Genomic DNA, 71,010 nt, shown 5'->3' with positions numbered 1-71,010 from the left:
TAAATTCTTTTTTCTCCCCTATTTTCATGCATTATGTTTGCATGCACGGCCACGCTTGAGAGTGTGCACAGGTGCAGGAAACCCCCTACCTTGTGAGGATCTGAGGGTTCACACAAACACTGGCTGCCTCGGAGGGTGTTTATCAACCAACACCATCTGTATGCTGCTGCTCATTTCTATGATCTACTGCAGCCTAAACCAATAAGTCACAGAACGCCAGCCTAAAAGAGACTCTTCTTTAACCTCCATGTCCTCACTTATAGACTTTGTGCTCTGGAGGGGAAAGATGTGGAGGCCTTGCACATCAAACAGTGCCTATAACAGCTTGTGTATGAGAGTGAAATATGCTTTGGTTTGTGGCCATACTTACTGTAATCAACTTTGCTATAAAATTTATACCATGGAACTTTTTAAACAGGAAGCTGGAATCAGAAGCACCCAGATGCTCATTTGCCTCCTCCTCCGCCTCTTCTTCTTTTATGCCTGTGGGTTCTAATAACCGGAAGCCTTTGTGGAGCTGAGATGGGTTTTGTAGGCCTGAAAGGCCTCTAATCCCTGTGGCCTATGAAGTGTGAAACCCTTTGATGACAGGTTGGTGTGCCAAAGGCTTCTGCCTATTGACAAACAAGGGCCAAGCTGGGAGAAGGCGAACGGAGAGGGCTGTGTCCTCTCGCTCAGAAGAAACGCAGGCTCAGGCATGGAAAATATGGGCTCAGTCAGTGAGAAGGAATAGAATTAGCCACCCTTTAATGAATTTCCTGGCTGTTTTATAGGTTTTTTTTCTTCTTCATGTGGTAGTAATTAAGTGGAATGATGGGCATATTGCAGCTGGGGGCTTGCAGGAGCGACAGGGCATAGGCCCTTGATAAGCCTGAAAGCCAAGTATCTTTCTTCATTTATACCATGTGATGATCAAAGATGTTTCTTCTTTTTCTTTTCTTTTTTTTTTTTCTTTTGCCCTCATGTAAAGAAGATCAGAAAAAATGCTTCCATTCCATTTGCATGTGGACTAGCAATGTGCTTTGAAATGAGCATGTTTTTTCTCTTTTGAGCAAATGAAATAAGTCCTCTGTCAGTTTTCCACTGCAAGTCAGAACATCAAAGCAAATGGTACTGCTGTCACCAGGGAAGCAGGGCTTTGCCTCATTGAGGTTGGTTAGATCTCAGATAGGCTGGCCTGGCATGCTCATAGCAGCCCATTAGGATGGCACCCTTACTCATTAAAGCAAAGTCATTATTGTCAGTGTTTTTTTTCTGTTATTTTTGTATAAAATAAAAAAAAATATATAAAGTCAAATTTGAAATTTCATGTTAGTAATGTAGAAAGCATGTTTTCTGTTGGAACGAATTGGCCCGACTGGTCTGCCACTAAATTTGGGTCTGGATATTCACTGTATCTACCCTCTGCAACCCAATTCCTGATTTATTTCTTTTATGATATGGATCTTGTAGATTTAATCATTTTCACAGTTGGAAACCCATAGGGTTGTTGAAATGAACTCCCCATGCTATCTGTAATGGGAACAAAGAAATGAGAATTGTGACTACTTGGCTGTGGAGTCTCTTTAAAATGATTTTGCAATTGCAAAGGAAATGGAGTGAGTCCTAGTCACAGCCTGCACCCTGCAGACTTCTTAGGTAGCCAAGACTTTTGCTGACAGCACAGTTGTGGCAGTTAATTTTTTAGCATTTTGTCAGCTTTTGCATCAAAATGTCATTTTTGAAGAGGCTGCAAGTCATTTGTGGTAGCTGATATATTGCTTGTAAATTGAGTTATTTTCCCAGCCCCCCACATTTTTTGTTACACTGAGCTAAGTAGCCATGAAATTGCCTGAATAATGTCGTTTAAATCCAATCTCACTGTGGCCCCTCACCTCCATGCCCAACCTCTGAACAATGACACATGGTAGTCTATAAAAAAATTGCACTTTTTTCTGTTTACCAACTCAACTCATAATGGCCAGGAAACGGTTGGTTGAGTGAGGGTCAGTGCCAGCCTTGCTTACCCCCATTACTTGTGGGTTGACATTTGGGATTGAAGTGGTGTCACATGGCTAACAGCACAGCATCTCCATAAAAGCTCAAAGAAAAGCTGTCTACATTAGTGTGCATCGACCATCATCTGTGTTATGATGTACTGTTTTGTACATTTAAGAGAAAAGTGTGTCATCATCTTTATAAAATGCAAACAGAATTTTATTATCAGCAAATATGGCATTTTGGTTGATTTTTGTCATCAACATTTTAAATGATTTTATCAAATGAAAATGGCAACTTTTGAATCCATCCTTGACCAAGTTTTAAAAAGCAGCACTTGAGCTTTCTTTACAGGGCTCCGTTCTGATAGATTCACCTTAACCAGGCTAGTAATTCCCCATTGACATTTAATTGGTTTTTGTTAAGGCCTCTTTCCCCACATACTCCTGGATTGAATAAATGTGGAAATTCTGTGGCCAAGGGTAAGACCCAGTAAGTGATACCACTTATAAATCTCAAATGCGCTACTGCAATTAAACAAGCTTTTATCCCCTCCCCTTCATCCCTCCTTGCCTGGTATCCAAGGCTAACCCAATTCAATGCTAAAGAGAGTCTGAATTAATTTCACAATGTACTGATTTAACAGCGCCTAAGGTACCAGGCTTTGACAGAATGAGTTTTAAAAAAAGATTCATTTGTCTAGGGATGTACATCCATGAGAGGGTGTGAAAATGAGATGGAAAGAAAGCTCAAAAGGAGGAAAGAGTGATGGAACATAAATTAATGTCAGTCCTCATTTACAGTTTTGAAATTCTGTTTGGGTTGTTCTGGACTGCATGTATCTGCTGGTTATATTCACTTCACTAATGTTTAGCTCAAAAGATCATTTTTCAGAGGATGTTTATTCAAATCATTGAAGATGCTAAGCACTAAAGACGCTGCAGCCTATTTTTCATTTACTCACCTGTAGTTAGCTTAAACTGACAGCTTTACTTTATCCTTTATACCCTATCAGAGTGGCAGCACAAATGAGGACTTGGTAAGGTTACTGTCAGGAACATGAAAAGAAGAGTAAAGTCTGGAAAAAAAAATTATAGCAACGCTATTGCAAGCTGAAGCTGGTAGTACGTATCAATATGTGGATGGAATAGATGAGTTCAGCAAAAAATGCAGAATGGGAGTGTGTTGTTGCACTTGAACAATTTGGAGCAAAATAAAGACCAGTAAAATGATTATAATGAAAACATAGACAAACAAAGACAAAGTAATATATACATTTTTTTTTTCTAAATTTGGCAATCTAATTATTTAAGTAAGCTCATTCAATGTTCACTACAAGCTCATACGTATTCACATCCCAAAGTATTGTCACTCAGGTAATGTCTATATTTTGCTTGATGATTCAACAATTTCTACATCAAAGTAAGATTTGATAAATAAATTCATAGACACTGCTTAAGTCATTTGTGAAGTCCTTCATCTTGGTTAACATGTTTGTCAAAAAATGTCTCAGAAATTGTCCCACAAGTTTTTACAGCAGGTTAGAGGTTATCTGGGTTTTTGACAGCTGATTTAATTACTCTTCTCTTTATACTTTTAAGTCAACCCTCAGGTCTGCTGCGCTTTTCTCTATCATTTTGGGGGTTTTTTTGGTATTGTTATTTTTATCAGATTTGTTAATTTCTCTCCCTCTCTGCTCATCTTGCAGGTGACCTGGTGGTGCCTACACATTCACCACGCTACCCAACTGCAGCAGAACTTGATGCTTATGCTCAAAAGACAGCCAACAGTCCACTTTCTATCAAGATCTTCCCAACCAACATCAGGGTTCCCCAGCACAAGCACCTTAATCGGACTGTTAATGGATATGATACCACTGGGCAACGCTATAGTCCCTACCCACATCTCCACACTGGGGGCTACCAGGGTCTTCTCGCCATTGTCAAAGCCTCCTCCTCATCATCTTCATCATCAACATCCACCTTCATTCCTTCAAAAGGTGTTCTTAAGAACTCAGAAGGCAGACGGACTAAGCTCTCTCCTGCCCACATAGCTGTTGCACCATACCCACCCCCTAGTAGTAGCACTTTAGCAAGTGGTCATGGCCAAATGGTATACCACACTGGGCCCTCAAAGCCTCCAGAAGGCCCAAGACTGTCAGTTCCCCCAAATGTCACTGTAGCTGGCTCAGTGATTCCCGTAACAGGGGGCCGAGGCCTGGCCCTGCCTGCACAGTCGAATCTCCCTTCCATCCAGAGCATCATCTATCAGATCAACCAGCATTGCCAGGCCCAGGCTCTGCAGCAGGTGTGTCAAGGGGCTGCCACTGCATCAACAAATTCTAGCCCCTCCAAGCAGGGCACAGCTGTTATTGGTGTTTCTTCTAGCTCCTCGGGTGGAGGCTATGTGGTAGGAATGGGTCCCCAGGCTAACATGGTGTACACAGGGCAAGGGTTGCCAACTCAAAATTCCGAGGCCCTGAAGGCCGGTGTTTACGCAGATGGTATGGACTACATCCTTTGGCAAAATCAGCAACAGCAACAACAGCAACAGCAGCAACAACAAGCTGTTCTCCGCATGTACAGTGGAGGCAGTGGAGGAGGGGGCGCCATCAGCAAGTCCCCCGAAACCTGTGTTCCAGGAGGTGGTATTATGGCAGCCCAAGTGTCCTCCTCTTCATCTAGACCTTACCACCTGACAGCGAGTGCCAGCGGGGGAGGAGGCCTGGAAAAAGTCAGCTCATCCCCATTGAACTGTGTGGGTATGCATGGAAATTTCTCTGTGGGTCAGTACTTTGCACCACCCTGGAACAGTGTGTTGGTGACACCCGATAGTGACTGCTACAACCCCCAGGAGCTTATGGGTACTTCCACAGGAGGGCCAGCAACGGGGCACAGAGAAATTGGCTACCCTCACCACCATCACCACTACCATCATCATCATCACCACCCTGCCATAGACAGTGGGGGAGGTCTGTGCTGCAGCCTGCCCAGCAAGACCTTGTGCAACACATCAGTGCTGAGCAGCAGCTTGCAGTCTCTCGAGTACCTGATCAACGACATCCACCCACCCTGCATTAAGGAGCAGATGCTTGGCAAAGGCTATGAGACTGTGTCTGTGCCACGTCTGTTAGACCACCAGCATGCACACATCCGCCTCCCTGTTTACAGATAGAGAGGGAACGAGAGGAGCAAAATAATCAAGGGTTGTGAATTTGTGAAGAAAATCAAAGTTAAAAAACACAAATGTTTTGGGGATACAGAATTGTTGCGAATGCCACTGCTTTAACTTGCGTTGGGGCTTAGAGAAAAGCAGTTGCTGTGCTGTGTGACCCTGGATTTGGCGGTTTCAAGACAGGCTGTGAGAATCCCAAACACAAGATGTGGTAGTTTTTGCCAGTGGGAAGGAAAAGGGATTTCAAGATTCTCCTGATGTTCTGTTGTGTGGTTTGCCAATAGGATTTTTGGATTGATTTGTTTTTCTTTTTTTCTTTTTTTTTTTTCCTTTGTTCTCTTACTTGGCTTAAACTTGTTTTGATGAGAATGAAAGCTTGAAAATGAAGTGCAAATGCCACTTGTGTCCCCTTTCCAAATACTAAGGATGAAGCTACTGTGTAGGTTGTCACTGAAATGGTCTTCAAGGGCCAAAGTTTAGGGCTGCTCTTGAAATCCAAAACTCTGTAACAGTACACACAATACACAGACATGTACAAACAAATGAGAGAAGTAAGATTAAAAGCAGTACTTGGATGTTATATAAAAGGATAATGAGGTTGAATTTAAAAGGATAGTACAATATTAGCTATTGTTGCTGTTATAATTGATACATTAATTGCACTGCTTGAATTTTGTTAACTTGGAAGTTTGGAATTGGGTAGTTTGGATATGATATATTTAAGAAACTTGAAAAACTTGAACCTATTTTTTGTTGTTTGATATATTTGTAGGTATATTATATGTATTGGCTGCTATGGGGAAAAGTGTCTCAAATATTTTCTTTGTCTTTTTTATTTTATTATTTTCAGCTTTTTTTTTTAATGATTGAACAATTTCTCCTCAAGCGGATGTGCAGTCTCTTATGTCTTGTGTGAGGCATAGTTGCTGCTTTGGTTCTGTAAGAACCTGTTCGGAGAGCTCTTTTTTTTCCCTTAACCAACACTGGAATCTACAATAAATCTTGAAATACTTATTTAAAAAGAAAATGTTGCAAAAAAAATGGAAATACAAGTAAAAGAAATGTTACAATGAAGAATGTGACTGGGGGTTATCTATATAACCTTATATGTATGTTCATGTGTGTGCGTGTGTGGCTGAGTGCATGTGTGTTTTTGCATTTTAGTTCATTCTTTTTCTTTTTTTTTCCAAAATCCTCAGACTTTTTTTTTTTTTTATAGTATCATTACAAGATGTTTTACCACCAAGACTGACAGACTGATTCACCAGTTCCATGAACATTGGAAGTGATTAATGTACAAGAAATCGGCTGTAACTCTTGCTCCCTTTTTATTGGAGGCTTTAGATTTTCTTGGGAGTCCGAATCCAGAGTCCTCATGTGACTCCTTTATAAGGGTAATTAAAGCACTACAGCTTCTTTTGTTATTGTGATGACAGACAGCAGTAAAAAACAAATTAGATGATATTTTTGGGGTTGTGTCCACCCATAATTTTACAAACAAGAATAAAATGAAAACAATCATGCCCTGTCCTCTCTAGTGTCGGACGAAATGAGACCAAGCTCACTGCTTTTCCTCATCCATCTCAGCCCCCAGTTGGGATGCATTTAGCTCGGGCCAGTCTTGACTTGATGATTCAGAGCAGTGAAATATTTATTATGACTGTGAGATTCCCTTGAATGTACTGCACTTAAATTACTGCGATGTTTTATTGCCTTGTGGGACTCAAGTGAAAGAGAAAAATTGGATCAGTGCAGCAGTCCTCTGGTCCTAAATTAGCATTTCTTTTGTCAGTCAAATTTCAGTGGTAAATTGAATTTATTAACTGGAGAGAGGGAGAGAACAGGAGCTTTGTTGTGGGGAAATACTGGCATCAGTCTAGATTTTATGAAGTGCAATTATTATGACTGTATTAACATTTTTTCTCTGAGCTTACACCAAAAAAATGTAAACTACAGTTGTCAATACATTCCCAATGTACCACATCCCCCCTTTTTTTTTCTTTTGCAGTGTAAAATAAATTTCTTTCAGAATATATGCAGAAGCCACATCTTGGCTTTGAAGTCTGTGCTTATTTTTCCTTAAAATTTGTCCTCTAGAAGTCACAGGGGCGTTGGATCATTGTTCCAGCAGCTCTGTCAGATCCTTAATGGAGCGTGATGATTCACTTGTGATTAAAAGCTCATGCATTTTAATTGATTATCTTTTGAATGTTTACACTTTGGACATCCAAAGATAAAGGACAAACAGTGCTGCTGGAAAAAAAGCAACAATTTCCCTTTCAAACCTGAAAACACATTCGATTAAGTAAATAAGAAGTAGGAGCAAAGGAAGAGAGGCAAAAGAAAATAATAGGGAGTAAGAATTTATACTTCTGATAGTTTTCACTCCACAAATATTCCACCCTTCCTCAATCCTATGAGCCTTAAATTTTGAGCTAATAGTGAGATTGTCATTGACTGGCAGAGATATCATCCCTTGGCTTAAATGTGCACAGTAAGCCTCCTTAACATTCCAATGAATTTTTTTCATGTTGTTTCAACAGCCTAATGCTTCAGTCACAATCTGATTCCACCATATTTTCTGTCTTGTAGAAATATTTTGACAGATTTTCAGATACATCCCGTCCCTAAATCCCTTCCGCTTGGCTTCTGCATCCAAGCATTAAACCCTGTCACATGATGTTGAAGTGAAGAGGAGACACTTGAGGCTGTGGAGTTTCTAGTGTCTGGCCTTTCCCACCAATGGAGGTCTGAGGCACCAGGCTTCTCTGCTAATGGGAATATTGGGTGACGTCTGGCTACTGGACACTGCCCGTGGATTGTATTCATCCAGTCAAAGGATTGAAATCAAACCCTTTTCAAATAGCAAGGGATTTCCTATGAGGCACTGAGAGGAAGCTGGTGATTTTGACACAACTCGACTAAATAAATGCAAGACAGACCACACAAATGTATCATTTCGCAAAGATGTTGATTTCAAAGCTTGTTTTTTAATTATAATCTTTAAACATGAGGTGGTTCAACATCTTTTTACTTTTTTTTCTGATGCAGAGGCTTTAAACTGTCTGTCGCTGTGGTCTTCTACACACATTAATGAGCTCTTATTGATGGGATGGGTCTTAGTCCTGCAACTCTGGTCCATTTCACTATTCCTGATTTGGACAAAGGACGCTTAGCCCATATTAGGATAATAGAATTAAATTTCAAATAGATTTGTGCCTGAGCTGATCCAGCCCCGGCTCCCTCAACTGCAGAGGCAGAGTGGCATATGGTATGTCATTATCTAAGCCCACCCTCCCCCTGTTCGGGGCCAACAGGGTTCATCAGTGCTTAAACAAACTGAAGGTTAGGACTGGCTGGCTTCGAAGGGGAGGACAGCAGGGTTTGTGGGGTGGGGAGGGGGGTGCAGTTGCCAAATCACAGCCTCCACAGCGTCTCAGAGGGCCTCAGCGCCGCACCATGGCGCCTGAGCTCAGAGGCCTGCTTTAAAAGCTGGGCTGTGTTTGATCGAGGGGATTTGTTTTCTGTCGGATTATACATGCTTGCTCCCTGCTTGGCTGAGGGGCCCCGTGCAATGTGACAGATCTAAGAAAAAAAAACCAGAAGAAAAGACAGAGAAAGATACAGGGAGGGATTTTGGGGTCAGAGAAGCCTCGAAGCATCAGTAATCAGGATAATTGCCATGTTCCTGGTGCTGTTTTCAGCTTCCTCTCTTTGGCTCTGTAGTCTCATAATTAGATTGAAGCTTTGAAGGACTCACCTGTCTGGCTGAGAGACTTATGTGCCTGAATTTACTAAATTCCTACTTGTGAAGATGTACTTTATTTTATTTTTATTTTTAAACACTTTTTGATACTTTCAAAAACTTAAACATATGTTGTCCAGGAAGAGATAACTCTCATCAACGCCACCATCTAAATGAGGAGATCTATAACTTATCTCTGTGGCTTCAGACTGCTATTGACTGTTAACATGCTTTCAAGGGCAAAGAGACACTCACGAGGATGGCTGGAGGGCAAAGTGGAGGAGCACTGACTTATGCTCGTAAAAATCTCTTAGTAAATCTCAATAAGTCCATGAAGACCTTTACCCAGTGTAAAGGTCTCATCACATATTATGCACCTTAAATACCGCTGAGAAGGAAGGAGAGGAGATGGGCCGTTCAAAGCAGGGTCAACTCTTTCACTCTCAGAACAGAGGGGACAAAAGGGGAGGGTGGGAAAAAAAATAAAGGCAGCTGCTCACTCTGTCGAGTCTTGGCGCTGCTTTTCTAACCTGGTGGGGGTTGGCTCCATACCACTTTGGTTAAAGTTTGGTCAACCTAAGTCATGTCCCCTGGCTGCCCTTGGGCTCCTGGGGCTCTCATCTCAGAGGTCCTCCCAGCATATGAGGCCAGTGTTCTGCATTTGACTCATACCTAGCTAGAGAATACTAAAATCAATTATTCAGATAGTCCTGAGGAGGCAAATACAGTTAACTCACCAGCCTTACGGTGATGTTATATTATATTTGTGAAGATTCACAGTGTTTTGCTTCACAGTTAGAACCCGTCACTTTAGTGACATTGGATGGGTCAGATGTGAGCGCCACTAAATTTGACTTTACGTTTTAGCATTCAGTTAATGTGCCACAAGGTGAAAAAGCAGCATATTCAAAGAAAACAACACAAAATGGGATCTTTCCTCAAAAGAACAGTCCTGAAGCCCTTTTCTAAAAGCAGTACAGCATCATTTCAGGAGCACAGTGGTTCATCTCTACTGCATGACAACCATGTATGTTCAGCTGAAAAAGCTAATGGCCTCCAAATATTCATCTGGTTTATGCAGTGAGTATGACTGAATCCAATCAAAACACAAAAGTCTGGGGATTTTGCTTTTATGTATTTATTTTTTCCTCCTGAATCATTTAACTTTGTTTGTGAGGCTCTCCGAATGTTCCTGTGGACAAACAGGGCTGTTTTTTAGTTTAGATTTTTTTTTTTTTTTTTTATTATTATTCCCAGATGATCTCAAGTGCACCAGTGCTGCCAAAGTCTGAGGGTGCTGCAACCTTGAGAAAATAATATATATGGAAATGGGAAATCTATAAAGCATCTCTTTTATTGTTCTCCCTGCAGTATTGTGTTTAAAAATGATTCTGTCTCCTCAGGATGAAAAAATGTAAAGAATACCTAGCTTCTTTTTTTTAAAACGATAATATATGAGTCTTAGATTTCGAAATAAGAAGTCTGAATATTCAAAAAAAAAAAAAAAAAAAAAAAAGCTGTAAAATCCTTTAGTCGTGGGGTTTTCAACTTTTGAATGTGCCTACAGCCAAGCATCCGAGTGATTGCTTACCCTCTCCAGTTCTGCAATCTCCCTATAACCATCATCTTCAATTTGCTGAAACTGCCACTGTCCCTCCTTCATCCCAACGATCACAGTAGATATTTTGTCTGTTCCCTGCTTTTTGTCAATCTCAGGACTGAAATTTCTTTACATTAATGTAGATGGCTGTTTTTCATTTTACCTCTCCTCTCTTCTGTATTATTGTTTCACATAAGGAAATAAAGCAAATTACTTCTATGCCTGTTTTCTTTCTTATATTGTCTTTTTCTTTCTTTCTTTCTTTCTTTCTTCAACATCAAATTTAAGATGCAGAACTGGATGTTCCTGTGCTGAAAGTAAGCATATTAGTTTAAGGAGTCACTTTGCACATTACCACCATTTGCTAGCTTCTATTATTCTGTTGTTAAACGGACCCTTTTCCTCTTTACAGCAGTAGCAACACCACCCAAGAGAAACAAATGATAAAAGGGAGTGAGGGGGACAGCACGTTTTATATATTTTAAGAGAATGAATGTAAACAAGCAAAGGAAGGTGTTGGCATGTCTCCTGAGGCCTGGAAAAAAAATTGTTATAAAGACATAGTAGATATGTCAAATAACCATTCTTATATTTAATTAGATAAAAAAAAATTAAAAAAAATAGTGCAGCAGCACTGATTTTTGTTTATTCTGCAGCTGAACAACTTCCTGCGCTTTTTCCACAAGTAACATCAATGAAAAGTCGCATATTTTCAGTTTGTACCATGTCTGGATTATAGTTATTATAGTGGCCTGTTAACCAGGTTGATCATGTCTCGAGCACTTTCAAATAACTGCTAGCAGACTTTCTGAATAAGAGCAACCCCAGAAACAGCCAATCTGCATGTTTAACAACAAACCTTCCTTCAAGGGCTCAAGACAGGCACTTTGCGTCTCCTTTCTCTCCTCAATCCCTACCTCTCCACCCACCTAAAACATCAGATAAGCCACAGACTGATGAGGCAGCCGCCTCCACCAGAGCGTGTGGGACTGGGAGACTGCACACTGATTTCATACACGCTCGCTCAGACAGAAAAAGAGCTCTGTGGAGCAGAAATGCTTCTCTTATTAGCAAAACTCATTCACCTGCACGGCACATTGAGTCGCTGGCAATTTCACAATAAATCATGAGAGATGCCTATGGAGGCTCAGCAGCAGGCTGAGACTCTGCCCTCGTCTGTCAGTTTAGACACTCTGAATCATTTCGGGTTCACCGGCCTCGTTTCATCTTAGATGAACTGAAAGGTCATCTCGCACACCACCTGACCAATACGTCTCCGGCTCTTCATCTCCCAGTGTTTCCAGTGATTGCTCATTCCATTTAGAAATGTCACACCTTGGTGAAATATTTCACTTGGGGGGGGGGGGGGGGGGGGGGGGGGGGGTCAAGAGAAGAATTATTTCAAAGAGGAAAATTAGAACTAGCTCAAAACAATTTTTTTTAAAAAGTGCTCTTTTCAGCAATAACTTATCCATCTCTTTTAAAATACAAGCAGAAATGATCAGAGGGAGTGTGAACAATATGAGTGTCCTGCTTTCTGTCAGGCTGCTCGGCTTCAGACAGAAAACAAATGTGTTACCTGAAGCTATTCATCAGTCTGAAGTGTTGTTTAGTGAATAAAGAATGAGTTGGCCTAAGTCCAGCCCAGTATCCGCTTGAGACTCATCAGCCTAAACACCTTAAAGCTTAACTGGCTGGACAATAGCTGAACAATTTGTTCTGCCAATTTCTAAGCCACTCAGTTTACCTGAGACCTTCTGACTAGGACTGTCAACTTTCTCTTATACACAGACACCAAATAACACTGTTACAGAATGGTCCTGCTTGGCTGTCACTTGGTTTGTTTAGACACTTTTGTTGCTCTGAGCACATCTGCTGCAAGCAAGTGAGCCATTTTGTTAACAGCTCACACTTCCTGTATCAGCGTGTGGTTCCAGAGTTGCTGACAGTGACACTTGCAGGACCGAGCCCTGCCCTACTTAACAGGCTGCAGGGAGGAGGGCAGGCCAAGTTGTCAGCAGCGCTAGGTGCTCACTGCTTAGATAAACCTGGAGGATTAGTGGCCCAGTTAAAGTTGGGGCAAAGAGGATTAGCCTCTTCTCTGAGGTGGTGAGAGATTCCCTGTGTCCTTCAGCACTGCTGGCCTCAGAGAGAGAGGAGAGGAGGGGGATTGGAGGGGAGGGGTGGGCTCTAATAATGAGTCTAAAACACTGCTTAGGAAAAGGGAAATTGAGGTGAAATGATGAAAGATGAAAGAAGGCAATGAACCTGTTTGTAAATTGCAGCCAGCTTGTAGTTTCATTAGAAATCCAAGAACCTATAATTACTGACCAGGTGTTCAAGAGCCTAGAGGTGCACTGCTGATGTTTCATAAATCGGCCATATTTCAGAGACTTAAAATTGCCATTCTAGCAGCATTTAACCTTGTCAATTAAAGATTTACAGCTAAAAAGGAAACAAAATGTTTGTATTTGCACAGCCCATGGTGAGAGCAACGGCCATGGCACACGCTTGTCTTCCTAATCGAGTCTGTCTACTCCACCTGAATGAAATGAGAGAAACGTAACCCTCTGCTTCCATCAGCAGGCCAATAAGGGAACTAGAAATTATTTAGAAGACTCAAGTTATACTCTTTTTTTTTGTGTGTGTGTGTCTGTGTTTTGTTTTGTTTTCAGTTTTTGAGAATTAAAATTAGAGAACTGGAGAATGTTTTCCTTCTTCTAATCCTTTTCTTGCTGGAATAGAAGCTGATGAGTTTTTTTAATACCTAGAAAAACACTGTGATACTATCAAACCAATGGATGTATAGATTTAAAAGTAATTTCCATTAACATCTAAATGTAGCTATGTAACACAAAAGGTATATTTTTTATCCTATTACTGTATCAACTTTTTCCTACAGTTACTACATTATTAACTATCCCAAAAACATCTTTAAAAAAAACATTCATTCTATCATTACATCCCAAGTAAATAAAAGTAAAAAAGCAAAGGAGTTATTTTCACTGAAAACTATCATATTGTAAATTATAAAAGGTTAAACAATGTATTCAAAATCTAAAAGAAAGATCCTAAAATTATTCAGTATTTTAAAAAAAAAAAGAGAGACAGCTGCATTATTTAATGTCATCAGTGTTTACTGTTCTGTGCAGCGATGTATAAAAAATATAAAAATATATTGACTTTTTTAATTTTTTTTAGAAATGTAAACATAGTGACCATGTAACTTATTTACTGTAATGAAGTTGAGAAAATGAACTGTTTGCCATGCAGCATGGTAACACATACAAAGACGCCTTCATGCAATTGATTCGCATATAAAGATGGCATATAAGGCACAGAGCCAACTGCCGTGAAAATGCTGCATAAAAGGGGGTGGGGGTGAGGGGTACATAATGGCAAGCGACTGAGAGTTGATTATGCAAATACCCCAGCTGCAAAGGAACAATAACTTTGCAAATTCAAAGACAAATCATAACACGGAAGGCTATTGTCTTGCATTTGCATATTTGCTTGACAACTATAACCTGCTCATCATGCCCGTCTTGTTCAGCGTTACACTTTTGTAGTCATATAATAATGCATACATCAGAAATTGACACAGTGCATTGTTTCATTTCAAAATGAAAGTTGGCAGTCCATGCCTGAGCCAGTAAAAGTAGTGTTTTTAATTAATACAATAAGAAATACGGAAAGGGAATATATTGCCTAACGTAAATCTACTCTGTTTCTAAACTGATAAACCATAAACCTGAAAACATAAACATTAAAAAGAGTATGTAGAGTATGATCTTTAAGGAAAATACATCTTATAAAGTATTTGGCAAGCAAAGCCTGAAACTATTCTATTGATCTATAAATTTGTTTGGGCAAAGTTTCTTGGAAAAAAATCCATCATTATTTAAACATGCAGGTTTTTAAGAAAGCTTTCATTTGCTAATGCAATGGCAGAGCATTTATACTGTTTCTAGCTATTAAAATTTCATGATTTTGTTTGAATATATAGGTACAAAATTAAATATTCTGATTGTTCAATCCCTGAGTGATCACCCACTGATGTCTGAAATGCAGATGTACACAACATCGCAGCATCAGGTTTTCCACTCCTCTGGGTTAACTGAAGAAAATCCAACTTTTTCGTGTCTTATTTCAGAGTTACCTATATTTAATGCAACTATCTTATACAGCTAGCATACAGTTAGCCCTATTCCCTACTATCCTGCAAGTGAAATATTAGTCAATATATTGCATTTGAACAAAAGGCACATGAGTTGTGTGCAAATTGTAACTATTAGTCAAACAGTCCCCTGCAGATAAATCTCACTGATGCTGATGACCTTCTTCACTAGTCTTCTTCAGGCGTCAGTGCCTTGATGTCAGTAGCTCCATCTCTATCACCTGATCATGAGGCCGAGGACTCCTATTTAACTCCACCACCCGCGGGACCACTGAGGACCAGCGATCTGCATAGGGATGTAGAGAAATGCTTTTATCTGTATGAATGAATGTGAGTGTGGTCTACGGGAAGAAACATTTTATTTGTGCATTTAATCAAGAGAATATAAAAAGAATCTCACCCCTACTCAAGGCTCTGATGCTCTGCTGAAGACCACTGATTTGGTTGGTCTCAGTCTTGCCTGGATCCTCATTGATAATTGCCAGGTTCTGATTCCAGTGACACCAGTTAACCTCGTCCACCCTGGGGAGAGAAGATCCTAATTAGCAGTTTTGGTCATGAGAGATAGTTCTTCTGTCCCAAACTGCATACCTTGTTTGTCGTTTGTGCGTGTTTGCTCTGTAACTCGATTTGTTTTTTTGTAATGCATGACTCAGTGTGTAAATGTGCATGAAAAGAATCATCTGCTTGGCTCGCACACTACAAAATTTGGAAAAAAAAACCAAAACAAAACAAAAAGGTAGCATATGTCATGATGAAGCTTTGGTGACAGTTCAACAAAGAATATCTGGGGCCGTCTTGTTGTTTTATATGGCTTTCAAGGTATGAATGTTATCATGTGATTTGCCATAATAAAAAAATACCTGAAACACCAGCGTCGATCCGGTGTGTCATCCCAGTTTTTTCCTACAGTTACCATCTCCCCAACTCGGAAAGACTTGCGAAGACAGACTGGGAATGAGCGCTCAATGTCCAAGATAGTCGTTGCCCACTGTGAGTAAAACAAAAGTTGTAAACTGAAGAGAAAATCTTTCTAACAGTGCTGTAAACCTCTGAAATACATTACAATGGCCATGAAATGTTTCAAACTCTGGTGATTTCAAACTGAACAGACATCTTTGCATATAAAAAATGGATCTTTATGGAATTTTCTACCCTCACAGTCTCCACTGATATGCTCTGCAATTATAAATTCAAAATTTCTGTTTGGTTTCATACACCATATCTGCCGCACTCATGGTATTTTTCAGAATGAGCTGGTGTATTGTTTAGGACTAATTGCCAATATGAACTTGCAAAACAAGCATGCTACATATGATCAGTGTAATTATGATTTGATTAAAATGACAAGACTGAGGATTCACAATGCGGTTATAATGAATCTAACTTTGCTTTCTAAGAGAAACTGAGCACTTATGTTTAGGTTTAAATGGAAACGTTTTGTGACCTGAAGCTTCCAGATCTTCTTGCTCTCCTTGGACACCTGCCCCACCGTCTCCCCCATCAAAGCGATCAACATGTTGAGCAGGAGCACAAATGTGACAATGATATAAGTGACTAAGAGAGTGAGAAAGACTGCTGGATACTGTGCACTGTCGAGTATCTCTGCACCCAGCTCTCCCATCCCAATAGTCAGCATGAATAGATCCAGTAGGAAAGTCCTGAAAAGATCTGGGTCTCTGCATTTGGGGTAGGTGGGACAGACCCCGTTACACTCTGAAGGTGAAGGACAGATTGGCAGTAAAGACGCCAATGCTGTGGGATGGAAACACAGATGTTTGTGTTACATCTAAGCGAGCAGGTACAGTAATATTCCTGAGGAATAAACTAGTTTGCTTTCCGACTGAGACTGTGATATTTATGCAAGTCTTTGATCTGTTAAGTATAAAGCTACAAACTGATTAGTAACAATATCTTAACACAGTTCAAAGCAGCTTGTTAGCTTACCTGAAGCATATCCAATCATGAAGAGTACATACACCAGCAGAAATCTGAAGAGGTCTTTAAAAAGTATCTAAGGAGGAAAAACAAAACAGGAAGTTACAACATACAAAGGTGTTTGTGTGTGCATACTGCCTCTGGTGTTCACTACCTCACCTTCTGTATCATGATGCTGTAGGTGCCAGTGAGCTTCAAGCCTCTGGTGAAGTAAAGTGTGTTCATCCAGCCCAGGACAAGTGCAAACGCCATTACAGAAATGTAGGCATTATTGCCAGATAGGTAAAGAGCAGCCGTCATGATAATCAGTACAGAATAGATAAAGCTAAAGAGGAAAAAAAAAACAAAAACCTTGTCATTGATCTGGCTCTGTTGCTTCAGTCATACTTGAAAAGAGAAATATATGAATGTTATCATTTGACATTTCCACAAACTGTAAATATCAAAGCTAATGGTTCAGATCAACATGAGTCACAAAGGCGCTCAACATCTTCTACTTTATGTTTTGGACCATGTGTTGCATTAACGTATCAAATAATAAAAACATGACAGGGAGAATCCAGAGGAATTAATTATACATTGTTAAATAGCTGCCAAATATGCCTCAGGAAAAAGTAATCAAGAGATACACAGCAGGAGCTGCAAAAGGATGAAGTCTTACTACAGCAGCTGAAAGGATCCATCAATAAATAAAGATTTCATCCCAGGGCACTTTTTCTGGAAGAGGTCCTTAAACTATAAAAGACAAAAAAGAAAAAGAGAAATGTCTCCATCGTGACACATAAATGTTATAACTGGTTCATAACAGAAAACTAAGATGCTAGTGAGGAGCTGGCAATTCCACCATAACAAGGTCTTACATTTGTGAGGAAGAAGAAGATTCCCGATGCCAGAGTTACAATCTCTCCTGCCAATCGTAAGTAGTCAGACGATGTGATGTAGGGGTATGGAGGCTGAGAGAGAAAATATGAAGCTTGTTGGTGATGATGATTTTACAGATATTCACCTGAACCTTAGCAGTACCACACGACATGTAAAAACTACTCTGCGTAAAAAAATATCCTAAATAAGAAAACTAAATGTGATAAATAGTGAGTTAAAACTTTAGCAATTTTGTAATTATAGTTTTTTGTTTTTTTTTTCTCATAAGTTAGAAGAAAATAAATTGGTAGTAGCTAGCAGCTGATTATCTTATCTTTGTATGAGCATATCAAGTTATATCATAATTTGCCACACTTTATATTTGTGGATTGCAAAAAGAGTGTGTTAAATCTTTTAGTTTGATAACAGTGAAAATAACTGTCCTCACTGCTTGGGGGAGAGGATAGTAAATGCTGTCAACCTGAGAGGCAGAGTTACATCTGTATTTTATAGATTTAATTTTTTTACAGAAAGAAAACATGTGATGAGCAGAGATGATTTTTTTTTATCTGTAATAGTATTAAGTTATATCTTGGTGAAGAACTCATGAAAAATTCACAACAGAAATTAGCAGAAGTCACAGAGGATGCATTTCCAGTTTCCCTCTGAGATAAATAATGTAGATTTAACCTCTCTACATCTCAAATTGATGACCATCATAAGAATGTATACTATACCTGCTAAAATAACATGTTCATTTGCACATGTTCATATTCCCTTATTTTTACAGTACCTTAACACCCACTGTTTCATTTCTTGGGTGATGAAAAGCCACCAAAGTGAAAATAATCATGGTGCTGAGGTAGGAAACAACACTGATGTAAAAAGTTACGGCAGCAAACTTCTGCCATTTGGCCCGCAGCAGCTCATTGATGGGCTCCACAGCCAGCATCTCATGACGGTTCTGTCAACACGACCAAAAAAAAAACCCACACATAATCTGATAAATATAACACAAAAAAAATCCTGACATTTTACACACAGAATACTGGGGTAAATAAGGTATATTTTTATTTCATTAATTTAATTTCATGCATGTTTATTTCCATTTTAATGGCATATGTGTATCAATATTCATCTTCAGCTGATTGCAAGCTTCATTCACCTCATTGCGACTGTTGTAGACAAGGATTTCCAGTACAGATGGCTCCTCACCGCATGTTTCCAGTGAAGACAGGTCATAGAGAGAGGAGTACACTGGACCATAAGCCCAGTCTTTAAACTTGCGTGACAGATGACGAACTTCTTCGTCTTTAATCTCACGTCGGATAATATGTTGGAACACCTGGAGGAATACGGAGAAGATGTAAACTTTGATTTGAGAACAGTAATATACATGACCACATGGACCACATTGTAAATGCATCTACCCCAATTTTGCCAAGTTTGGCAGCCATCATGAGAGGTGACATGCCATCGTTGTTGAGTATCGTCTCAAGGCTGCAGTCTGGGTAGAGCTTGGCACACTTGATTAGCAGCAGGTCATACATCTTTGTAAGGAAACGGGTGTTGTCCTTGGTGTTGTCTGCAATGTGCACTAGCGCGTGCAACACAGTGTTTCCACGTGAGTCCTGGCGTCGTAGGTCAGCCTTCTTGTGAGTATTCTCAGTCAGGTAGTGCACTATGTCTGGCTGGTTAGTGCATGCAGCCAGAGAGAGAGGCAGCTCACCTGGGCAAACAAACAGAGCGCTTACTTAAACCTGAAATCACAAGTGAACAGAACTGCATTTGAGGTTACATTAAACCAATCAACAGGAGGGTTAATTAGGTACTGTAGCTGGTTTTCACAAAGCATACTAAACATGGATCAAAGATCTGACTTAAATCCCCACCATGAAAGCAGCACAATTAGAGGGAGGGGCCCACAGTGCCAAAAGCAGCTGCTGAAAGCGAGCCGTTGCCATGGGTGACAGATTACTTTGTCACCTCACATAGAAACGCTCCTCTTCATGGATTTGCACGGGTGCATGCAGAGAGTTAGTGTGAGTCTAAATCCCATTAGCCATCAGCCCTGCCAGGTTCCTGTTCACCTCGCCTCAAAGCTCCACAGCAAATTACTCACACTGTGCCCAGACATGTTGGGATTTGGGAATGACAACCATGCTAAGTGAAAATAGGCATCATCTCCTCTGTAAAGAGAGGGGCAAATTATACTTAATTGTAATCAAATGAGCAAATGTTAAAAAAAAAAATTAGTTTGTATAAAAAGAATTACTAGCCCTCATAATGCTCCAGAATCTATCTTTGTTTAGTAGAAGTGTAATGTTTTATAGGGCTGTCATAGCTGAGATAAAACATTGGCCAGCAGAGGGAGGTATAGAGTTTAGTTTGAATCTGATTTCTCTGTTCTTTCAGTGTAAAAGTCAGACAGACACTCCCACCAGCAGAGGAAGTTTACTTTTCCAAACTGTACCACACAGACACCTTTCAATGGACACACCACTTCAACATATGAAACGACGCTTGTCTTCTCATGTGTTTTTGGAGCATTTTCTAGTGACCATTTTTCATATGATGCTCCAAAAACATCTGGGTAAAAGGTGTAGTCCACCTCAGCAATATCCTTATTGCCGACGTCGAGACAAAACCAGTCACATAAAAAAAAAAAAAGCAAAAGGGTGGGGTGTAATGTCATTTCTTTATCTGTGGTGATGGGGGTGACTTGTCTAGAGAAATGTTCCATGACTAAATAGCTTGATCTCAGCAGCTGAACAACACACAGATTTCAGCTCTAAGTTGCAAGAAAAGACCAAATAACCATTTATGAGCAACGCAGCAAGAGTGGAAACTGAAACAGCAGTGGAGTCGTAGAAACCTGACATAGGTCACATTACTATTTTTGTATATGACAGAAAATAAAATGGTAGGGTTTTTTTTTCAGAACTCAATGACTAAAAATAAAGTATAAAAATATAGAAGCACAATTAAAGCTGCTTTAAAAGTCAGTACCAAAGTAGAAGTAGCCTCCTTCATCTTTGGGCTGGAAGAAGCGTCCCCTTGCCTGAGCGTGCACATCTCCTCCTTTCTCCACCAGCAGCTTCACATACTGCTTACAGCGTCGCTCAATGGCAATGTGAAGTGCAGTCTGGCCTAATGACAAACAACAACACACAAAAGTTACTGCATTTTGTTGAATTCACCTGAAAACATATCAAATAAAATCACTTGCCAAGATGTGATGAAATCAATGAAATCAAAATGTTTCCCTTAGTTATTATGACAGGAATTCTGCCCGTTACACAAGAAAAAATATATGTGTGTTAAGAAATACACATTTGAGCTTCAAGATTAATGTAAAAGAAATGAGAAAAAGAAAACTTGCTGGGATATGGCAACTTATCTTTAAAAGCGGTTTCTTTGGAGTCCAAACCCAAATAATTTGCATTCTTCAGCATTTTTACATTGTATAATAAAAAGCTTTAGACAATTAGAAGCTGCTGGTAATTATATAAGCTGGAAAATGTTGGATAATAATGGATCATTGGTAGTAGATGGTTAATACTACAGGTTGAAAAAGGATTTCAGATCCAGTAAAGGATGAAATCCAAACAAATGAGGCCTGGGTGTTCTCATTTACAGGCTGTAAACATACATCCTGTAAATGCATTCCTTTTCTCTGTGTTGGGGCCATCGCCATATACTGAAACACAAACAGCAGCTCTCAGTCTCTGCCAGCTTCAAGCCAGTGGAAGGTAGCAGGGTCACGTTGTCAAAACTGCCATTATCTATTCCCAATACAAATGAGTCTGATGTCAAAGCATGTGAAAATTATGAGGTTAGCTTCTTACCTCTGTAGTAGACATCCCTGAAAGGTGTATTTATGAACTCTCTGAGGTTACCAGTCTTCTCTGCTATGTCCACCAGCAGGGGGATAGTGGTGTTCTGACAACCATAGAGGTTCATCAGGGCTTTAGGCAGACAGGTCTTACCGGTCGAAAGCTCTAGAGGATATAAATAGAAAAGAAAAATAGACAAAGACTTTTTTTTTCTTTTTCTTTTGACAGTTAATGTTTCTATGTTTAGTCTCATAAAAGTACAATGACCCAACTCACCTCTTAGTCCTGTCCACATAGAAGACCTTGTGCCTATTACGTATCACTTTATAAGCAACAGCTGGTAACTGGCACTTGTTTTAGTTACTGGTTACCTAGATAATTGTCTTGTTTCTGTTTTCTTTTTTCTCACTGGTAGATGCTTCAATTTGAACTAAAAAGCTGAAACTGGTTCAATCTGACAACAACCAGAGAATTAACAATGGTTATTTCACTAACCACTGCTGTAAGTCAGAGTTCGATTAACATGGCAAGATCCTTGGTCTCACTTCTCATCTCTATATACTTAGGTAGCTATATGTGGTTAAATCATTTGCATTTACATTAGCTTTTAACAGTTTATCCAATACGCTGTTATCTTGACTGACACGTTATTAGAAAAAAAAATTCTCTGCATAAGTATTGTCTCAAGTGAAATGTGACTTCCTGATGGCCCCGTAAATATGAGTATGAGTCAGACTCAATGAGGTCACAACGAAAGAAGAAAGACAGAACTTCAGGGCTGTAATATTCATCAAAGTCTTAAAGCTTCATAATAATAAAGTGTCAAAAACAGGGATCAAACAAGCCCTTCACCTTTGGTACGTAGGTAAAAAAAAAAAACTGCAGCCAGATTTAACTCTCTCACAGAGTCAACAGCCAGCTGTTATTTCTCTCTGCTCACTGTTACAAGCCTAAGACAACTTTTCAGACACACACAGACAGGAAGCTTTGCTTTGGCAGGCCTTTCTCCCCTCTGGACAAAGACTTACATCACTCCACCTTTTTCTTGCTCACATCCTCAAAAGCAAGCACAGAAAAAGGGCGGAGGGACACAAAAGGTCAAAGTTCAAATTAAGTGGTCAGAAGATCTTAGCAGATCTTAGCATATATATATATGTGTGTACATATATATATATATATATATATATATATATATATATATATATATATATATATATATATATATATATATATATATACAATATATATACATTTTTTTTTCTTTTTTTAATTGAGATAACTGGGATGTTTTAAACATTTTACCTCTAAACTCCTCATCTGTTAACCTCTTCCCTTGATTTTGCAGGTACTCCAAAAGGCCCTGAAGGGCCTCAGGGTCTCCACGTGACACACAGTCGAACAGCAGAGAGCGGTTGAATATTTTCATTATTTTTGGTGTGTCGGAGCTTTGATCGTCGTCACATGATACTTCAGTTTTACTAGGAGGACACAGAAATATGACTTGATGTTGAACCATGAACTCAACTATGTTACACAGGGGTACCACATTTCTATTTACTTCCATATCTTTTCTCATTAACAAAAAATAAAGAAAATTAGGCAGGTAAATGAACACACTGTCTTCAAAACACTGACACTCCTGAGTGCTCTGATAAATGGACTTCTCTATACTTGGAGCAGGTAGAGCTGCCTTAGATCAGGCAGCAGCCAAAAATATGACCTCAACGGCGGCAGTGAAACAAACAACATGCTCTCTGTTAGGTCTGGGAATGTCATGAATGAGGACTGAATTGCCTACAGTTTACATGCATTGGTGTGCACACCTCAGTCTACAAAGCTACAGCTCAGGAGGTTTTTGCTTTTATGACAGCATTTTTCCAGGGCAGCAAGTTCACCCTTAAAAAAATCCAGTAAAGGTTTTCAAGTCCTAATGAAAACAGGCAAACACCTCAACTAAGATAATAAAAGGACACGGAATCATAAAGTCCTGGAAACACACTGGTTGTTCAGTGTCCAGACAGAAAGGCTCTTCTCACCCTCTTGGGAGTTTCTTCCTGCGTCTCTTCTGGTTGCTTGTCCTTCCATAGGTACCATAATCAAAGAGTGAGTCCATGGGAGCTTTCTTAGGGCCTGGAACCACATTTGATTCGTAAATGGTGGATTCTAATAGATCCATTGGGTTTGAAATGCCTTTTCTGAAAGCCCCCTGGAACTTCATCCGCAAGTTTTGTCTGCTGTCTGCAGGCTGGCCGGGCTGCACCATCTCCGGTGCAGAATCCTGACTCGTGTCCTGAACTGACTGGGAGCCATCTTCACTTTCAAACAGGTGTGAGATGTCAGCAAGAGGAAAGGGTGCATCACCCTCAGCCTGAGCAGCCACACCATCTCCAGAATCTTCAGAGACAGCAGTTCTGGCAGAAACAGAACCAAGGGTGTCAGCCTTGGACAAGACAAGGTGGCACCTTTTAAGGAGACCAGAGCGGCCCTGTAAAAATAGCAGTGATATATTCAGCAAAAAGATGGTGGGGAGGACAGTGATTTACAGGAAAAATCATTTTTTAATCTTGTTTCATTTTGTTGTCTATGTAGCATGCAGGAAAATATATCACACATCTTAAATGATGACAGGCCTGATCAATCTGCAGCTCACAAAAGGAAGAAGGAAGGAGGAAATAGCAACTGTGGTTGGTATACAATTTGTAGCACAGGTAATGTTATCTTGCAGTTAAATAAGATTTGCTTAAAAATCCTTAATTATATGATCGGGCCTTCGCAGTGGCAGGGCCCAAACTCTGGAACTCTCTGCCTCTGGAGTTACGCTCCATCATGGACCTCCCTCTGTTTAAGGCCAGGCTAAAGACTCATCTGTTTAGATCAGCCTTTAGCTGTTGAGATTTTTACATGCGAATGAACTGCTATTTTATATTTTTACTTGTTTTTATCTTTGTTCAGCACTTTGGTCAACTAAGGTTGTTGTAAAGCGCTTTATAAATAAAATTTGATTGATTGATTGATTGATTGGTTCACCCAATGAAAGAAATGTTCTGAAATAGCAAATATAGTCAACGATTACATTCATTTATCAAATGAATAATGAGCAAATGTATCTGAGTAATCAAACTATGAAAAGTTCAGCTTTTAGTGCCAATTGACTGCAGCTGACATTTAACCCCTCTGTACCTCATTCATCCCTTTTTTCACAATTAGGTTCAAAATTCCTCTTCAAGAGAGACTGGAAATGATGCTGATGCTTGCATGGGCTCTGCCGAACAAAAAAGAGAAACCAGCATGTAAAATACATGAAAAGATATACATAATAAAATGTGATTTTCCCAAAAAATTAACCATGAGTTCTGTTATACAGGAATGGGATGTGTGGAAGGACTGACGGACAAACCAACATGAGTCTGGACTCTCAGGCAAAATCGAACCATCTGTCAACACTAAATTTAAAATGTCCATATATTTTCTCACAACCAGAGGCTCTTTTATCGACCCAGCGTCTCTGGGAATATATTTTTCCACTACTCTATGACCTGACAAGATAATATGCACAACATGAACTTCCTCTCCAGCAAAAGGCTTTCCTGGGTTTGGTGTTGACATTGACAACCTATCTAAGCCACACGTTGCAGCAAAGGAGCAACACAAACAGGGCAGATGGGAGTCCCACAAAAGGGAGAGGAATGACTCATAACTCTGTCTGACACAAAGGATTATCATGCCATTACACTTCAGCAGGCATCTGATAGTAAAAAGATGGAAGAACAAAGAGAGACTGCCCTTGATGGACTGTTGAATTAGAGTAAATAGAAGTCAGTGGATTTGTGAAGGAAGAAATAATTCAGTCAGTGACAGAGCGTTGTCATGTAGTATTCACTTGTTGGATCCAGGAAGAGGATTTCCACTGTGAAAGTTTGCAAATGTGAGTGACCCTAATGTTGATGAGAAAGTTCCTGCTCTGCCACTGCTGATGTGACATCACCCAGGAGAGGAGGAGGAGGAGGAGGAGGAGGAGACGAAGGAGGAGGAACAGGCGGGGAGGTGGAGAGAAGGAAAAAGTGCAATGGCAAAGATGTTAAGCGACCGACAGCTAATATGCTATAAATATAAAATAATATATAAGTAGTAGATAATGATTTTAAAAAATATTCTGTGCTTCCGCTATGGATTCAGAGTGCAAAATTAAAATAAAACCGAATATAACCAATGTGATGACTGATTAAAATAAGAAAAGTAATACAAAGCAAATTATAATGTCTTCTTAGGGATATTTTTTTTAATTCAACATAAAGCATACAACACACAGTTCTACATTTATGGAATTATCATGAAGTTTTTAACTGTTATTATTAAAGTATAAAAGATATGTAGAATCTACCTATAATCTTCTTTTTTGGGGGGGTTAATGAACCTACAAAAACATTTAAAAGACTTGCCTTGTTTTAATCAGCAGATCCATTTCCCTTTTTAAAATGCTCCGCAGTTTTTTTCCCCATAGATTAAAGCTCCTCAAACGTATTTCTCAGCCACCGTGGAGCTCTCCCTGTCCTCTTCGGCTTTAAGATGACTCGAGTCTGATGAAAGTGGTTCAACTAAAACGGACTGTTGCTCAGCTTTATGTGTCCGGCCGCCGTCCACCAGAACAACGGATGCCTTCACAGATTTTGGGTGGGACAAAGTGACTGCTACCTTGCCACAAAGTTGGAGCCAAGGCGGAAGCACTGGGTGCAGTACCATTTGTGGCCGCTAGAGGCTGACATTGTAATAGTAAAATTCCAATGGAAACGCTTTCTCGCTGGTGTCCTCTCTGAAGCTCCCTTCTTATTCCTGGAAGTACAAAGACAAGTTAGTACAATTCATATTACATACCAACCGTTCGTGGTTATGACAGGATGTTACAGCTGAGAGGAGACTGTTAACTTAAAGTACATTTTCTTTACTTTATTCCTGTTTTTCACTTAAAAGACTCGTTCACTTAATTCAACAGCAGATAAAAAAGTTAACAATGGCTTCCTTTTCTGCCTCACTGCTGAATGAACACACCTAGTGAGGGAAGTTGTTTTACAAAAACTGACCCATTTTTCAGCAACTGTAATTAGGTTGGTAAATGTGTAAGGAGGGTGTGGCACAAATGCAACCAAAGGAGCCCTTTGGGGGACATTTCATGTTAATGATTAAAAGTAAAATTTTACCAGAATAAGCCAAAATGATTTCCACTACTAAAATATTAATCTGTCCGTGTAGCATTTTAATGTTGCAGTGAACACAAATTATTGTTATTGTTTTGTTACTCTGTTATATAGCTCACTTGAGAACAATTTTCCTCTTTTAAAGATGTTACTGCACAACATTAATTATACACAAAACTGTTCTTCAAAGTAGCACATAAATATAAAGAAAGCTAGCTGGTTTTTAATGTAGAGAATACGACTAAAGCCAGTGATGGAAATAATCATAGATCTTTCAAACATTACATTTATAAAATGCTTTTAGATTTGTATGTTTGACTTTTGACTTTTCATTAAATCCTCTATAAACTTGACCTACGCATGATTCAGGGAGCAGGCCTTTGTGGATTAGCTTCTATGTGAATGTGCTTGACAGTGGGATTATAAATGTAAAATTCACTATAAGCTATTCTTGCATGAGTGTTAAGTATTTAGACATGTTAGAATTTTCTCAGTAGTCCATGAAAAACTGTTTTTGTTATTTGTTTGTTTGTTTCACAAATGCTTTTTTCACTTTACTACCAGTATGCTTTGTAGTTAATACTCCTCTGGACTAGGAGTTCACTCTTCAAGGATACTTGTCTGTGTTTGGGGATTTCCTCTGGAAAATATCCACCAAACACCCTAAAATAAAATTAGATTACCTGGACACCTTTAAGCAGGTCTTGTTTGGATTGTTTGAAAAGCAGCAACATGATGGTGGGATTGTGGATGATGGGCAATATTCAAGATTTCTGAAGGGGCAAAAATGAGTGAAAGATTCTTCCTACCTACTAAGGGTTCCTTACAGTTTCCATTACTTCAGTCAAGTAACAGTACAGTATCAGCTATCAGTTGCAGTATGCAATCATGATTTCCTTATTGGTCATGTTAAAGAAATCAAGGCAATTAACATCAAAAAGTTGGTACCACCAAATTTGCTTGGCAACAGCTTTCTTCAAAAAGAGAGACAGAGCTATAAATATTTGTACTGAGGAGAATAAGTGAGGCTAACAGTCCGCATTATTACATGTGAATATTAGAGGGTGGCAAAATGAAAAAAAATGATGTGATGTGAATGCCACAAACATGCTGGTCTCAAAAAGTAGGACCTCTCATTGTTACTTTCATTTCAGAAAAGAGTAAACCAAGCTTTTCTTATAAATGAGGTATTAACTTGAAACCTCTATGGCCTGCTAAATAGAAGGTAGCAGGTGAGGAAAACAGCCACAAGATGGGGATCATAGAGCACCAAAACTAGACAATCTAGGTTAGAAGAGCATGCTGCAAAACCCCACATAAAGGCAGCCATAACAAAGTAATATTCTTTAGGAAGTGGGGCAACATGCTGAGTAATTAACAGACAGATGAAGAAATGTAAAATTTAAGAACAGAAAAAAATACATAAAACATACAGCATGTTGATAAAGGTGGTAGTAGTAGTGTGGATTTTAAAATATGTCATGTGGAAAAATGTGCCAAAATGCCAAATTCCCTGTCTTTTAAAAGATATGTGTAAATAAAAAAATAATTGATTATTTACATTGACCCCACTTCAAATCTCAATTGTTGGAGAGAAGTGGTGACATTGCTTGTCTTACACACTAGAGTTTTACTCGGACTTGTGCTTATATCTTTCTTCATCTACAAAATGAGGCATCAGAGCAAACTATGGATTCATATGAGGCATAAGTGTCGAAGGCTGAAGCATTGTCAGGGAAGAGAGTGGTAAACATATAGCCAAATGCACAGAAATTGTGTAAACGCATCTGTTCACTGAAATAAATAACATTACAGAGATGTGCATTATTAAATAAAAATTGGATAAATGTGGTGGCAACAAAGCAGTTTAATCCATAAATACATTTTGATAACACTTATTACCATTGGTACCATACACACATTGAGCAGAATATGAAAAATAAATATGTATTTGACTCAGTATCCCTTCCAAGTACCTACACCTTATACAATAATGGAAAACTAAAATTCTTTAACTTTGAATGATTTATGCCATTACTGATGACAACTATATCTTTAAATTCAGTAAACACTTATTTCTGACTAGTCACCAGTGCAATTGATCTTTAAAGCCATGCTGTACTTCAGTAGCAGATGATACTGCAACAAAACAGTTCTGTTATACTAGCAATGGTCCAGTAAAAGTAGTCCAAAAACTTTGCCCACAAGCCTTTTGTCCATAAAAAACTGTTTGCAGTGAAAATTGAAGGATTTGAACAGTTAATTACATTAATTAAATGTACTGAATTTATCAGTCCACACAATGTAGCATGATGCAAGAGGACACAAGATACAGTATAAATAAGAAATATAAGAAAAGACATGTTGTTTTTACTTAAAAGTTTAAAGACAATCCGGTTAAGAATCATGTGTAGACCTGCGAATGTAAAAACATTGCACACTGATAATAGCATTACTTTGAAAAGACAACAAAAATATGGACTTCATGGCAGATGGATATATGATAAGCAGACCAAACTTAAACTATCATGATGTATGTATCATGCTTGATTCATACTGTTTCTGAGGCTTTTTGCATTATTTTATGGTAATAAAAAAATGTCTCATAGCTGCATTATACACAATCTGATCTTCTTTGTCCAGGTGGATACAATAATAAAACAATCATGCACTACAATTATTTTAACATATTACAGCCTGATAGTAACATATGTAGTAAATATATATATTTTTTTAAATATTGGTTAAACGGCAAAATAGATACTTCAAAACAAAAAAAGTTTGACTTTACTCTCCATTTTTTTCTTAAGTTGGGAATTAAAGGAGTTAAAATAAAAAAGTAAATAAATACCAGACCTGCAGCTGCACTGAGGAAACAGAAAAGCCCCACACATTATTAATAGTGCACTAATACTTGATGCAAAAACATTAGAGGATTGTAAATGTCAGTCAGATTGTGAAAGACTTCACACCTCTTTAAGTGTCCTGCAGTCACACCTTGTAGTCAAGGTCCGCATTCAATTTAGTATATATATCATAAATAGCATCAACAGTGGCAGAGAAGTTGATGAGGAATTTTCGTATTTTTTCCAGGCAATCTTCCTCTTTGACATCACGACCCTTGGAGAGGGCCTTTAGGAAATCTGACTTATAAGGAGCAGCAAAAAGAGCGGCCTAAAGAAGGAGAAGTCATCTTTAGATACAACTCACACTTTTCTTGGCATTTTACATAAATTTATTAAATTTGTTACTACGAGTCCAATTTTCAACTCACCTTAAAAAGCTGTTGCACAAACCAGCCATGATACTTTTTAAGAGCTATTTCATAGGCTTTGGTAATATTAACTCGAATGAGGTTGGGGTTGTTGTCATCCTTTTCACCATCCACAAGACTCTGAAGGAAGATCTGAATGAATTTAAGACCCCTGTTGAAAAAGAATTTACATTCAGAGTAATTTCTACTCTGCATGAACATAACCTGGACAAAAATGTATCACACAATTTCTCATACCTTTTCAGCCACATAAGTGCCAGTGTTGCGCCAACTTTGGGCCATTCACCTCCATACATTTCTTTCTCTACCTCCAAAATCTGCTGGAGTGTCTTATATCGTCCAGGATTGGTATCATAGACTGCCTTGATTTTCTTAAGCAAAACAGTACACATGACTTTATTGCATTGTTTCAGAGAAATGGCATTGCCGGACAAATCTAAGTCATACTTACTGTGATGTTGCCAGATATGTCAGCCTTGATTGGGGCAAAAATCGTAGACCCGAGACAATCTGTGAGAAATTTTTTAAGAACTACATGAGAATGGAGAACCCAAAGGAGTCAAAATCAACACATTGAATATTAAAAGAAGAAACAATCCAGCTTATATGATCCCATCAAGCCCTGGCTATCTTCTCTTCTCAGAGACAGCTTGTAGCATCGCCATTTGGTGTCACACACTTTGCATCTTGGTGACATTCTGAGAAGAATGAGACATATGGGGTTCTGAACACACATGCCTCCTGGTTGACCTGTTGACACACCAGACCGCTTGCAGCTCCTGAGCTGTTAGTGGAAACTACTCATGGCTAAGTCCCCTCTATTGTACTGATCTGATGCATTGCCACAATACTGATGGCAGCATATCTTGTTTCAGAGATGTCCTCAGTTTGTGTAGATTTTTCTACAGTTTCCAGTGATGTCAAAAGATAAACACTTATGTAATAACTAAACACACTCCTGGAAACTTTTGACACTTAATATAACTCAAGTTAATAGGTGTACACTCAAATTCACCATATTTAGGCAGAACTAATAGAACAGTGTGGATGTCAATCAAGTATTGTCTACACACAATCCAAAAGATGTCTAATTAGGCAAACACCTATGTAAATGGGGTAAGAATGAGAAAGACTTTAATAGCTTGTAGGAAAGTTGGCCCAGGCATTTCTAGGTCAAGAAAAACAATGCTGACAAGGAGGAAAGAGTTTAATACCGGCGTCAGACTTGATTCATTTCAAGGGTTTCACATGGCATATTCAATGGAGGGACTTTAGCGTATTAATACAGAATGAAGTTGCACAAAGATCCCCTAGTGCACTGTGCCACTAGTGAATGGACAAGGGGAACTCAACACCGTGCTAATCAATTTTCACAACTTAAAATCCAGGCCACTGGATTAAATTATGCATGCTAAAGGATTGTGGACAATTTGATGGAGAGAAATACGATCCAAAAAAGATTATCGTTTGGAAACAGAAAAGTGGTTTTTGCAAGTTTTATGGAAGAGTTTGGACAGATTTCTTATCCACAAGATATGTACTTATTAATCAAAATTTATTATATTTGCAACAGAGGAAAATTAGTCTGTTGGCAAGAACAACGTAAGCCTCTGTACTTTGTACTGGTTAAGTCCTTTTAACAGTTTGCATGACTCAAATTATTCATTATTTACACATCTCCAGTCTGATCTCAGTTGGTCAATGCCGTCAGCTCCATCTATGGTAAACCTATGCAGGCTTAATAAGCTCAGAAAGTGTATATTTGTCTGAACCAAACCATTTTTCTACAGCCCCTGACTTCTGTTTGTATACATCACTTAAAAATCAGGAATGTGTCAGTATGCAGCACTGTGCCACAATGAAGAAACAAATTTTACTTACCAAAGAATGGTGGAAGGTATGATACAGCCTCCAGAAATGGTCTTGTTTCCACCTGTTTGTCAGCTGGCAGCTGTCTGAACTGATGCTCCATCAACAGAGCCATCTCGTTAGTCTGAACTCAATGTTAGCCCTGGAATGGAAACAACAGGCTGTCAAACACTCTGCTGCAGATTCACTGTGACACCAAGAGACTGAAAACCAAGACACACACCCACACACACCCACAGCAACGTACGCACAAATGCACTCAAGTCACCCAGAGTGCACCTAGGTCATAGAAGGACATCCAGCTGCAGGCTCATGTGACTGACTTGTTAGTGATAGAACTGAATTATTGCCATTTGTCCAGTTGAAAATGTGCTTTGACCAAAATACAGAAAAACACTTATGCTACACCTGATCTAATCAATTACATCAGGGCCCCCACCCATTTTACCCTCACATACACTACATTAGATTACACTGTATTACTTTCAATATATATTTCAATATTATGGAATATGAATGTTCATCGCACACACACACACACACACACACACACACACACACACACACACACACACACACACACACACACACACACACACACACACACATATGTATATATATATATATATATATATATATATATATATATATATATATATATATATATATATATATATATATATATATATATTATATTATATTATATTATATTATATATTAAATTATATATATTATATATATATATATTATATTATATATATATTATATATATATATATATATATATATATATGTATAATCTATATAATCTATATTATATATTATATATATATATATATATATATATATATATATATATGTATAATCTATATAATCTATATTATATATATATATAATATATAATATATATAATATATATATATATATATATATATATATATATATAATATATATATATGTATAATCTATATTATATATATATATTATATTATATATATTATATATTATATATATATATATATACACACACACACACATATATATATATATATATATATATATATATATATATATATATATATATATATATATATATATATATATATATATATATATATATATATATATATATATATGTGTGTGTGTGTGTGTGTGTGTGTGTGTGTGTGAGAGAGAGAGAGAGAGAGAAGTAAATGACGTAAATTACAAAAATCTGCGTAGATATATCGCGCGAACTCTTTCTTTCTCTGCAATAATTTTGCAGAGAAGGAAAGAGTTTGCGCTATTTCGCTCCGCAGATTTCTGTCCTTTATTTCATGCCGTAGCGTATGCGTAACTAGGAAGTGTGTCAGTCGGTAACTAAGGAAAACGGCGGTTGCAAGGCAAACACGGTAGAAAGATTTTGCTGCTTTTTCGTTGTATAATTATAACCTTTAATATAATTATATGGGGGAAACTATCTTTCCACTTAAAAAAAATATGTTTATTATTATCTAGGGAGCTGTAAAACCCACAATAAGTGCACGAACATTTGCTGCTGAGTGCTCATTTATTTATGCCGATAGATTATTGAGCAGTGTTGGAAGATTCAGTTTTCTCTGAAATATTTCATTTCTTTTTGCCCACATTTAAAAAAAAAATGTTTAAAGTCGGTAACATGTATCAAAGTAAAGTCAATTAAATCTTCGCTGTCTTAATTATTTACCAGTTTACCAAATAGCTACTTATGATTAATTTTATTGCTCATGTTGTCTGATGTGTTGATTTTGATTCAGGCCTATGGCTCTACCGACTTTATCATCCCGTGCACCAAGTCGGTCCAGGGGACTTGCAGACCAGCTGGCCCGACAGCGGGAGCAGGAGGCTCGGTGGCGGCAGCAGTGGGAGCTTCATGCTCAGTACTTCAGAGAGCAGAGAGTCCGCAGCCAGACACATGCTGGATGGAGCTCCCAACACTCATACAAGCAGAGGTAACCCAGTAACTGCGTGATTTTACTACACAGTAGTCTCCTAAACTAAATTGTGAAGCTTTCAAATCAACTGCACAAATTATTTCTTTGTAATGATGATGCCCTCTGTCTCTTTTTATCCTCATGCTATTAATTATTAATCGTTACCCTGAGATGCTTCAAGGTTATTAAAGCATCTAACTTTTAATTACTCTTAACAAAAAATATTAACTAATTTACCTGAATAAGTATTCAAACGTTTTTTAAAAAACAATGATTTATGAAATGTTGCTCTTAGTAATGAACATACACATCACGATCCTCACAAGGACTGTCAAAGAAGTGAAGAAATCTAATGGATTAGTATTAATAAACACAGTATGACTATTTTGAATGATCTTTTACAAATTTCTGATTTTGTTTGTAACTCCCCTCTGTCAAACAGTTCAATCACTAGACAAATAATAGATTACATAGTTGAATATTAGTCCAACACTGGGGGAATTGAATTCAACTTGTTACAACAGTAACTAAACGGCCAGACATTTAAAGATCGATAAATATAATAAGATTAGCAGTAGTATTAGATTAAAAACACTAATCACATACATGCTGTACAGCAAATGCATATTACTTCTTAATTAATATTAACTGTGATAGTAATTGTCGCCATCTGGCAACCTATGGTGTCTCTACTTCAAACACTTTGGATGAAGGAGTCTGTTGCTGAAGGAGCTCTTCAGTTGTGTCGCTATGGCAGTGTTTCCCAATCAAGGTCCTCAGAACTCCGTGTCCTGTGTGTTTTAACCATAGACCGTCCCTACTTTAACATATGTGAATGAAATAAAGTTGTCGTTAACAGGCTGCAATGAACTTTACGAGAAAGTTTTGTAATCTGACTCAGGTGTTTTGGAGAAGTAACATGTCTAAAACATGCATGGCAGGAGGCCCTGAGAACCTAGATTGAACACTGCACTTTGGCATGCATCAGGTGGAAAGCATAGTCAATCATAGATGATAGCTTACTCATGAGTGTTTTCCTGTCTGCAGATATGCTGCTGCCCCAGCAGGCCACTCCCTAGAAGATGGCTGATGCTACCACTGAACCATAAAAAGTTCTTAGCACAGTCTTTTGCACCCCAAAGGACCTTAACTTCCTCAGCAAATACAGCAGACTCTGGCCTTTTTTTTTATTTTTTATTTTTTTTTATAGATAGCCTTGTTGTTATCAGTGCAACCCAGATACCACCATCAAAAATGCCACTGCAACTAATTCAAGTGCATTTGTCCACTTTTTGTTAGTATGTCAGCATACCATAATCAAAAACTGAAGGAGGAAAAGAAGGCCAGGCTGGAGCAACGCAGGAGTCGGCTCAGGGCCATGCTGCAAGAGGAGCAAAACCGGCTGGAGGCTGAGCTCCAGAAAGTAGTCCCTGACAGGAGCACACTGGCGGGTCAATTGGTTCAGAAAACTGAGGAGCTTCATTCAGCAAGAGAAGAAAGAAGGAAGAAGGTAGTTTTACTGAAGTAGTTGCATGTTTCCTTGTTTATAGTGATCGTGGTGTTCTGCCATGTATGAGTATAAGATATGTACATATGTTCTTTGCCCTTAGCTTGCACAAGAGTTGCTGAGAGAGCACTGGAAGAGTAACAACCCAGATCTGCGAGAGGTAGACGACTTTTAACAGTTGATGCAAAAAAAACTTAAAGTACCTCAAAGTGATGATGTGATAAATGACTTAAGATATCTGTTAAACATCCCATATTTCTGAAGAGCCCACTAAGTGGCACTTTTTGCCTAGATGTCCATTTCATCTGGAATCTTATAGCACTTGTGAGGTACATGTTCCATGACTTTCCGATAACCTGAGTCCTGCGTTTTTTTAAGGAATAAAATGTTCTGGTATCTCTGCCAGTTCGGGTCAAGTTCGTCAGTATCTGTGTCAGCTGTGTCACAACTCATTCTCTTACTCTGTCTGCAGGTCGAGTCAGCATTGCATAAAGATCATGTTGTCAGCCAGTGGCAGGACCAGATATCTGAGAAGAAGCAGGTAGGGTAATCGTCCCAGCTGCCTGATAAAATAGCTCAAATTCTGCTAATTTAAATGATAGCAAAACCAAACTGTAAAGAAAATGCCCTCCATTCTAATAGTTGACCAGTGTTAAACCAGTAATGACACATAAGGCCAACCAATTATTAAACTTGTAATCATCCTTCTACATGACCAATTAATAATGCAGCATATCTATTTTTAATTAAACGGTGTTCTGTGAGCACAGACCAGAGTCAGAAACCTACTCTGGTTAATCCGCCTGACATAATACGTAATTAAGATAGTTTTGACACCTGCTGTGTGACTCATGTTGGCAAACATGCAGAAGGAAGTCACTGAACAGGAGGAGGAGAGAAGATTTGAAAATGAGTATCAGAAAACTCGAATGGAGGCTCTGGAGAGGATGAGGCAAGCAGAAGAGAAGAAGAAAGAAGAGGAGTGTAAGAGAATGGAGGATCTTCGCAAGCAAATGGAAGAGCTGAAGCTGAGAGAGGAGGAGGTATTTGGATCCTCAACAAACCATTCTGTGAAAAAATAGTTTAGAGCTGGCTATATGCTTCTGTTCTCTCAGGCTAACCGTCTAAAAAAAGAGCAAGAGGCTCTGTTGGTCAAGCAGTGGGAGCTGGACAAGATTGAGGAGCAGAGGAGGAATGTGGAGGAGAGGCGAAAGAAGTCTAGAATGGGGTAGGAGAAGCTTTTTTTTCTCCAATGACCATTCTTAAGTCTACATTTAATTCTTTTAATGTATTGGACTCATTTGATTTGTGTTCCACTAGGCATTTCTTAATCCATCAATATCGAGCTCAACTGAAGAGGAGAGCCCAGCAAGTGCAGGATGAACTGGTAACCCTGCTTCACATACAGCGTGTTTTTAAATATATAATCCATCTTTCCTGATTTTTTTTTCTTTTCTTTTCTTACAACCCTGTATCAACACCAGGAAGCCGATCATAAGATTCTGGCAGCTTTGCTGGAAGGGGAACAGGAGGACAGGAGGCTGGAGACAGCACGAAGAGAAAGAGCTATTGCAGATGCTGCCTGGATGAAACGTGTGATTGAAGAGCAGCTTCGGCTGGAGCAGGAGAGAGAGGCTGAGTTAGACATCCTACATAGGTGAGCATCAAGATTTAGTGTTGACCCTCCAGAAAGAGACTCCTGCTCCACTTGGAATGCAGACTAGTATAATATATATTTCAGAGAAGAGGCTCAATGTGTTTGGGAGAAACAAGAGACTCAGTGGGAGAAGGAGAGGAAAGCGAGAGAACGGCTCATGCATGAGGTAAGTTTGTTTTGAATATTTTTGATATTTTGTCAGGGGAAAAGATGAATAAATAAACCAAAACATATCTTTATTTTACTTTTTTGTCGGTAAGGTGCTTGCAGGGAGAAAGCAGCAGCTGGAGCTGCAAATGCATAAGAACCGTGAGGCCCAGGAGGAATCCCTGAAGATTCGAGAAAAGTTGATTCAAGAGCTGGAGATTGAAAGGGAACTTAGACGTCAGGAGAAGGAGCAAGAAAAAGGCCGTCAAACAGCAAGAATGCAAGAGATAAAGGCTCAGGTTGGTGCAAACTGCAAAGATTTGTGTTTATTGAAGGTCCTAATAGAGCAGTCCTAAAGTCGTGGAATCAATGCAGGTGGAACAGCATCAGCAAAAGGAGCTGGAGGAGCAGTGCAGGGTAGCACAAGAGGAAGAGGAGGAGAGAGAAGCCCTGAGAGTCCAAGACGAGGAGCTGAGGCTTGAGATGCAGAGAATGGCTGAGAGAGGATACCATGAGAAAGTATGAATATGAAATTTTACTTGCAGGATAGTTTGACAAGCTTCCAAGTGCAAATGCTATTTATTATTGAAATCTGCTTCAAATTGTCCTTTTCAGATTCATAGCAGGCCACGATCAGCCTGGACATGACCAACCTGCAAGAATAAACTCCAGCTGAACTGTGGGATTTATCTTTTTTTACATTTTGAAATTACTAGTAAATGATGGGTTTGTATTCTCTCATATCCCCAACTAAACCAGCCAATAACTAGTCTTTACCCCTTCTGTCAATCTTACGTAATCAATGTGTGACAGACAGGAGGTCAAGTTTACAATCAATCCAGAGTTCATCAGGTTAAAAGGATCTTTTCTTAAAAGTGTTCTTTCAGTAGAGGCACCGTAAAAGTGGAAATTTTCTACTTCTACTCTTCATCGAGCATTTTAGTAGGTGTCCATTTGACATTCTCAAGATAATGAAAGCATGTCCTGTCTGTAAAGTTTGAATAGCATTTTTTTGCACCAAGAATGGACTAAAAGTTGTTGTTTTTTTTACTCTGGAGGACTGTTATAACTAACTTTTCCAGTAAAGGGGATATTCACTGTGCTAAGCAGATTGATTTAAAAAAAAAAAAATCAAGCCTTTTGTTTAGTGCCTTTGAAATGATGAATGAAGGATATGCAGATCATATCAAGCCATGCTCCTGTTGTTACAGTGTTGGTGAATGTTTTTTTTTTTTTGTTCTTTTTTGCACTTAGAGATGTTCAAAGACACAAGATTTTATATTGTTTGTCGACTTTTTAAAAATAAAATGTAAAATCTAAGTCAGTGGAACATTCCTATTTCAAGGCTATGAATAATTAAACTCTTAAAAAATGTAAATGCTATCAAACAACCAAAGGTCATGTTTATAAATTAAGTTTATTTAGAAAATAATAACTTTTCTCAAATACAGCTGAACAGCTGCATCACATACACCCCTGCTCTCCAGTCGAGCAGAGAGAGGGACATTGCTTGGAACACATCTCAAAATGAAAATGAATTCTGAAACACTTGAAGATGATTGGTGGGTTGCTTAATAATATGGAAAACATCGAGAGTTTCATCCTATATGTTGCAACATTAAATACGAAACTAGCAGCAGCAGAACAGAGCACACAACACATGGACATACATACAGTATGGCTATTATCTCTAATGTTTCAACACCACCAACAGTGAAATGGCTGCAGCATACTGTGCAATCTAGAGCCTGTTAAAAGCACACCAAATCATTTTTACTTAAAGCAACAACGTCTTAGTGCTGGTGAGAACTATAGCTTGGCCCCTGAACAAGTTTTACTTGCATTCACTGACTGGACGAGTACACATAAATAGCTGTAATTAGTGCACGGCAGACAGGGTTACAGTTGGACAGGGGACAGAACATATAAATAGTTTAATGTGGCAGACAGCATTGCAGAGCTACAAAGTGTGCGTTAACCATTCCAACACTTGATAGAAGTTCATTAAATGGTCTTATTTTAGATGTAAATTTTAATGATACAATAATAAATAAGATAAAGCTTTTTTAGCAACAACAATTTAGCGACAATTCATTGGCTTTTTTTTTTTTAAAGTCCATGAGTAGCTTTGATCATTATTTTTTTCTTCTTTTTTTTTTATCATAGTGTGTACTGTGCTTAATTGATTTTCTCAATTCTATCTATGTCCACTACAGACTAACTAAAAAAATTTTCTAACTACCATTTTAATTGTCGAATAGCAGACCTGCTTCTAAAAGTTTTGTTTCATTTCACAGAGAAATTGTGCTTCCATTACAATGTAATACATCCTAGCAGAGTTTCCACTTGAGACCAGACTTTGTTCTTGCCTTTAAATACTGTAAATTTTATAAATAAAAAAATGCATGCAAATACCACAAGTACAAAAAAGAAAAAATAATAATAATAAAAATAATTGAAATACATATAAAACAAAACTGAGATGCTGACGGCTTTGCAGCCCTGTAAGTGCTGTTCAGTTGGTATTCTCCTTTGTTGTGATGGTGACAAGCTGCTTGGCGGCCTTGGCAATGTCATAAGCACATTGGATGACCTGCTGGGTGACAAGCTGCATGTCCGGTCCTGGGCAGCCCTCTGAGGGCATGGCCTTCCGGCACTCGCTCTGAAGCCGGCACGCACTGGAGGTCAGCAAACGCAGAGCACCTCTCACAGTTTCTGAGCGCGGCTTCTGCAGAGAAACAAATCAATCTTTCCAAACCAACTGAAATGTTTCTGCACGTGTCAGATCTGATAAGACTTAATGCCTATTTGACTCTACAATATCTCAGAACAAAAAGAGACTTGCCAATCCTCACCAAGTAAAATAAGATTATTTACAAACCTTAGGAAAGAGAGCAGCCATTTCTGTTACAGCCGCATGTATTCTTTCTGAGCATGGTATGAAGCTGTAAAGAGAAAACATTTGTAGATAAGCCCAATGAAGTTATGCTTATATTTCTCAAAATTACAACTTCAACCTCATATCATCATTTTGCACTGCAAACCACGCTTCACTGTCTTTAACTTCAGAAACATGCTGTTTAACAAACTTTTTACAATCATAGATACACAGCAGATATTTTAGCTGAAAAATCAAATACATAATATATAGATATATTTATGTACATAGTGCAGGGATGTATCAACTGTGCAGAATATAAAGAGAGGAAAATAAAATGAAAGGAAGGTTTTAATGAAATATAAAAGCATGCAGTCACACATCAAGGAAATGGGTTAAGTGTGAGAGAAGGAGAAACCATGTCAGGGAGAGGAAAACTATGCCTGGGAGGCAGGAACAGAGGCCAGAGTACCAGGAGGAGGGATCGGGGGACCGGAGACTAAATGGCTGGATGGAAGTGGGGACCTTCTCGGCCCAGGGCACCAGGGTGCTGAAACATCCCAGGCTGTGCCTGAGCCGTCGCACACCTTCACGCTCACACGGTCTGCTCGTAGGTATGAAGGATGGGGAACCAAAACAACATAACAGCGGAGCGGGGTGGAAGTAGAATGAGGAGGAAGAGTGAAGGTAACAAAAGAAAGGGGAAACGATAGAACATAAACTCATAATCATAACAGACAAATGATAAATGGAAGAGGAACTCAGGTTTGAAATTAAAGTAAGGTTATGAAAACTAAAAATCTGGTCCACATAATACAATGAAGTTACTGACCTGTCATGTTTGTTATCCTGAGCAGCTCGCAGGAGCTCCTGAATATTCTTGGTGATTTGCTCAGTTTTGCAGATGACATCCTCTGTGCTGGGAAGTGTGGGATCTGATTCCATTTCTAAATCCTCCAGTTCTGGGATAGAGCTGCCATCTCCCATCCAGCCACTGCTTCTCAGCCTCCCTCTTCTGCAGAAACTGGACATTACAGGAAATCAGATGTACTGTTGACACACTAATTGAGCTTTTAAATAATTAAATTCCACATATATTTAGAAATTGGATTTTTATTTTTCATTTAGCATAAAGCTGTTCTTACCCTGAATCATCCATCTCAGAGTCATTGAATGTGTTGTCGTAGTCACTTTCTGGCATGCTGCTTTGCTTTTCTAACTTTGATGCCTGAAGGGAAAAGTGATGACAAAACAGCCAATGGTGTGTAAGAACTCCCAATTGTGGATGGCAAAAAACAGTCAATCGTGACCCATAAATATCTACATAATTAAACATGTTTTTATTTAAGTGCTCTTTTGTTTGCAGTGCAACAATGGCATACTTGATCACAGATAAGTAAAAAATAAAGCAGTTGACTGAATACAAGCCAATACAGCTGCAAAGCAAAAGCATGACGTTTCAGTAATGTAATATGGGATTAATATGCGAAGTTTATAGTTTTACATGGATATGACAGGTTACTGTTAACCTGCTTCATTCAGCTAATGTTTGTGATAAAAAGTGACAAAATTATTTGTGAGTGAAAACCTTTAGAAGTTCATTAAGAAGTTAAAACTGACAACTGACAGTTTTTTTTTTAAACATTTTTTTTTAAAAACATTTTTAACCCAAATGTCAAGAAACGCCTTCAGAAGTGACAAACTCCAGAGATTCATTACAGGAGGTAAAACCATGGTTTAGATAATTTCATATGAGAGTCTCACAAAACGTGAAAAAACTGTATGAATATGTCATCTTTACACCACTCAGTCTGAAACTTTGATTCAGGATCAGGCCACATTAAGCAGCAGACAGGTATACTCGTGCTTCACAGGCCAACTGTGCACATTCAGAGACTTCCAATATCTACATTCAAACCAAATTCTTGCATGCTGTGGAGACCAAAAATAAAGCACAACAAAACTTGTCTAAAAAAAAATTTGATCACCTTACATTTAGTTAAATCTCAGATTATTCACCTCTGAAACTGCAACCCATCCATGAATCACAGGTGTTTGACTAATGTTTCAGTGGAAATATGAAGCAGACTTTGCAGAAGGACTTGTCATCCACATAATAAAAAGATAATATAACACCAACAACTAAGGCAGATAAAATCAGTTCTCAAAATGCACATTTTTCTTCCTTTAGGTGTTGGTTTCATTCATAAAAAAATGTTAAAAAATCCTCTAACTTACTTTTGACTCACCAAAACATTTTTTTTAACATCATGAGCTTGAACAGTATCTAAATTGCAGAGAAGGCGGCAAAACTGACAGTCACTGCAACCCAACTTTCTGCTAAACCTTTTGCAGCCACACAGTGGTTTTATAATAACAAATAACACATCAATCCAGTTGTTCAACAGTGCCTTGAAGATTATGCTGATAAAGGTGGGTATCTGATGGTGGGGGCAGCCAGTGGAGAGTTGGCTCATGCAGCAGGGCAGATAAGGAGCAGGACAACACAGGGAGGTGAAAGGGGAATAACAGGTAGAAACGGGCTCCAAGAGAACTTGCAGCATCCCGCAAGATGCCAAATTTGGGTGTACTTAACCTTTTGTGAACTGTCGTCCTTCGACCAAGACAGGGTGGATGGAAATGAGGGGAGGGATGAAGATGAGGTCACAAAAGCACCCCTTTCCATCTAAAGACAGGGTTCAAACCATGTTTTAAATGTGTGTGTGTGTTTACTCCAAAAGTCCTTTGTTGCCAGTTGTTGCTCAGTCAGATGTAGTTTATCATTAATGAAGTCGATGATAAATGTATCTGTGGAATAAACCTGAAGGTGATATTTACAAAAATGAAAAAAAGACATTTTTGAAGGGTAAATTTTGAATAAAACAATATTTTGTATATAAAACTACCAAGTTTGCTTTATGGATAATTATCTAAACTATTAACTAAATGAAAAGTACTAGAAGATTTTCATTTAAAGGCTGATATTTCATTACATTATTGTCTAAAAGGTAAATGAAGACATTAGGAGTGTGAGTGTGACATGCATTAAAAACACAGTACTTGTATGGTAGTTTTAATGCTTCATCAACATAAGAACACAGTACAAACCTTCCCAGGTAATAGTCTTAACAGCATCTGGCATCCACAACTATATTCTTATCACAAATAAGCAGCACTCCCATAAATAGCAAATACATGCAGATAATGAATCAATGTTATTAAATGGAGAAAACTGAATGCAACTCAGTTATTAAACACAAGGTATTGTGACTTTTTAATGGTTCTAAGATGCAGTAAAAAAATTTTTTAAAAAGTGACTGAGGAAGAAAGGAAAAGGAGAAATGAATTCTAACAGGGTAAAGAGGAAAAGATGGGAAGCAAGGCATTAGATAGGAAATTGCAAAGGGGAGCGGGAGGGTCTTACTTACATGAGGTGGAAAGGGTTGAATGGTGGGGATACCCTCCTCTGGGTAAGGAGTTTCCCCTTTGGGGAGAAAGGGCTTCAGGCCTGAGCCAGTCTCATACATAGACATGGGCCGACTGGCCCGCGCAGACTGCCGGCGTTTCAGGGCTGAGGGGCTGGAGGGGTCAGGGTAGTCTGTACCGCTGGGGATCTGATACATATTGGCTGTGACCTGCCGCCTGAGAGAGGTGTTCTCACTTTGCAGAGATTGCAGCTGGAAGAGATGGTCAGCAACACACTAAGAGGTGCTCTCAGCAAAGCAAGCTTTGTGTCCCATTCTGCTCCATTCTTTTGCATCCTGTTTCCATAAATAGCGATGTTACACTATAGGACTGAGCTTTCAAAAAATGACTTAACCCTACAAATGTTTTATTTTAGTAAGAATAAAAACTCTTGACTATGTGAATAATCTAAAAAAAAAAAACTTCCTTCTTTTAATCATGTCGCCAATAAACCTGAATCTGCTCAAATAAGTCCAGTATTATTAGCTGAGCTTCTGTTACATGAGAACATTCTAATCTTGATCATTATATTGTTATTAAAAAAAGCCCAAAACTTAGTGTTAATAACGACAATCAGCAGAAAGACAAACTCATGAAATTGAAGTCGTGTGATTAAGCCAACATCAGAGAACTTACGTGAATTCCTTGGTCTAAAAATGCAAAGCAAGTGATAAGCAAGCAAAAGCATGGCGGCACAAAGCTGTAGCAACAGGACAGACAGACTGACTGAAGAACCATGAAAAAAGGCATTCAGGAAAAGAGAAAACTGGCCTTAAATGGTACAACTAGTTGCATTCAATAAAGAAGAAAGTGGGAGATTTATGTTTTGTAAAGACAGGAGAGTTGAAGGATTTAATCCAGATTTGATAAGTCCTCCATTTAGACTTAAGTCTGAGCACTGTATCTTCATATACATATTGGGGAGGGGCGCCTTTGCTGTTTTTCTTCATGTTTACTTGACTGGGGGGATTGGCATCCAGGAAATTGTAACAATTCAGAAATAAATCATCTTCATCTCTACAGCCAAATTATAGCTATTTTAACCACAGAAAACTAAACTGTAGTAACCCTCACATACATGAAGCACATATATAAAATAAAAAAGAAAAACAAAAAACTAGAATCTTTTATCAATGACCGAGATGTTTAGTGTAACAGCGAAACAATGACCCACATTAGTTTGAGTTTGAGGAGTATCTTTCTGTGAAATGTGACCACTTGGGAAACATGGTAAACAATAAACAGACACAACAAAGGAAAAAAAATACAGCCATACATCAACAACATTCTGTGTAATTAACAAACATTATATGTGATGAAGTAATACACACATATACAACTCAATTAGTCACAATGTATGATGAAAAATTAAAAAACAATGTCATTTATATCATGCTTTTTTTAGGAACATGCTTGTTAGTGACATTAAATGCCTTAACTCAATTATGTTGTACAAAAAAGTGACTAAACTCTGTTACATGAAGCAAGGATGCATTTCTAGTTTTAAAAAAAAACCAAACAAACAAAAAGAAAGCAAACAAAATCTCCAGTTTCCATTCAAATTGAACATGCACACCATTTTCATTTCCTTGGCTGGACCCTCTCTGCCAGCCGCAGGCTGGGCATCAGAGTGTGATCACACTGAGCTGGGTAAGCACACTGCTGACCACTGTGCCCCCCTCCCTCCCCTCCCAGTCCGGCCCCCGGTGTTAGTGATCTTATTGGTGGAGGGCAGTGGATACCTTTTTCTGCATCAGTCTCAGCTCATCACTCAGGCTGCTGTTGGCTTTCATTAGCTGCTGGATCTTGGCTTCAGAGGCAGAGAGTGCATTCTTCACTTCAATGTATTCTTGCATAGTTATAGGGCCATCAGACAGGTCAGAGTCCAGGCTCTGTTCGGGAGACGAGTTGAAAATAAGATGCTAACAGAGAGAATAGGTCATTGGAGCTTAGAATTTGGTAAGCGAATGGGAAAATACCTTAGTCCTGTCTCCTTTGCTTGATGGGAGTTCTTGATCCGTATCCTCATCGGACGCTACGCTGTCATAGTCAGGCTGGTCATTGTCCTGGCTATCACTACAGTGTCTAACAGGCATGTTCTTCAGTATAAGTTCAACATTGTCTGGAATGAGGGACCACGAGTGAAACTGGTATCAGTTCTGCATATCAGTACTTGGAAAGATTTTGGAAAAAAGTAACATAAAAATACCAACCTTTGGGACTAACAGCTGAATTCCCTTTTTGTCTCCGCTTAGCATCACTTAATATGTCAATCACCAAAGTTGCAAATTCGTGGGCATTAAACCTTGCAAGCTTTTGCCGTCCCTAAATATGAACACAGTATCACATCAGCAGTATTCGCTTTAACTTTAAAGTTCATAGCTGCATAAGGAAGCAATGTTTACAAGGGACTTCTGACAGCCGACTTGCCTGGTTTCGCGTTGATGAATACTCTGGATTGACAGGAAGAAAAGGAACCACGTTTGTCTCCGTTACTAAGGTGCTGTGATTTTGTGTGGCCAACCACACTGCCAGAAATAAGATAAGAATGACATCAGCAATAATCAGAGGTTTCAGTTTAATTACTGCATAAGTGGAGGTTTGAAGTGTCACAGTGAGGAAATGCCGCAGACGTGGTCTTTTCCAGAACCGGCATGAAAGCGCTTTTACTTTACCTGCATCAGTCTCTCGCCTGTCCACTTCATCGTACACATCCATCGCCAGCTCCTCAAATAAATGATTACTGAGCTGCATGAAGATAAAAATTCACACTTTTAGAAAAGTCAAGATGGGGAAAAATAAAATCTCTAAAATCTTATAACTTACAGACTGTAGTTTCCTCTTTGCTGCTTTTGCAAGTTCAGACAAATCTACGCTGCTGCAAAAAGAAAATAACTCATTTTTCTCATCATCATGTTGTTTGCAGATCCACGTTGCAACCCCCCACCCCCAGCATGAGTTATACTTACATGTTTCTGATCCATAACAAGGCAGCATTTAAAAACAATTCAACGTATTATTTAAAATAAAATAAACATTCAGTGTTTTAAAGTCCTGCTTTCTGGTCCTCTGCATGCTTCAAATTTGAGCTGGTAGTTGTGGTGATTCTACAGCATTTCATTACGTGCTTCAGTTACAGAGATTGTGGTTAAGTCAGCTAGTCACTGCATCCCTTTCCTCTAAAACAGATAATACACACTGCAAACAGCAAGTTAGCACAAGCCTCAGAGCATAAGTACAACACTGACTGACTGCCTCGCTGCACTCACTGCGTTGGCTCAGATGACCTTAAACCAAAGAAAAGTTCCTGCAAAATAACCACCATCATTTAAACTTAACAGCTTCTGCTTTCTCACCTGTCAGCCATTTGTGGAACAATGAAGTGCTGGCCATTTTTATGATCTGGAAGAACAAGAAAGTCCTGGATTTAATAATCAAATATAAAACTTATTGGTAAAATTCTATTGAACATAGCGGAATCATAATAAAACACAAAAAGCATTTAAAATATACCATCAAGTTTCAGGCAATTTGCTCATCATGGAAAGTGTTTCCATACATTTCACTCCAATAAAGCATAAAAAAACACAACTTTCATTCTCAGGCAATCCCAGATTCCTCTCATTCTTTACCTGGTTTTCTCCCACACAGGTAAAAAGCCAGTCGGTCAGTGAGTTCATACTGAATCTCCACCAGTCTATCTGCCAGGTCATGGTGGCCAGCTTCTCTGAAAATACACAATCACAATATATTCTCAAACTCTAAACGATAAGATTAAAGGACATAACCCAATCTGCTAAACATGAGTAAGGAGGTTTACCTTGCATAGTCAGTGGGAGTTTTACCATTGCTATCTGGCGCTCCAGGATCAGCCCCATAAACAGTTAACAATTCAGCCTGAGATACTTGTCCTGCCTTTGCAGCTACATGCAGTGGCGTGTTTCCTTTTTCCTGGAGGAGACAGTAGCAAACACCACCAATCAATATGAGCCACAACCGATGGAGAAAAATAATCATATTCAATAAAAATGATGGCTCTGAAAGCAGTAAAAGTCTTACAGGGTGAAAGAAATTAGCTTGTGCTCCCAGAGACAGCAGCCTCAAGCAAGTCTCTAGATTACCAGTGCGTACACTCGAGTGAAGTTGCTGAAAGGGGAAAGAACTTAATTTAATCTGATAAAACAGTAAAGTATTATTAAGTATTTTCAGTTTTTGTGTGACTATCCCTCCTCACCTTGCTTAAATCTTTTGCTGTAGAGCTATCATCTTCCCGGCAAGGCATGCGATGGACAAATGCCAGCATTTGATATTTGGCTTTTATAAAATCTGATTTGTTTGGGCTTTTAGAAACATAAATATTAAAACAAAGGAAAATCCAACAGGGACAAATTAGCAAAGGGCAGGTAACAAATACAAGAACTTAAGTGTTTTCATATTTATATAAATAAGATTTATAAAACAGTAAAATAAAATGTAATTATGACTTACTGGAGTTTGTCCTGAGGGTTGGCCTTACGTTTCCCACTCATCACAGATGCAGGGTCCAAAAGTGAGTGCTCCCATATTGAATTTGCACCATTGCTATATAATGTCTGAACCATCTAGGTGAAATTTAGAGGGAAAAAAAGGTTTGAGGTGCCTCATTGACACAAACCACAGAAAGCTGACGGGTATTAAACCCTTCCAGAACAGCTGCTGGATCTGAACCAAATGGACAAGCATCAGAAGGACCTTTTACACAGCAGTAAGTCAACATTTATCTTTTACTCAATTACAAACTGCAGTTTTACAGATACATGCCTGTTAAAACACAGTTTATGCTTTAACCACCCCACCCCCCAAAAAAACCAAAACAATGAATAGAAATTATTTCTGCGGGGGGGGGGGGGGGGGGGGGGGGGGTCCTTCACCTGCAGCTGCGTAGGAGGCCATGGTGTGTGTGTCAAGTGGCGGACTTGGGAGCTGTGTCTGCCCAGACTTCGATGCACGCTGCAGCACTCGTCACAAATCAACACACCCCTATTTACTGAGGCCCAGTGAGGTTCTGAGAAGAACAGAACATGAAATCAATATAAAAATATTTTGATTAAATAGTTAAGTACAAAAATATTTTGATTAAATAGTTAGATACAATACTGCATCCATCGACTCATATATTTGATCTGCTCAAGCTTTATCTGTCAGTAAAAAATAGTCGTTAATAGTCTCACACGGTGTAGTATCGTCAGAATCACAAGTCATCTCTTTTCATCTTTATTGTATTCAAAATCATTGATGTGACATCTTTTACACCCAGCTTTGTTATCGTCAAAATGAGCACACTGACTTCCTTAACAGTGTGTTCAGCCAGTCTGGTATAACTTCCCACTGATCTGTTACAAACTCTGATTGTTCCCATAATAACTCTAAATAAAAAGTAAATCATGCTCTATACTGCACTGTTTTTAACTCAATGTACTCGCTGCTCAGGCAACATTTGTTAAAATAACTTGTGTTCTGCTACTTTAGGAAATTTCAAAGGCATCAATAAAACATCATTAATTTGACCTATTTTATATTTGTACATGATCAGTACGCTTAGGCCTGCAAACAGGCAGTAAACAACTAACTTTTGGGTTTTCTTGCGATTCCTCAACAATTCTGGGTCAAAGTTAAAACGTAAACAAGTAAAGTCATGTGTTTTACACTTCAAAATACATTATATGTATTATCCAACCTTTAACCTGACTTCCAGAGACCTCAAGAAACTAATCTTAGTGCCGAAAAATGAAAACAAATTGCAGATAATGCACAAGATGATAACCATTTTAAACCTTTGTGACAGTGGATTTAGATGAAGCCATGCATTGTGTAAAAAGGAAGTGAGAAGTAGCAGATGTAGGTGGAAACACATTCTAAAAAAGCGGCTTCCTCTTTCGAAAAAGTGTAAAGACATTTTTTCAAAGCTGTATAATCAAGTAATGCAGTGTTAAAAAATGAAGGTAGCATAGCATGCGACTAAAATAAATGTGTACCTAACCTTGACCCATTTTAGCCCACTTCATCTGCTACAGATGTCTCAAAGTTGTACTGTCTTCTGTCGGCACAGAAACTCTTTCTGACACCAAACACCCCAAAACTAAAAGCACTGTAAACTTATATGACCCTCATACAGCCAGTGAACTGCTAAGCAGATTTGGCGTCTGGCACTGTGACAGGATGGACACGGGAGACTGTAAATGTCTTACAGACAGCTGAGGTGTCGGAGTAACAGCTGCAGGGGGTGCTGCTCAGAGTTTGTCTCCCGGTCCCCGGTTTTCAAAATCTCCATTTAACAGCTCTCCACTAAGACCCGCTGACATGTCTCTTTTACGCTTTCCTCAACAAGTGCTGCTAAATTTAATGCCACATCTAGAACCTCTAAAAATATTCCCACCCAACAACTGGTACCAGCCATATGGTGGGGAAGTTTGGGCCAGCTGCTGTGGGGATCCTCAGGGTTAACTAATCCGAATGAAGAGCTGCTGAACACTTTAAATACTTGTGAGTTTTCTTCATTACCATCTAGCAATAAACAAGATCATCTTTAGGTGGAAAAACAACACCACAAGAATAAAGGACCTCTACGTGTTACTTTGTAACAGTATAACACAAAGGCAAAACACAATGGCGCCACAACTGAAAAGAAACTGCATTGAAAGTATGTGTCAATTCTCTCAGCATCCTGTTTTGCTTCCTGTGCTTGCTGAAAAACATCACGTCATTTCTTCATACCATAAATGAGACTTTTCAAAATATATCAGACACGATGCAGCAAGTTAGTTTGACTTTCGAAGAAGACTTGACTGTAGAAGAAGCACTGTAAAAAGTACTCGTATGTAAAAATTAGTTTGGAACAAACATCTCTTAGAAGATGTTGGCTTTTTCCTGATGTCTTAAACCGTAGTCAGATTTAAATTGGGAGATTTAGAGAGGTAATCTGGTAAGTAGTAATAGTGAGTGAGTAGTGGGACTGGTACAAGGTAATCTGCTCCCAACCATTGCAGACACAAGTTGTCAGAATAACAAAGGATTTACCTACTGTCGTCCCTCATCAGCTCAGTGAAGTTACCTCAGTCACACACACTTCAGACCCTCTGACATGAAGGCACAAGATGCCATTTCAGCGCTGACTTTTTTACTGAATCATGCAGTCATCCTTAATGGACACAAAAAATGTTAGAGAACTTATAAGTTTTATGTTGGAGTACTATATAACATTTTAAATTAAAATACTGACCCTGCAAAACCTGTAACAGCAATACTGCTGTCATACCACTGACATCCACATTCAGTGCATTATTAAACCAAGAAACAGCAACGATCAGCTGCTATAAAAGTCGTAATGCTGCTCAACTACACTTGCATTAACTTGCCCAGGCGAAGGTAGAGCAGCCTTCATGCATCGTCTGTTTTTGCGCGGAGTGGAACTTTTAATCTGATTTAATCCAGTTTTATCGATTGAAGCACCAAATGTCAGCAGATAAATGACCTCAGCCAGCTAAACGCATGCAATGTGGATTTGCTTACCTGGAACACTGCAGTCTGCGCACACCTCAGTGTTTCGTAGGCGTTTAGACATCCTTTACTCGGGACGAAATACCTTTTAAAAGGTGTGCAGTGTTACGCCCGTTATACGAAACATTGATTACAATGTGGAGACGCCTTCCGCGTTAGCTAGACATAGCTACTCAAAACAAACCAAAAAACCTACCTACTGCGTTACGACATTTAGCGGCTATTATCATTTAGCTTTTCGCAAACGATTTCTTACGAACATGACAGCAGTATCTATTTTCTCTTCCAGGACTGGAAACAAACTGATTCCCTCCCTGTAAGACAGCTGACTATGCAACCACCTGCCTTGCTAACTAGCCTTTGCCCATTTGGTAGTTTACTCTGCTGTCTCAGTCACAGCAGAGTCCTCCCAGCGGCAGCTGCTACTGTGGCCTATTGGCCAGAGCTAACTATACCCACAGTCTGGACTGTCAGGAAATACACTTAAAAAATATCCTCCTGTGAAGACATATATAATGCATAATATTTACCCCAGTTAAGAATATTATTTTTAAGTATCTATTTAAGCGGATTCCTGAATACAACGCAACATGCGTGATTAGGTTTTCATAGGGAATGAGCAGTACCTGACAACAGTGTTGGAGGGAGACGATTAACGGATGAGAATAAAGCTGCGCGTGAGGTGAGTTTAATCTATGAACCTTATGGCGCTACACTGCCGGTGATGTGGACCACTTTTTCACATAACAGGATACCGAGGTAAAGTCGGTTAACAGGATGACACTCAAAGAATATGATGAATACAGATATTTTGACTGGTTACTTGTTTATTTATTTACACAAAAATCTACTGTTAAATTTAACTAGAGTAAAAAGATTATATTAATCACATTAGCACCACATATACGGAATAACGAACCCAGTGCCAATGTTAATGCGGATCATTAACACTGTTGTCGCTCAACCGCAAAGAATCAAAATGACTTCTGCTTCTCTTTTGATATGCACAATTGTATAAAGACAGACAAATTACCTCAAACAGATGCACGTGGCAAAAAAGAAAGATCAAATTCAAATGACGTGATGCAACAAAAGATGTTAAATCGTTTAAAAAAAAAGGAGAAAAAAAAAGAAAAGAAAGCAAAAAATAAAAAACATTTACAGATGAAGAAGTTCCTAACTGACCAGACCATGACTCAAAAAAGATGTTACCCTGGAGGGGGAACAAATGGCAACAAATACTAAATTACACTTGTAACTAAAAGTTTGTAAAATAAATAAATAAATAAAAAATAACATGTAGTATAATAGTATTTTTTGAAAAACTACATTATCATTGAAATCTACAGTAACCAACAACAAATTCATTATTACAAAAGTTTGTTATACTACGTAGTATACTTATACTAGTTTTAGTTTTGAGTAGTGGAAGTCTTTAACAATCCTTTTCTTAATTTTCCAATCAATATTTACACAGGATGGTATAATTGTAGTTGTATAGAAACTCAGCCTATGAAAAACAGTATATAAGTATGGCTAACAAGCCTCTTGTCTCTGGTTAATGTTATAACAGCTGGCAGTAGAGTTTCAGGTTTTCAACTACCCTCTCAGAGATGCAAAAACGGTGATACCATCTTGACATCAGAGGTAAATAAAGATGCTTTGTATTTAGAAATATACACGGGTTATTTAGTAGATAAATTGCTATAAAGGTATATTGATATAAACAAAAAATCTTATTTACATAAAAAAATGGGTCGACTGATACAAGGACGATAGCTTGGAAGGGTTTGGTACCCCCGTGTTGGTCATCAAATGGTTGTGCCCAAACTGGAACTGCCCACTTTTTTTCAACGACAATTTGCGTAGCTGCTAATATCGTTTCTGTAGTTGATCGGCAGAAGAAGAAAATGATGTTATCCTTTAATTAATTTTCATTTTAAATGTGACTTTAATACGTTGTTTTCTTTGGATGCTGCTCAGAAGACCTATGAGTGCATTTCTGTGTAGGACACCCCTGTTGTTACTGTGTGCTTCTGGCACTTCCTTGTTCAAAAGTTTTATTTAGGGGAAGGCTTCGGGGAGGAAGTTGTTCACTGGGTTTGCTTTTTCTTTCGACATTGCTTTTTGCTGTAAAGACATGGGTCATCTGTGTTATATATTTAACATGACAAGTCTGTAGCTACCGCAGCTTCTTCTTTCATGGCTGGAATTATCAGAGGTTTGCGACACTAAAAGGATCGAGAAAGAGGAAGATGTCAGCGGCTAATGTTAGCGAAGACATCAGAGTGAAATTCCCCTTGCATTCCTCAGTTTGGGAAAATGATTACAGGCAACTGGAAGAGCAACTAAAGTTGCCGCAGGTTTGTAAAGACACCCCATGCATTGCTAACTCTCACATGCATGCGTTGTTAGCTATTTGAAGCCAGATTTGAGCTGTTCAGTATCCGCAGGCAAAGTAGGCCAGTGATGTTGACAGATGCTACGCAGTCACTCAAAACAAGGCTGTATTATCTCTTACGACTAAAGTTAGCTGTTGACTTATCACCAGATTTGGACTATTAAATTGGTTTAGAAATATTTTGGGAGCAATTTGATGGTTTGCTTCTTATTGAAAGGCATCCATAAATTGTTAAAGATATGTTGACATAGACCTGTTGAGCAGAATGGTAACAACAATTATTGACATAAAAAAAGGAAGAATACAGCAGGTTTGTGATCATTTATCCTCATGATAGTTAACATGTATATAAAGTGTGCTGGCTGTGTTTTCCCAGCTTTCTGCTATGATGACATCTTCATATCTTCAGTAGTAACTCGTCTGTGGCTCCAACTGATGCCAGTGTTGCCAGCATTTACTATCATCTCCACTGACCAGTTAATAAAGATCACATTAATCTATACTGAAAATAGCCATTTGTCCCAAACTAATTACAAATAAATATTTTTGGAAGATAGTGGTATTTATACATTTATAATCTATTATATGTATTTTTCTCATGAGTCATATTTATTGTGTGACTCATGATAAACAGATATCATGCTTGTGGAATAAGTACTGCAGTCCTGTATTATTACCAGCAAAGACTTTAATGGGAGGGTGGTGGACCTCTCTGTGTCATCATTTGGTTGCAAAGCCAGAACAAAATACTCTTTTGTTCATATAACAGGTTGACGTGCTGGCTCTACTGTATTTATAGTGTAAACAGGTATCCATATTGTATTCATATAAATGCAATTGTAACAGGTTTGGTTGTTGTTTTTTTCCCTCTCAGAACAACATTGAGGCTGTGGATCCCAGAGGTCGGACACCTTTGCACTTGGCTGTATCACTTGGACACCTGGAGTCGGTGAGAGTCCTCCTGAGACATGGTGCTCAAGTGACTAAAGAAAATGCCAACAACTGGACAGGTTAGCTCTGAAGCTATCACGTTGAGATTTCTTAAAGAATAATATTTCTATATATACCAGGCAAGAAAGGTGCTGTTACATTTAAAATGTTTATACTTGAATGCATACAGTGCTACAGGAAGCAGTCAGCACTGGAGATCCAGAGATGGTTCAGTTAGTGCTTCAACGTAGAGACTACCTCAAAGCCTCCACTGCTCTGGGAGGAGTTCCTGAGCTGCTGGCAAAGATCCGAGAGGTTTTGCTTCATATATTTTTTTCTTTATCTTGTCACCATCTCTACATATGACTGGAAACATGGACTGATGGAGTAAACAGATGCTTTCATTTTTCATCCACAGTCTCCAGACTTCTATATGGAAATGAAGTGGGAATTTACTAGTTGGAGTAAGTAGGGTTTTTTTTTCATTATAAACAATGTCAGGAAAGCTTTTTGTGTGTGTTTCATATTAACTTACTCACGTCAAGCCAGCTAGTTATTACCAATGGAGTATGTAAAAGAAGGGAAGACATTGCCTTTTATATAATGTTGCAGTGCCCAGTGGTAAAATAAGCACATGATGTTTTATCAGGACATACAGGAAAAACTACATACTTGTCTCCTTTGTTTTGGTTACGTTAGAAGTTACATTTGTGGCATTATAGACATTCATATGCTGTTGCTTCACAGTCCCTCTTCTGTCCCGGGTTTGTCCAAGCGATGTTTGCCGTATTTGGAAAACTGGCGCCTGTCTGCGAGTGGATGCCACTCTTCAAGGCTTTGAGAACATGACCTGGATCAGAGGCCGTAGAAGCTACATCTTCAGAGGAGATGGTGTGTGTGTGTGTGTGTGTGTGTGTGTGTGTGTGTGTGTGTGTTTAACCCTTACAAAACCAAAAATATTTTTTGAGTTCTCTTTGTGAGTTTTCTTGCTTCTTCGTTAGCTGTGAGCATCTGCTTTTGGACAGATTCATTTGCAGAGTTGATGGAGGTGAACCACGATGAGGAAGTTGTTGATATTGAACGCTTCAATATATCCCAAGAAATAGAGGATGTCACATTAGAGTCCATGCAACCTGCTGAACAGGAAGTTGCCAAAAGGTTGACAACACCTATAGTAAACACCTACTTGGACACAAAGGATATAGCGTTTGAGAGGCAAGGAGTTTTATTTCCTTTTTCAGCAATACATAGATTTTAAAGCTCCCTTTTAGTGTCAATGCTGATTTGTACCTGTCCTGTATATCATGATTTACACTCACCTGACGTTAAGATCTACAATATCACTGTGGCAAGTTGGTAGATTTAGATTTAGATTCTAATACCATGCAGCTAATATGGGTTGATATTTTATCTTATCAGTTAACATTCATCTGAATGTCTGATGATTGAGGTAGCTATTGTCGGGCTTCGTTTTACTTGATGGATAACTATCACTCTTGTGTTAATTATTTTGTTCTAAGTGTCATTCCAAACTGAGGAGCAACGTCTGTAATGCTGTACTTGTTTTCTCACACTGCAAACATTTTTTTCCACAGAAGCAAGTCTGGTATTTGGGGTTGGAGGTCTGACAAAACAGAACTGGTCAATGGATTTGAAGCAAAGGTTTGTTTACGCTATAAACTGTTCATTTCTTAAAACTAAACTGCATTACAGCCAAACACACTGCGACTTGTTTCTGGAATGAAATTACATTAGATAATTGCTGTTTACTCAGGTTTTCAGTGTCAACAATGTCAACGTGGTAATCAGGACGAGGACAGAGCATCTGACAGATGAAGAGAAAACAAGGATTAGAAGTAGGTGGCAAATGTTTTAATGTCTTACTTTTTGGTTCTTTTTATTTTTAGCATTATCTGTAATGTGCTGTGCATGTTCGATTAATCAGATTATAAAACTACATCAAACCTTTTTGTTTAAAGGTGAAAGGAACATCTTGGAGTCTCTGCTGGGGACTGTGGAGCAGCACATTAGTGCACAGGGGGTAATATGTGGAATCTGCCAGTGTTTTAAATGGAGCTTCTATGTTTTCCTTCTCTGCCCAGTAGCTCATTTCATGTTACTTGTGGTTTTATATTCTTTCTTTAGGACTTAACTCTTGAGTATGCAACTGCCACAAATCCCACTGCAATCACCCCAGAGGAATATTTTGATCCTGACTTCGACCTCGGTAATAGAGATATTGGCCGTCCTATTGAACTGAGCATTCGAACACAGAAGTAAGAACACACACGTGTTGCTTAATAGCTTCATTCTGTATCTCTCTGCAGCGCTTGTGAACATTTTTAACTGCATTTTCTGTAACCTAATTTCACATAGGTTTAAAGGTACGTTGTGGATGAGTGAGGAACATCCTCTTTCCCTGGTAGAGCAAGTAACTCCCATCATTGACCTCATGGCTCGAACGAGCTCCCATTTTGCACGGCTTCGAGACTTTGTTACCTTGAAGTTTCCTCCTGGATTTCCTGTTAAAATAGGTATGTGTCATTTCCTGTGTGAAAGGCTGATTTTTATTTTTTGCCTGTGCCCCTTGATTCCCCTCATGTTCTCTTGTTACTCTTACAGAGATCCCCTTGTTTCATGTGCTGAATGCCAGGATTACATTTGGAAATGTAAATAAATGCAGCACTGAAGAAGAAGCCAACACAACAGCGGCAGCCACACCAACATCCTCAGGAGAAGAAGAAGCCGCAACAGGTAGCAAAGCAGCTTGAATTTTAGCTTTATGAATATGGAGTCTGCATGTCTGTAGGTACTAACCTGCTTGTCTTGTGGCTTTTCTCTGGCCAGCACCTCCTCCGTTTCAGGTGAGTCCTTCAGTGTTTGAGGTGCCTGCAAGTTATCACCGTCGAGGGGGCAGCCGTCACACTCCCATGTCCAACAACGATGAGGAGCTTTTGCAGTACGCCATTCATCAGAGTCTTCTGGACTCTCAGAGAGGGTCTGGCCAGGTAATAATCAGCTTCATCACAAATGCCTTGACATAAAGATTAGTCTTTTGTTATTTAAAGTTCCATCTATATTTCTTCCTGTAAGTTTCCTTCATGTTTGCATCATTGCAGGTGGGGATTTGGGATGATGCTGCAGATTTTGCAGATGTAATGCCCATCAGCCAGAGTGACAGGTAGGAGCAGGTTATTAGCAAAACAACTACTGTTTACATATTATGCGGCCAGATAAAACTCATTGGAATCAATAAAAGCAGCAGATCAAAGTTGAGTTTCCTGTATTAATGTCCTTCTAGGAGTATCCCAGAGGGGGTGCTGGTGGAATATGAAAGCACCTCCAGTCCAGCCAGCTCTCCCTCTGCCCCAAGCCCCGACTCAGACCTCCACCTCGCCATGGAGCTCTCTGCACGTGCTCAGGAAGAGGAGGATAAGATGAGGAGGCAGGAGGAAGAGGAGCTGGAGAGGATATTGCAGCTATCACTTACTGAGAAGTAAAGGGAATAAGAGGGAATAATAATAATACCAATAATAATTATAATGATCATGATAATAATACTTTTCTGGATCCAGAAGCAACCACCACACCTCAGTTTTCCTTCCAACTTTCTGTAACCTTCATCTATGCAAGCTCAGATATCTTTCAGTAACCAATCTTTCTCACACAGGATAAATCAAACAATATTTTTCAAAAGGTACTTTTCATGTGACAGCATTCAGTTTCATATATTTCTGTTTTGCCATCTGTCTAAATCTTGAATAACTGAGATCATTTTGGTGGAGACTCACAGCAACACCATCATTAATTCCTCACGTTGGTGTCCACAGAGAGATTAGATGAGTGTAACCAAGCTTCTATAAAACGAAACAGTTTAAATTCTCAAGATGACATCATAGTTTTTATGTTTAAATGCAACATTTAAGATCGGCAATCGTCACCTGAATTTTTTTTTTTTAACAAGGATGAACACAGCCTAGCACAAACTGAAAGCTGCGATTGCTATGGACCTGAAAGTAAAGATTTTGTTTTCAAAGTGAAGTCTTCTTCCAGAAAATCTTGGGCTCCTTAAATAAATAAAATCTCAGGGTTCCAACTTTTTATAGATTTTTTTTTCCTTCTCATGGAATTCATTGATTTGATGTAAAACTGTCAGAAACCGAAGCTTGGTAAATGTTTATGGTGCAGAAATGGTACCACACATACATATCGCTCAGTGCTACAATATTCAGAAATCTGGAATCATTGAGTCAAATAGTCATAAAGAAATGTATAATCCTGTACTTTGTGAATGTACATTCTACAGCTGGGTAAACGAAAGCATGTTGCTGTGAGAGAAAAAGGTTAAATAAGCTGCATGGTCACATATCCTTACTGCAACAGGAATGGGCGTTATCCATGCTGGTCTAAGTTTTAATATTTCCTCTTCATTTCTGTTTTGAAAAGAATTATTTTTGTAAACTGTCTCTGAGCAACTTCACCTCAATTCAAAAACGCAATATTGGAGACCAGGCTGTCTGTGTATTTACAACTGTCATGCAGTTTACTGAAGAGACAGTTTCACATTGTAGCAGAGATTATCAACGTTCTGAAGGACAGCTTGCCATTTGTAGCCATGAACAACTCAAGACCTCGGAGCAGGAGAGAATAAATAACTCTAAGAACAAGCATGCTTAGCAATAGTTTCTTCAGCATGTGCCAAGGATCGCTTTGCTCCCAAGACTCTCTGTGGGGTTGAGGCATGGTGACAGTTCAGTGGAGTGCCACTCAGATTAAATTTTTTTTTTTTTTTAATTTTTTAAGATTTTGTAACTTGAAACAAAGATGGAGATTTCTTTGTACCAAATCAATGCCGAGTAACATGCATTAACCACTATAGTTGATTTCACTGACAACCAACCACTTTAAAAAGGTCTCTGTGTTGCTGTGTATTACTACATACATCAGGGGGCTTCAGCTCAATGACTCATTTTGATGACTAAGTTGCCAAACTGCTGATCAATTTTAAAAAGGCTAGCTAAGATTAATAAGTTCTTCGCATAATTGTTTGAGCTAAGGTTGTATTTTTTCTTCTTTTTGTATATTTGTTAAATTTTTAAGAGAAATGTGTGTTTGAAAATGTTCTAAAAAGGTTCTAAAATAAAGCACTTTATTTCCATGAAAACTGCCCATGTCATTCATTTTCAAATCTGCAGCTGGTAAGAGCCAGCTGTGGTTTACGGATATCTTGATCTTATCAAAGAGAATTACCGGAAGGTTTGTATTGTACCTTTTTAACCTTATACACCCATTTTCTATACCCGCAAAATCCAATTCAGGGTCTTCCGGGCGCTCATGCTCGTCCCAGTTTCTATGGCGGGGTAAACTCTGGATGGGTTGCCAGTTCATCACAGGTCTGACACAAAGGCAAATGAAACAAAACCACTTTCATGTCTGTAATGAAAGGATTTGCTGTTTGGCGAGACACTAAATGTGACAACAGAGATTTCAGTCTTTATGTTTGCATAGTACAGCTTTGGAGCTTGTGAAAGGAGTTGTAGATGCCAGACAAAAAAAAATATGTCTGTACTGAGGAATTAACATATAAATTTGCTCTGTCTCCTTTTAATATAACTGTCTTATAACATGACAGCTGACTACATCAGTTAATAAGCAGATGTAAACAAGTACCTTCCTTCAGTCCATTCAGTCACAAAAAATGTTTGAAACCCAGTTTTAAGCCCCCCCCCCCCCCCCCCCCCCCATGCTGTTACTACGGTCACGTTAATTAAATTGATTTGTAAATTAATGAGTAAATTTACCATATTCATACAGTCATTAAAAGAATTATATGCCACCAGGACCCTTAGACTGTTTTATTGCTCTAGTTGATGCAGATAAGTTGCAACAATTCTTACTTTGTAATCTTGCTTATTTGTTACAGAAATATAAACAAATGTACAGATTCAGATGTAAAGCCCAAAGCAATTCAAGAGAAAAAGTGTTTGTTTTTTTTAAGTCTTATGCACCTCTAAAAGTGATTTAAGAAATAAATTCACAGTAGGGTCCCAAAGTACACACTCTTGTTCAGATTCTAATAACCCAGTTATCCTCTATTTAATGATCCAGAAAGGTTCTTGTCATGTTGTTTATTACATTTTCTCTTCAGATACCATCACTAATGATGAGTAAAATGAGAAATGTTTGTTCTTTAAGTGGTCCATTCACACCTTCGAGGTGCACGATCTTTATAATGCTGGTACATTTTAGCCCATACCAGATAAAACAGGACTGACAAAACTATGCAGCCCATTAAAATCTTGTTTTATTGACTGAGTTCATTTTGTATGTCGAATAAAATGACCATGTCATGTCTAAGAATACAACTTTATGTAGTGATCTTCTGATTGTCTGGTAATTAATATGTACCTGATAAGATGCAACTAGTCCAGTTTGAAGTAGTTTAATGTAAGAGTGCCATGTACTGTCCCCCACTTTTACACATTTGTTTTTGTTATTTCTACTAGTTCTGATGACATGTTTTACAAAGCAACAACAACACAGACTTTTGGACCCCACAGCAGGGAGCTGTGATTACATGATCAAAACTTATATATATTTTTAAAAACAACAACAACAACAAAAAAAAACCAACTAAATGACCAGAGTTTGTCACAGAATAAACCAAACGGAATGATGATTCCGAATCGTTCATCATTTTAGATGACGTGTCTGGCGGCTGGTCCCATCAGCAGGTGACTGTCCGGGATACTGGTGCGACTTTACACCGGGAGGACAGCAGCAGCAGGTTTGTCTCTAGGTTTCAGGACACTTTCAGCGACGAGACATCGGCTTGTAGACGCAGACAGCCATGATTACCATCAGCACCAACAGGACAGCTAAGACACTCCCCAGTGTAACTGTATGAGAAAAACACAAGCTGCAGTAGCACTAATCATAGCAGACGACACACTAACAAACCGACGACAATGGCGTAATAACTAAATTATTCCAACAGTAACCCACTTAGTTGTAGGATAAAAACGGACTAAATACAGAGTTTAAATTCACATCAGCAGTCTGACAGTGAAAGTGTCAGCCATGCACTGACAGGCCTCTCACTGGTTTCCAGTCACACACCAGGTCTCACCTAAGTTCTGCTTCTGCAGGACCACATAAGCCCACTCGGTTATTTTAGAGTCGTCGTGCTGCGCGTTCACTAACACACTATAGCACATCATTACAGCTTGGGGGATGAGATGCAGCATCACCGGGGTGGAGGATGATGATGATGATGATGATGACGATGATGACAGGGAGATGTTTCTTCTTCCGCTGTGTCTGGGTCCTAAAGCCGTTGGATTAATGTGAGACCATATTTAGTTTAACTTTCAGTTTCTATTAAAAATGTAATTTGTAAGAAAATTTAGAAAGAATTCATTTTCACATCTTTCGCTTTCAAGTTTTATCTTTTCAGTTTTTAATTTGCATGCTTGTAAGTTCACAATTACTGTTATTTTTAAAATGGTTTGACCAAACAAACAGATGTCAGTCATTTTTATTCATTCATTTATTTATTTATTTATTTACGCATTTCTATAAATCTGAACTCTTTTATTTGACTTCAGTTGAATAAGTGTGTCTTGTTTCTTGAGGGTATTTAATAACATATAGACGAAGTTGTTCTTCTTCTTTTTTTTCATTTTCTATTTCATTTATTAATTCATTTGTGGTCTATGCAGCTTCCTAAAGCCAAAATTCCTGGCTGACCTGTTTTGTCTGACTTGCAATCATAAACAAAAAACTTAGTCATGCTTTATGGTGAAAAACTGAGACTATCATGTTAAACTACACGAAAATACATGAAAACACTCAGAGCTACAGCATAACGCAGTAGTAGTTACAGCTTGGTTGCTCAGCTACTACTGAACTGTGCTGTCTGAAACATGCCTGAAATCCATTGGTTTATGTTTCTGATGTGTACATTGTGGACACACAACGGGTGTAAAATTGCTTTTATTGGTAAACATAAAGTAGTCAACATATCGGAGTCCCTCTTTCTGAAATGTCAAAGAGGAATCAAGAAAAGACAGAAAGGTCATCTTCCTCAGGGTGATATCCTTATATAATCTCTGCATGACTGATGCATATGGCCTTTATAGTCACACTGTATGGAAGAGTGTAAACCATTATGGCTGTTCACTAAATACCAAAGACGACTAATGAACATTAGTAAATGTTACTCACGATGGCCTGAAATTAAAACTGGAGACTTCCTGGAAAAATTTGCTGTCGCAAGAAAACATTTTATTATTTCATGAAGCCATAGGTCTTGTCTTAATTGAATATATGAAAATACTAACACAGACTCAGCAGATTTTAATATGCTGTGACTTGATTAAGCAAGGAAGGACACCTAACAGGGTTAAAAAGATCAAAACGGGAAGGCTTCCAGGGTTATTATACACTTATGACAGGAGAGAGTCAGCGAATGTCAAGTTTTCTATCTATCTATCTGTTTATCAGTAGATGTTCATAACAGCAGACCTGATGATATGTCATCTCCAAGTACTTGCTGTTTAATCAACAAAGTGTACACCAGATATAAAAATGAATTGAAAAAAATAGCAGCTGTAATTTGAGGATTCAGTCAGTTCAGTTTTAGTCCTGTTAACTATCTCAGTTCAGACTTGGTCTTTTGATGTTTCATTTGCCAATAAGAAAAATGCTGGTCTTTATTTATTCATTTTAAAAAGCAGTAAGCTAAAAAAGCACATGAAAAACTGTGATAATATTATTCAAGTGGATTCCAGCTTTAAAGAAAAAACAAAGATAGTGCCTTACTGAGGTGCTGGGCAGAATAACATATTGATCTTACAAGTCCTGGACCTCCACCCGAGGAATAACAGCAAACCTGAAAGCCAGACATATCTGAAAGCCACAACATTTGACTCACATCATGTTTATCCACATGAAAACATTCAATAACACCTTGTGCTTTTTGGACATTGGCACTGAAACTACTTCTAAAACAGGAATGCTGAAATGCATGACTCTGTTTTGACTTGTGCAGATACAGTATTTCCACAACAGGGAGATGTTTATCATCCAACCCAGCAAAATGCTCCCATATAATCATCTCCTCACTGTCAAGGCTCAACATATTTATTTGATTTGTCATTAATCTGCATCAGTACATTCAAAGTTCCCTCAGCATGACTTCTAATTAACATGGTTTACCTTGAGGTGGAGATTGGAGTTTTTTTTTTTATCCAGTGATAAGTGAAAATCTTTTGTATGGATTAGCACAGAGTCCACCTCTCAGGTGATATTTCCATCACCTTTGCAAAGTTAGTGGGGCTCCAAGAGTGGAAGACACATCAAATTGCAGAAATGATCAGAGTATTATAAAATATAACTTCAGAGGTCCCCTCCCTGAGCCGTCACCATATCGTGGTGGAGGGGTTTGTGCGTCCCGAAGATCCTAGTAGCTATGTTGTCGGGGGCTTTATGCCCCTGGTAGGGTCACCCATGGCAAACAGGTGTCTAGGGGAGGGACCAGACCAAGCACGGCTCATCGACCTCTATGATGACGAGCAACCTGGGCATGAATGTTCCCTTGCCCGGACGCGGGTTACCGGGACCCCCCTCTGGAGCCAGGCCTGGAGGCGGGGTACGAGAGCGAGCGTCTGGTGGCTGGGCCTTCGCCCATGGGGCCCGGTCGAGCTCAGTCCGAAAGGGTTACATGGGCCCCACCTCCCGTGGGCTCACCATCTGCGGGAGGAGCCGTAGGGGTCGGGTGCAATGTGAGCTGGGCGGCAGCAAGGGGCGGGGACCCTGGCGGTCCGATCCCCGGCTGCAGAAGCTGGCTCTAGGGACATGGAACGTCACCTCTCTGGTGGGGAAGGAGCCTGAGCTTATGCTTGAGGTTGAGCGGTTCCGGCTAGATATAGTTGGACTCACCTCAACGCATGGCTTGGGCTCTGGAACCGGTACCCTCGAGAGGGGCTGGACTTTCTTCCACTCTGGAGTTGCCCATGGTGGGAGGCGCCGAGCAGGTGTGGGCATTCTCATCATCCCCCAGCTTGGTGCCTGCACGTTGGGGTTTACCCCGGTGGATGAAAGGGTAGTTTCCCTCCGCCTCCGGGTGGGGGGACGGGTCCTGACTGTTGTCTGTGCTTATGCGCCGAACAGCAGTTCAGAGTACCCACCCTTTCTGGGGTCCTTGGAGGGAGTGCTGGAGGGTGCTCCTTCTGGGGACTCCATTGTTCTGCTGGGGAACTTCAATGCTCACATGGGCAATGACAGTGAGACCTGGAGGGGAGTGATTGGGAGGCATGGTCCCCCCCCCCCCCCCCCCCCCCGAACCCAAATGGTGTTTTGTTATTGGACTTCTGTGCTCGTCATGGATTGTCCATAACGAACACCATGTTCCAACATAAGAGTGTCCATATGTACACCTGGCATCAGGATTCCCTGGGCCGCAGTTCGATGATCGACTTTGTAGTCGTATCGTCGGACCTGCGGCCACATGCCTTGGACACCCGGGTGAAGAGGGGGGCGGAGCTGTCAACTGATCACCACCTGGTGGTGAGTTGGCTCAGGTGGTGGGGGAGGAAGCCGGTCAGATCTGGCAAGCCCAAACGTGTTGTGAGGGTCTGCTGGGAACGTCTGGCTGAGTCCCCTGTCAGAGCGAGCTTCAACTCCCACCTTCAGCAGAGCTTCGAACATGTCCGGAGTGAGGCGGGGGACATTGAGTCCGAATGGGCTGTGTTCCGTGCCTCTATTGCTGAGGCAGCCAGTCGTGAGACCGTGGTCCTCAGCTGGAATAGGGTGGATTGCCCTCTCCGGGTCGGGAGTGAGGTCCTGCCTCAAGTGGAGGAGTTTAAATATCTCGGGGTCTTGTTCACGAGTGAGGGAAGGATGGAGCGCGAGATCGACAGACGGATCGGTGCGGCGTCTGCAGTAATGCGGGCTCTGCGCCGGTCTGTCGTGGTGAAGAAGGAGCTGAGCCAGAAGGCGAAGCTCTCGATTTACCAGTTGATCTACGTTCCTACCCTCACCTATGGTCATGAGCTGTGGGTCGTGACCGAAAGAACGAGATCTCGTATACAGGCGGCTGAAATGGGTTTCCTCCGCAGGGTGGCCGGGCTCTCCCTTAGAGATAGGGTGAGGAGCTCGGTCATCCGGGAGGGGCTCAGAGTAGAGCCGCTGCTCCTTCGCATCGAGAGGAACCAGTTGAGGTGGCTCGGCCATCTGGTCAGGATGCCTCCTGGACGCCTCCCTGGTGAGGTGTTCCAGGCACGTCCCTCTGGGAGGAGACCCTGGGGAAGACCCAGGACACGCTGGAGGGATTATATCTCTCAGCTGGCCTGGGAACGCCTCGGGATCCCCCCCACAGAGTTGGCAAATGTGGCTGGGGAGAGGGAAGTTTGGGCTTCCCTGCTTAGGCTGCTGCCCCCGCGACCCGACCCCGGATAAGCGGCAGAAGATGGATGGATGGATGGATGGAACTTCAGAGGTAATTAAGAGGCAGCTATTGCAAATGCCAACTTCACTGCATGAAACTTCTCTGGTTTTGACAATGCTGGGCACATTCACAGCCTCCTTTAGTCTAATGCTGCTTTAGATTTACCTGAGATGTCAGAAGATGTCCCTCTCACAGTTTGTTCACTGCTGTCCTCATTTCGCTAGCTATTATTAATATTAGCAATATGACAGTAGTAAACACAATTTTCACATACAAACACCACAACAGTATGTTCACCAATAGAGGCAGTAAAGTTCATTGTATGACTAGTTTGATAAGACACAAAATGACAGAAGAAATAGTTTATTAATGCCATCATCACCACTTTTAATATTATGTGCCGACATGTTGGCTATTGAATAAAAGTCAGTGAGGATTCTCTGATTATTTTAGTCTCAAATCAAGCTTCAGGGGGCATTTCAGTTCACTGCTCTGGAAGGGAATATTATGGCTACTGAGGGGAAATTCTAAGTACTACTATGTTGCTTTGATATATAAGTGGTACTTTTTTTCCCCTTTAGTGTCTTGTTGCCCATTACAAATACATCATTGCTCTGGTTGTTAAGTGTTTAAAGAGTCAGAGTATGTAGCTTTCACTAATCTGTTAAGAGTTCAGCTATGAAATGAAATGAAAAATACTTTATTAATCCCCAAGGGGAAATTCAATATTGTCGTATATAATTAATTTGAGGAGGTTTTGTTCCAGAGGCTGATGGCTGCTGGCAGGAATGATCTTCTGTATTATTCAGTCTTACATCGGACCTGAAGAAGCCTTTCCCTGTACACACTTTGTTGTTTCATCACTGTGTTGTGGAGAGGGTGTGAAGAATCCTCCATCATCTTCATCAGCTTGTGCAGCATTCTTCTTTGGACATTCAGCGGCTCCAGAGTTACTCCAAGCACAGAACCAGCTTTTTTGATCAGTTTGTTGATTCTCTTCAAGTCTCTGGTTCTGATGCTACTACCCCAGCGGATGGCTGCAAAGCTGACTGCACTCTCCACAACAGACTTATAGAAGATATGCAACATCTTGGCGCAGACATTAAACCATCTCAGCTTCCTTAAGAAGTACAGTCTGCTCTGACCTTTCTTGTAGATGTAGTCAGTGTTGCATTTCCAGTCCAGTTTGTTGTCCAGCTGAACTCCAAGGTACTTGTATTCCTCCACCACCTCCACCTCCTCTCCCAGGATGGAAACAGTGCTTTGTTTATTCTTGTTCCTCCTGAAGTTAACAGTCATCTCTTTTGTTTTGCTTCTATTTAATATGAGATGATTGTCACCGCACCATTTAAAAAACTGAATGACCCGTTCTCTGTACTCTGCTTCTTGTCCATCACTGATACACCCCACAACTGCAGAGTCATCAGAGTATTTCTGCAGATGACAGGACTCAGAGTTGTACTGGAAGTCTGAGGTGTACAGAGTGAAGAGGAATGGCGAGAGTACAGTTCCTTGTAGTGCACCAGTGCTGCTGAGCTCCATCTCAGACACACAACCTTTTTAGTCTCACAAACTGTGGTCTGTTTGTGAGGTAGTCATAGATCCAGGTGGTTGTGGAGGTATCCACCTGGCATTTATGGAGCTTCTCACATAACAAAGCAGGCAGAATGGTATTAAAAGCACTTGAGATATCAAAGAACATGACCCTCAGAGTGCTGCCTGAACGGTCCAGATGAGAGTGTGCTCTCTGGAGTCTCTCCAGGACTTTCATGATGTGAGATGTCAGGGCAACTGGTCTGTTGTCACTTGGTTCAGCTGGTTGTGTTTTTTTAGGCACTGGAACAAAGCAGGAGGTTTTCCACAGCACTGCGACACTATTTTGTCTCAGACTGGTGTTGAAAAAGTGCTGGAGAATCAGACATAGTTGTTTTGGGCAGGTCTTCAGAACTCTGGGACTGACATCATCTGGACCTGCAGCCTTGATCTCGTTCAGTTTCTCAAGTTGCTTCTTAACCTGATTGCAGGAGACAAACATGTGGAGGTCTTAGGATGTCCTGATATGGAGAAAGATGAAGCTGTGTTCTGGTCCATGACTGAGCTGCAGGTTGACAGATTGGAGATGTGACAGGAAAGCAGTGAGCTTATGGAGGGTGTGTGGTCTGTTGGGCTGGAGGTAAGGGGTGAACTGAACCTGTTGAAGAATATGTTCAACTCATTCGCTCTGTCCAGACCTCCATCAGGCTGGTCCCCTTTAACTTGAAGCCGGTGATCTTCTTCATTCCAGACCACACATCCCTCAGGTTATTCTGCTGGAGCTGACTTTCTAACTTCTTCCTGTAGTCCTCCTTGCACTTCTTAGTTTGTGCTTTACGTTGTTTTTGTGTTGCTCTCAATAACTCCCTGTCTCCATCCCTGAAGGCTTTCTTTTTGATGTTCAGCAACTTTTTCAGGTCACTGGTGATCCAGGGTTTGTTATTGGGAAAGCACTTCTCTGTTCTTGTTGGGACGATGCTGTTCACACAGAAGTTCATGTAATCTGTCACACACTCAGTCATGGCGTTGATATCGTCTCCATGAGGTTCACAGAGGACGTTCAAGTCTGTAGCTTCAAAGCCTCCTCTAAGAGCATCTTCAGCTTCAGCAGACCAGATTTGGATAGTCTTTGTGATGACTGGTTGTTGCTGAACGATGGGCTTGTAGGTGGAGGTGAGAAGAACCAGATTATGGTCAGATCTTCCTAAAGGAGGCAGGGCAGAACAACTGTATCCATTATTCATATTTGCATAAAATAAGTCCAAAATCTTATTTTCTCTGGTGGAGCAGCTGACAAACTGCTGGAATGTTGGTAGAGTTGCAGATAGGGAGATGTTGTTGAAGTCTCCAGAGATCGCCATTAATGAGTTTGGATGCTGTGCAACGACGGACGTGATGACGTTACAGGCTGTGTCTGGTGCGGTACCAGGTATTATATAAACCTCTACCAGAATAACAAAGGTAAACTCTCTGGGTAAATAATATGGACGGAAGCTCACAGCTAACAGTTCGATGTCCCTTGTGCATATCTTCTCCTTGACAGTAACATGTCCAGGATTGCCTACTGCGGTCTGCACGGACCATTTTAAAGCCCGGTACAGACACATTACAGTCAGGGATGTGTTCATGCAGCCATGTCTCAGTGAAGCACATAATACTGCACTCTCTCTATTCTTTCTGAGATCTTGTTAGCATCTCGAGCTCACCCGTTTTGTTAGCTAGCAATCTCACAGTATCCATTAGGACGATTGGGAGAAATGGTTTAAATCTCCATCGCTTTCTCCGTTGTCTCACTCCCGCTCTGCATCCTTTTCTCTTTCTTTTCAACTCCATCGGGATTTGATGTGTTGTTTCACTGATAATCCTGATTTGGGAGAGGTTAATCAGTTGATCCCAATTGTAAACAAGTCTTTCAATGCCATGGAGACTCATCATAACAAGTCTTGAAAGAGCCAAAGATATGCAGAAAAATCTTCCTTGCAGCACCTAATTTGAGGTAATATCTATGTGAGAAGAGACTGTTCTTTTTAAAAAAAAAAAATCAAGATAGCAAGTCAAAGCTACTACAATTTGCTGCCATCAGATGGCGCAATCTAGAATGGAATGACAAATAAGTCTAAAAGTGACAGAGGGGCATTTTAGGGACAAGTTACAATGCAGCCCCTCTGACCCAGCTCATGATCAGCTCATGAAATTATTGCTGATGTAAGTAATCATATTATATCATATTACAGTTCTTACAACCAGTCACTCTGCTAGTTACTGCTCAGTTATTGACAGCATAACACTGACTTATCCAATGAACAGTTTCAATAAATAAAAGAGATGTGTCCATACAAGTGTCATGGGGAAGGTATGGTATTTAGTAGCTTTTTCTTTTTTTTTTAAAAAAAAAAAGTCAAATAACCACCATTCAAACTTTTAGTCTGTTCTGTAAAGTATACAGATATGTACATGGTACCTACACTCATTACTATTGTTTCATTGCCCTTAAGTAATGTCTTATGAACATCAGTTTGGAGCCTGGTGATTTTTTGTTTGTTAAAAAAAACCCTTTTTAATTACGTTGTCTCAGTCACCAGACAAGTGATTAAACATAACATTTCAAAAATGTTTTAAAAATCCATCCCCTGTTTAACATTTGATTTCATAATTTGTCTCAAAAAGAGTTTGCATGTTCTCCTCGTGTATGCGTGGGTTCTCTTCGGGTACTCCGGCTTCCTCCCACCGTCCAAAGACATGCATGTTAGGTTAATTGGGAACTCTAAATTGCCCCTTGGAGTGAGTGTGGGTGGTTGTTGGTTTCTGTCTGACCCTGCGATGGACTGGCGAGCTAATTTCAACAGTGGACTTTTTTTTTCTTTTCAAGGACAAATGGCCCTAAATTAAAAATATTTTCAAATTGAGACAAAATTAATGGAACGAATTGCAACGTATCTAAAAGTGTAATAAATAAATAAATAAATACAGAATATAATATAATAAGACTTTTTATTACCTTAGAAGAGAAATAACCCCATGTTTCCCTCACCAAATTAATTATGCTACTCTTAAATCCATCAAGAGGTTCAACGGTTTCCAATTTCTTTTTTTTATTATTTCAAACAGTATCTGCTTGTAGCTTATAAATGTTAAACAGATCAAATTAAGTGGATGTTTACCAACGTATTTGCTAGTTTGAATAAAAGGGCCTAGAAATTATTTGGTAAAGCTGTACCTTTGCCAAAAAAGCTTTCGTAATGCAAAACCTTATATAGTTTACAAACTGACTGTCTCATCATGAGGCTCAATAATTCTCAAATGGAGACTAAAACATGGGTGTTCATTTACAAGGAGAGTGGGTTATATGTAGCAGCAGAGTAAAAATGAACTAAACACTATCAAATATAATCTCTTTGGTTTGTCCTGAATATTCCTTTGCTTTTTATGTATATTTGGTCAGAACTGCATGTCATTGTATGTATTCGCTTAAGGAGAAACAGCCATATTTAGCAGTCTCTCTTTTAAGTGTGTCATGTGCTTGCCTGTTCTGTACTTCAATAGCCATCACTGACATAGAAAAGCTTTGATCTGTATGTTCATCAACCAGCAGCAGCTCAGCGGGGAATCCAATCCCCTTTCTGCAATGTTTATGTTCATATCTGTCATACTGGAAGCAATCGGACCTGGCTTGTATACAGTTTGGTTGAATGGGTAAATATCTTCAGGGCAGTAGCATTCATGCAATCATGTGAGTTTGCTTATGTGATGGTTTGAGGAGGAGGATTTAAAGGTGTAGACTGCTGTGTTGTATGGTAATGAATTCTGGATGGTGCAAATGAGTTTGTTAATTAAAATATCTAATGGAGGTGCACAGCCATTAAATAGACATGAAGATCCCCACATGGATATTTACAAGGGCAAATCTACACAT

The 71,010-nt window shown here is 39.3% G+C and overlaps 6 protein-coding genes across 10 annotated transcripts in view; 3 read left to right on the top strand and 3 right to left on the bottom strand.

Moving 5' to 3' along the window:
- Positions 1-5,151, top strand: part of fam222aa (family with sequence similarity 222 member Aa) — a gene marked incomplete at its 3' end in the record, with an annotated part of 19,982 nt that extends 14,831 nt beyond the window's left edge. The window contains exon 2 of the mRNA XM_079252022.1: positions 3,686-5,151. Within this exon, the coding sequence (XP_079108148.1) occupies positions 3,686-5,151 (1,466 nt within the window). The remainder of the gene's footprint in view (positions 1-3,685) is intronic.
- An 8,810-nt stretch (positions 5,152-13,961) lies between these two features.
- Positions 13,962-24,572, bottom strand: trpv4 (transient receptor potential cation channel, subfamily V, member 4). Its single transcript, XM_079250810.1, has 16 exons — positions 24,489-24,572; positions 23,345-23,793; positions 22,611-22,786; positions 21,321-21,473; positions 20,482-20,622; positions 18,903-19,201; positions 18,638-18,817; positions 18,266-18,436; positions 17,472-17,564; positions 17,273-17,346; positions 16,771-16,936; positions 16,621-16,687; positions 16,121-16,428; positions 15,537-15,664; positions 15,074-15,195; positions 13,962-14,959 (listed from the first exon to the last, which is right to left on the bottom strand). Exons 1-16 carry the CDS (start codon positions 24,495-24,497, stop codon positions 14,859-14,861), a joined length of 2,637 nt encoding a protein of 878 aa, XP_079106936.1. The 5' UTR covers positions 24,498-24,572; the 3' UTR covers positions 13,962-14,858.
- A 4,919-nt stretch (positions 24,573-29,491) lies between these two features.
- On the bottom strand, positions 29,492-31,758 carry gltpa (glycolipid transfer protein a; the record flags this gene model as incomplete). Its single annotated transcript, XM_079250835.1, has 5 exons — positions 29,492-29,674; positions 29,775-29,925; positions 30,012-30,145; positions 30,226-30,284; positions 31,656-31,758. The coding sequence occupies 5 exons, from the start codon at positions 31,756-31,758 to the stop codon at positions 29,492-29,494; spliced, it is 630 nt and encodes a 209-aa protein (XP_079106961.1).
- A 1,663-nt stretch (positions 31,759-33,421) lies between these two features.
- tchp (trichoplein, keratin filament binding) lies at positions 33,422-37,661 on the top strand (the record flags this gene model as incomplete). The annotated part of the gene is made up of 12 exons (XM_079251551.1): positions 33,422-33,612; positions 34,894-35,104; positions 35,205-35,261; positions 35,574-35,642; positions 35,971-36,144; positions 36,217-36,329; positions 36,422-36,488; positions 36,586-36,758; positions 36,843-36,924; positions 37,019-37,204; positions 37,281-37,424; positions 37,521-37,661. The coding sequence occupies 12 exons, from the start codon at positions 33,422-33,424 to the stop codon at positions 37,551-37,553; spliced, it is 1,500 nt and encodes a 499-aa protein (XP_079107677.1). The 3' UTR covers positions 37,554-37,661.
- A 654-nt stretch (positions 37,662-38,315) lies between these two features.
- git2a (G protein-coupled receptor kinase interacting ArfGAP 2a) lies at positions 38,316-51,133 on the bottom strand. 5 transcript variants are annotated; one of them, XM_079251545.1, is made up of 21 exons: positions 50,797-51,133; positions 48,159-48,292; positions 47,737-47,849; positions 47,483-47,588; positions 47,308-47,394; positions 47,069-47,199; positions 46,881-46,975; positions 46,605-46,650; positions 46,075-46,126; positions 45,924-45,996; positions 45,679-45,776; positions 45,462-45,573; positions 45,228-45,370; positions 44,991-45,140; positions 43,212-43,460; positions 42,380-42,469; positions 40,929-41,011; positions 40,616-40,807; positions 40,256-40,387; positions 39,787-39,850; positions 38,316-39,633 (listed from the first exon to the last, which is right to left on the bottom strand). In XM_079251545.1, the coding sequence occupies exons 1-21, from the start codon at positions 50,846-50,848 to the stop codon at positions 39,421-39,423; spliced, it is 2,415 nt and encodes an 804-aa protein (XP_079107671.1). In that variant the 5' UTR covers positions 50,849-51,133; the 3' UTR covers positions 38,316-39,420. The 5 variants fall into 5 exon arrangements, with proteins under 5 accessions (XP_079107671.1, XP_079107674.1, XP_079107673.1 ...); XM_079251548.1 differs by lacking the exon at positions 50,797-51,133 and adding an exon at positions 50,305-50,338; XM_079251547.1 differs by lacking the exon at positions 40,256-40,387.
- A 1,564-nt stretch (positions 51,134-52,697) lies between these two features.
- On the top strand, positions 52,698-59,127 carry ankrd13a (ankyrin repeat domain 13A). The gene is made up of 15 exons (XM_079250676.1): positions 52,698-53,147; positions 54,060-54,195; positions 54,306-54,430; positions 54,534-54,579; positions 54,863-55,006; positions 55,141-55,330; positions 55,711-55,777; positions 55,890-55,971; positions 56,095-56,156; positions 56,261-56,391; positions 56,492-56,649; positions 56,738-56,869; positions 56,963-57,123; positions 57,235-57,296; positions 57,417-59,127. The coding sequence occupies exons 1-15, from the start codon at positions 53,040-53,042 to the stop codon at positions 57,613-57,615; spliced, it is 1,803 nt and encodes a 600-aa protein (XP_079106802.1). The 5' UTR covers positions 52,698-53,039; the 3' UTR covers positions 57,616-59,127.
- Positions 59,128-71,010: the final 11,883 nt, after the last annotated feature.

This window comes from Telmatherina bonti (genome assembly GCF_933228915.1).
Source record: "Telmatherina bonti genome assembly, chromosome: 13".
Taxonomy (NCBI): domain Eukaryota; kingdom Metazoa; phylum Chordata; class Actinopteri; order Atheriniformes; family Telmatherinidae; genus Telmatherina; species Telmatherina bonti.
This window is presented reverse-complemented; position numbering and strand designations above follow the sequence as displayed.

What these genes read in the sequence shown, in the direction of transcription:
- trpv4 (XM_079250810.1), bottom strand. An exon ending in TCTTCTTCTTCCTCACAAAT is followed by an intron (nt 17,347 to 17,471) that starts GTAAGACCTTGT and finishes TGTCTTTTATAG; the next exon opens with TTTAAGGACCTCTTCCAGAA. An exon ending in CATCAGAGCCTTGAGTAGGG is followed by an intron (nt 14,960 to 15,073) that starts GTGAGATTCTTT and finishes ATCCCTATGCAG; the next exon opens with ATCGCTGGTCCTCAGTGGTC.
- git2a (XM_079251545.1), bottom strand. Translation starts at nt 50,848, where the DNA reads ATGTCTAAACGCCTACGAAACACTGAGGTGTGCGCAGACTGCAGTGTT. An exon ending in GCAAAGGAGACAGGACTAAG is followed by an intron (nt 45,141 to 45,227) that starts GTATTTTCCCAT and finishes TCTCCCGAACAG; the next exon opens with AGCCTGGACTCTGACCTGTC. An exon ending in CAGGATAACAAACATGACAG is followed by an intron (nt 40,388 to 40,615) that starts GTCAGTAACTTC and finishes ACCTACGAGCAG; the next exon opens with ACCGTGTGAGCGTGAAGGTG.
- ankrd13a (XM_079250676.1), top strand. Translation starts at nt 53,040, where the DNA reads ATGTCAGCGGCTAATGTTAGCGAAGACATCAGAGTGAAATTCCCCTTG. An exon ending in AGCAACTAAAGTTGCCGCAG is followed by an intron (nt 53,148 to 54,059) that starts GTTTGTAAAGAC and finishes TTTCCCTCTCAG; the next exon opens with AACAACATTGAGGCTGTGGA. An exon ending in CTACATCTTCAGAGGAGATG is followed by an intron (nt 55,007 to 55,140) that starts GTGTGTGTGTGT and finishes GCTTTTGGACAG; the next exon opens with ATTCATTTGCAGAGTTGATG.